Below are 72089 nucleotides of genomic sequence, written 5' to 3' on the forward strand. Positions count from 1 at the left end.
CATCTCGTCCCATTGAAGGAGGCAAGTTAAAGTTACTATTACACTCTTGGGCTTCTGTTTGTTTGTTTTGTCATATTCCAATTTGTTTCTGTTTTATTTTATTTTATCACTATGCCTTAGGTGTCTGTTTTCTGAGGAGAGACGGAAAGCATGTGGATTTGAATGGAAGGTAGGGAGGAACTGTGGGCAGTAGAGAGGAAACCATAATTAGAATATATTGTTTTAAAAAATATTTTCAGTAAAAGGAGAAAAATAGAAAAAAAACCCCACAAGTAGTTCATGTGCTTTTTGATCAGAAATTAGATAGAAGGGAGACAACACTCTCTATTTATTTTCTTTTTACTTTGATTTACAAAGAAAAATGAAAAGGGAAATCAAAGGGAATGGAAAGGGATGTGTGAAATCAAAGGGGGTGTATGAATGGGGTGTGTGTAATGAGAGGATGGGGATGGAAGGGATAACATAAGGTAGTCATGATTGGCAGTGTAGCGGAAATGCCATAACTAAACCCATTCCTTACAAATCAATCTGAAAAACCAGAATCTGTAGAGAACTTTGTCATGCAGCTAACTCTCAGCAATGACCTACCATGACAGAAGGAGTGTTAACATCCTCTAGGAAATAGTCATGACCTAGAAACTTAAGCAGAAACTTTTATTTTCGGTATTAAGAGGGAAGTTTATCTAATAAAGTAGCACTGTGGCTACTGTGTGTCAAACTAATTGAGCTGGTATTGAGTTGGTGTCTCCCTTGACCCCTGGTATGCACTTTAATCTCTCAGGATGTACAAGAGGCCATAATAAAACACTGGGTAGAATCAATGGGAATCATATGATACGGGCTTTGATCGACAGATTATCCACATTCTCTAAGACAGTGTCTTAGCTCTTTGTGAATTTGTTGACTCTCGGGGAAAAAAAGCTCTGAAGGTACTGGTTTCTGTTCATTTGGTGGCATGAGTGTATCTTGACTTTGACATCATGGAAACATGAATCCGAATGCTGTTGGGCTATTTATTTACAGAAAAGTCTTCTCCACCTGCTCCAATGAAAGGTGTCACACTTAGATGCACTTAGGTGTATAAACTATCACATGTCAAGTAACAAGCACAGTGATTGGCCTTTGGTAAATGTTCATTGATAATTATCACCAACAAGATCATTAAAATAATACCTAGTAAGTATTAAAACAAGTAATAGACCCCATCTTTTTGTCTTGTAGCATTTATATTCTGTTTTTCTCTTCTGGTTTTTTTTCTTCTTTATTCTGAGATATATGTAAGTAGTTTCCCCATACTCTCTCAGCTTCTATCCTGGTCTGTGTGCTTTCCCTTTTTCCCGAGGAAGAAATGATGAAAATATTCCTTTCTGACAGAATCAGGAAGGCTCAACAGATGGCATACCTGAGACAGTTGCTTTATAAAAGGAAACCCGTCAGGATCCATCCTCCTGTGAGGCTCTCACCTCATAACAGTTCTCTAGGGGCCAGAGCCATACTTCAATAGTACATTTATTTAAAAATCTTTTAAAAATGCTCCTTTTTTGTAATTGTCTTCAGAACCTTCCCAATATCCTTTGAGAAGGCCCATTTTTATGGATGAAGGTTCACTTCATGTAAGAAAGAGGAAACTTTCTTGAAACCAAAATTAGTATAGTGAGTTAGCTATCTGGGTGATGCTGTTTTAGTAAAATGCAATTTGTAACATATCAGTATGATTAGCTTTCATGGGTTTGGGACATTTTCAAGGGAAAGTTCTGTGATATTTTGTGTAAGTTTAAAATTCTGGAATCAATTAAAAATCTAAAGTTGTTTCTTTGAAGGAATATTATATCAGATGTTTTTTATCAAACCTTTGAATTTAGTTAAAATAAACATATTCCACACATGCTCATGTGTGCACACAAATCACTTTATACTTCTCCTGGACAAATCCAGACATGGTGAAATTCTCACATGCATAATAGATGAAGTAAGAAAAAATGTATGACAAATCTAGAAAATAGAAATGTTTACTATGGAGTAGGTAAGACTTCTCAATTTCATCATCTTGAGATGTGCAGTCCACATGTTATATGAAAGTACATAAGGCTTAATGGAAACCTTTATGATCTGAAAACTAGTTGATAACACTTGTAAGCCACGCTTAGATTGAATACAGATAATCTTTTTAGCTGGGTGCCTTATTCACCCAAACACCTTGTTAACTGATATTTTTGGCTGTACAATGAACATCTTTCATAACCTTGATGATTGCCAAGCTATACATGGTTCTGAAGTAATTTACAAACTATCAAAGGAAATTAAAATGAAGTTCATTATTATTGTGCATTTAAGCATAGTTTGGGTTTGCCTTTCAAAACTGATATATGTCCCATCTGCTAGCTAATTTTTGTCATTGCATGTGTATGAATGACTCATGCCTCTCCCCCCAAACAACCATGAAAGACTAAGAACATTGTTTAATGATTCCTATGCTTCTTCCCTTTAAAAACTGATTTTATGTTTACTATTTTTTGCCTGCATGTTTGTATGTATGTGCAGGATATGATGCCTGGTCAGAAGAAGATGTCAGGTCCCCTTGAACTCATGATGAAGCACCATGTGGGTACATAAATACCTGCGTCTTACACAACATCAAGTACTCTTACCTTCACAGTTATTTCTTCAGTCCCTCTGCTTAGTTTCTTGATACCTAACCTATTTTTAAGCCACCTCTATGTTAGGTCTGTCCTTCTTGTAATCTACATCTTTGCAACATATCTGACTGAAAGGAACGTTGACAGGTTTGACTAGAAGGGCATTGCCCTGAATCTCAACGGGGACATTCCCAAACATATAAAATATTATTAAAGTCCCCTTCAATTACTGGAGGTCAGGCCTCTATCCCCACCTTCACAAGATTAGGATTGCCACAGCCCTTCTATACCTAGAGAAGGGAGATGTCAGGGGCAGCCCTGCTTATACTCTGAAGGCCTAAAATCAGCCATAGGCCTAAAATCAGCAATAAGCCTGTCATACATGTGTACTAACACCAAGTCTTGGGTCTCTGTGGAAAAACATTGAAACAGATGGCTATAAGCTATGGTAAACATGAAGCTTTTGTGGAAATTTACCAGCCTGAGTTGTCATAGACCTTGTAAATAGGTAGCCTTGGCAGATAATATCAACTTAGATAAGGACAAGTGAATCATACGCAGAGTCATAGTGGTCTGTCCCCTGAACCTTCACCCAGCTGATACCCGGTTCTGAAAGATATCTGTATTCTACTTGAATACCCATGCTCCGGTGTCATCCCCTTCCCCACGTCCTGCCTTTTTGTGTTTATAACCCCTGTGTGTATAAGCAAAAATTACGATTTGATTTAAAAAATAAAAAATAAATTAAAATAATATTATTCCCTTTCTGTAAACTTAAACATTCTCAGCTTTATTATATATTTATCCCAAAAAGCTTAAAATAAAACATCAAGAGTTTATATAGTTATCCCTGCATCCTGAAGCAACCATTAGGGATCTTTATCACTCTTTATCTTTATTGTCAATGCTACTTTATGCTATCACAAGATTCATGCAAAGAATCCCATGTTCTCTGCATAAACAGTCCTATTTATTTATTTCCTATCTCCATCCACATCATTCTCTCATATCCTCAAGGCAATCAGTGCCTCTTTCCAAAGATAACCACAGAATGGTGCCACAGGGGAAACAAATCCCAAAAAGATATGGCCCAAACTATCCAACCCTTGGGCTCACCAACTCATTCATGACCTAGTTAACACTTGTTTTCCTTGAGCATCTTTCAGTCTCAGACTCTGAGCAAAAAGGAAAGACAGACTTACTCAATATTAAGGTATAGCATCACAGAATTTAGGAAGCCTAGAAATGCATGGGAATTGGAAGGCAAGAAAAGAGCAGAAGATGAGGACTTCCAGCTGAGTAGTTCATTAGAAGCCAATGTGACCTCTGAACCATGTCCATGAACAAAAACTCTAAGAGCTTCTGCTTCCTATTTGACCAATAGGCCATCCTTGCACTGACCTCATTCATGTCTTCTCATTCTGGAGAAATGAAGTCTATTGTTCATTACTGAAGACTTCCTGGTGGCTCAAGGATCCTTCTTTCATGTTGCTGGTCAGGGGTTTCCTGGACACTCTAAAAACATGCAAGCTATTGCTCATGCTCTTGGTTATCACACATAGATGGAAGATAAATTCCTATTGCTGGACACCAAGCAGGTAAGGTCCAGAGGCTCCTGATCGAGAACTGACCTAAATGCTGAATGAAGACTAACTTTCATGGTATCCGAAAGCAACATGAAAGCTTCCAAAGGAGGGAAAAAAGCAACAGTCCTATCCAGCTGTGATGCCCATTAACCACAACAATGACCAGCATGACACAATAACCCAGAGGGTGCAGTAGTGGCACACATACCTTGGTGGTAACAGCAGCTCTCTAATTGGACTCAAGACTCACTCAACAAGAGGGAAATCATGCCTGGTACTGGAAACTACCCAGGGCTAGTGATGTCATGGATCTTGGAAGAGAGCCAACAACCACTACTTACTATAGTTTCATGATCCCTAACTACATTCTAAAATTTTAGTCCTTATACACAGAGATCAGTGTAATTCTTTCCCCACCTTAAGGGAACTTCTCTTAGCAAAAGACAGAGACCACTATAGAAAAGCATGATCAATCGAAATGCAGAGTTATAAAGCTCAGTCTCAATGGATACATCTACAAAAGAACTCTCACACCTAAGGCTTTGTGGGCATTGCTGAAGAGCGGGTGGAAAGCCAGAGGGTCAGAGAGATTGCTCTGAGACTGTGTCTCCTTGTGATGTTATAAGCTCCACCCATAACTTCTCACCAACATGACTACCTAAACATGAGCTGAACAAAGGCAGCAATTGATGTTCCAAAGTAGAAGAGGAAGCTCCAAGAGGCCTCAAATCCCACAAAAAGAACTATAGGCAAACGAGGAACCCTGAGAACAGGAGAAATAGTCTTTCCCAGGGAAGAGGACACTAGTTGTTTATCCAGTGCCAGATGGTCAGCCCTACAAGTGACAACATTCATACAAGTGACATTATACAGACTGAGAAGGTTATATTTAGAAATATTTATGTGTATACATACATATATACATGTAACAACAATTAATGAAAAAAGGAAACCATGAATTTGTAAGATAGCAAGGAAGGGTATATGGGAGAGTTTGAAGGAAGAAAAGGGAAGAGGAAATATGTAATTATAATCTCAAAAATAAAAGAACAATGTCAACAAAGAAAGTCAAATGAGAGAGAGAGAGAGAGAGAGAGAGAGAGAGAGAGAGAGAGAGAGCCCGTGACTAAATCTGGACCTTGCAAAGGCTGGGCAAAGGCTGTGATTGAACCCTTGAGAAATCTTACTGAATGAAGGAAGGAAAGCTATGATATTTCATAACCAGCTCATGAGTTTCATGACTTCTTCATTTTCTTGTATTGTGTTTATCTGTAGTGCTGAACATTGAGTAGAGGATCCCATGCATGCCAGGCAAGGATTCTACCATCAGCCCTGATTATTGTAAAGTCAGGCATTTCATTCCTTTCTACAGGTGGTACAAACCATGTGCTTCCTGGAAACTTCAGTTTCACCTTTCCTTAGACTTTAGCATTTAGCTCTTGCTAAGTCCAGTTTATTAAGATCCCCAGGAAAGCTGATAGAGAGAAACGGAAAAGCTATTATCATGCATCTTCATCTTTAAACACCACATTGTTCACACCAACACACTGAAATATTAAGACACTTTTCTTGACAACTTCTTTTAGACAATAAAAGAATTCTTCTGCCTTTTTCACTTGTATGAACTATAATTTTCTTCCGTGTGTGGGTTTGTCTACAAGCACAGGATTTGGTTCCTTCGTTTGTTTTTGCATGTGTGAAATTCAACTGATAATTTAAATAAGAATAAAAAACCATCTCTGAACACTGGTTTTGAGTTTGAGATTCTCAACAGTCCTATCTGTATCTTGTTTTCCATGACAATCTAGTGTCTGTCTCACTGTCATAAGTAACAAATGAGCAAAGGTATACAGGATGAGTTGGCTAGTGTGAATATAGTTAATGAACAAATAATAAATGGCAGCTTTGCTTGTGCGGTTGTATCTTTATCCCATAGGTTGAGGACCTTGAGTTGGCAATGTATTTATCTTTTTAAGTAGTGAGAATGAGCTAGTGAGAATGGCCTGTGCTTATAAGTAGATAAAGTATGCAGGGAACTGTGGAAAATTTGTTCATTAAGAAGGCTAGCAGCAACTTGACTTCAAGTATATTGCCCTGAATGGTTTTTTATAGTGGTACTAGAAAATGAATCCAGCACTCTGACATGTTAGACAAATGTTTTAACACAAAGCTCCATCCGTAGCTCTCTACTTTTTCTCTTTAATGCCAAAGGGATTCCCAAATAACTTGATTATTTAAGCAAATATTGTTTGAAGAACTTTGAAGAGATATTATAAAAGGGAGACAATCAAACCGTATCCCTTTCTGTTACCAGACACTCCCACCTGGTTGTGACCAGTATGTGAAGAGCCACCTTTGATGAGGAGAGGGAAAACTAGGATTTAAGCAAGGATGGGGCCACAGAGGGAAGGAGGAATCTTCTTAAGGTCAAGACTTCTTGTCACCAAACTTCTTCCATATGAGAGCAATCAACTGCTTCAATCTGTTGTTGTGTCTTGTCTCTGTTACTAGTAAATAGAACTCTTATTGCTATCCGGAATAAACCTGTCATCTACATTTAGGGAGTAGTGTATACTGTTAGTCTGTTGCGACACACAGTCCTCTGGGAGTGATAAAATATTACGAATCATTTCCAGCAGGTTTTGTAAAAGTAGATGTACCTTCGGAGTGAAAATAAAGTTTTCAAAGAATTGAAAATGAAGGAAACCTTGTCTTACATGATCAATGATCAGAAGAATATTCAAAGAGACTTTCCAGAAAAGCCCTGTTACCCTCATCGAAAAGGCTCACAGAAGGAACAGAATATGCTAATCAAGAGAAAAACAGTGAGGTCCTCCTCATCTGACATCTCTCCCCTTTGAATTAATAGCCACTTTTACCAAGCTAAGAATGGAAAATAACTAGGCAAGAAGGCTCCACCTATGAGCATATTCTTATTGCCAGAAATTCATACACACCACACACACACACACACACACACACACACACACACACACACACACTGACCCATCACATCCTGAATCTTGACTATGTTTTCCTCATATCTGTTAGTCCTTGCTGATTTTAAGTCAAAGGTATTAAAAAAAAAAACAACCTAGTACCATTCGCTCTTTTTTCTCTTTGAAGTTTCAGGCACTATAATTCAGTTATTTCTTGGCTCATAAACTTGGCAGGGCTTTCTGAAGAAAAAAAAAAAGTCGTCTCATTGGCAGAGAGGTTTCTCATATGCTGACAGTTTAGCTTATATGAAATCGCTGAGTAGAAGGAAGGAGAAAACTAGGATTGTAGGGGCAACAGGAAGCAGACAACACTTCATAAACGAATCCCAATACTGAGTTTTGCTTACCTAGGAAGAAGAGGAAGGCCCCGCTAAGGCAGCATCCAGCGACCTCTCACTAAAACTATTTATTCAATGTGATTTCTCCTCTGGATGGAAAGTGGTCTTGTCTTCTCCAAGCCTTTCCTTAAGTACCGTTTCAAAGGTAATTCTGCGGTGCCACGTTGTGAGCAGCCTTCTCTAACCCTTTTTGGAGAGAAACACAGCTGGAGGCTTAGGACCACTTAAGAAGCCTCACACTCAAGGAGCCCTTCATCTCAAAACAAATCTCTTAAAAATATTCCTTGGAGCAAATCTTTGTAGACTGTTCTGCCTGACATCTCATAAAGACTGGGGAAAAAAGGAAGCTTCGTGCACCTCGGAAGAGAGAGCGTTTCCATCGCTGCGCTTGAAGCACATGGAAAATATTAATTAGCTAAGTCCTTGAGTACACAATGAAGGAGACATCTGCCCTTGTTTTCTCCGTGCTAAATCCTTTTCCATGCTTGCTATAACTAAGAAAAAAATCACAGGAAGTAAAAATGGCTCAAATTAAAAACACACTGTTTCACACAACATCCTGTCCTGCTTAACGGTGCCATAATTCCATACACTGTAAATAATTAGATAGGGGTATTGTAAAATTAGCTCCAATTTGCATAGTAATGCTTTACTCTTATAATTTAGTGACTTCATTTGCAGGAATTTAATAACAATTCAGCTTACATTTTTCTGCTTTAATGTATTTTATACAAATAATATTAAATTTTTAAATCACTAGATTCATCAAAGGAAGCCAGAAAAGGACACTGCAATTTACAGGTGTAATATTGCACCTGATATGATAATTCTAGGCTTCTTAAATCAAAAGTTGGTCACTTTCTCTATGGATTCTTGATTTCTCTGCTTGGGACTAAGAAAAAAATCTGAGATTTTTTGTGGGGCTGTCGCTTGTGCGTGGGCATGGGTTTTGTTGGGTTGAGTTGTGGTTCCTGCTCATCTGCCACTCGAGGCAGCTGGAACCATGGCTCAGAGGGCAGAAGCGTGGGAATTTGACTGAGTTTACTCCACACGGTGCCGGGTGGACGTCGGGCTCTGAGAAGTCGCAGAACTTTGCTCCTGGTGTGGGAAGATCACAGTCTGAGACCCACGGGGGCAGAGCTCGTGGGTGGGGACCCCTGGGCAAGAAGGCATTCGGGGATGGACTGGTCTCAGACTCCTAGGCTCCCAGGCACCGTTGGGAGCCGTGGAAGAGTTGAGATTGGGGGCATATGGGCTGGACCAGCCCACAGCCAAGAGGGATGAGGGAGAGAAGCTCCGGAGGTACCCTGCTGGGTAGTGAAACTCTTGGTCGCAGCGACTCACTTGGCTGGGTCATGGCTGGCTCGGCTAGCTTGCTTGAGTTGGCAGCCTCCATGACTGGAATGCAGAGAGGTCCTCTGGCGGGAGATTAGGCAGCGGCTCATTGGTTGAAGACCCCCTCTGTAGTTTATTGTCATGGAGGAAAGTAAACGAAGCTGTACCTCGTGTTCTCAGGGCCGGCCTGAGGTTAAATACCTTTTGCAAGTAGGAGGAGGGTCTGGGAAGGAACGCTTAATTGACTATGTCCCCTGGCCTTTAGGTATCTCATTCATATGGAGATCTCTTGAGGCTCTGTGGCCTGTAGTTATGCCCTCTACCTATGCTACCTGTGCTACGTGACCTAAGGCCACAAACCTTTCTTTGGGAGGGGCTGTGGATAAATGAAAGGAACCAGGGCTCAGTAGCAAGGCCGAACTCTACCATCCCATTAGGGTTACCAGGGTTCAAAGCCTGCACTTGACCAAGTACCCAGCTGCCTCTCACAGCCCTACCGCCCCACAATTTTTGATGATCTAGAGCAAAGAGAAATATACCTATTTGTATTCCTGAAGACATCTGAAACAGCCTAAAATATCTTGTGTGCACTTTCTCATGACATTTTCCCTCAGGAAACTATTGAACTTAACCCTAGAAACATTTTAAAAATTATATCTCAAGTTTCAAACCGATCTTTTTTTTTTTTTAATTTAAGGCTAGGAGAGCAAATTATATTTAAAGGTGGTTTTTATAGTATTTATCATCTCAGATGTTAATTCAATGGACATAACCTTTACCATCTTTTGAATTTATAGTACAATTTTACCTGATGAAAACCAAATTGTCATCTATAGGCACTGCTTTTATCCAAGGCTTTGTGTTCCCATGGCTATTGGGTCAAAGATGAAATCATTGCAAGTCCCAATCAATGCTTTCTTTGGAAAAAATTTCAATGATCACCATTAGAAGAGTTCGTTTCTTTTTCACAAATAAAGCAAGTAGTGATTTTCATAAAAAATAATAAATACGATTAGCTGTGCACACAAATATCCTAGTTTGTCAATGTAGTTAGTTACTATGAAAGTGACTCTTCCTGACAGTACTGGTTATTGAAAATTCAAAATTTTGAGAATCCTGGTGATGCTTCAGATATCCTCAGTTCTCCACAACTGTTCCATCCATGTGAATTACTGGATAAGGGAGGCACTTGCCAGCTGGAACTGTATGATCCCAGAAGATAAGCATCCATTCCAGATTGCACAGGGGCAGGGTCTGAGTTCATTACAGTTCTTTTAATACGCCAGCTTGGAGGAAGCACAACTTGGCCTGGTGAACAAATTGTCCCTTACAGTCTCCCTTCAGCATAAGTTCTTAAAATTAAGTAAGGCCTCATGCGATATAACATGGAATAATTTATTTCAAAATAGTAGTCCTGCAATAAATATAATGGGGAGGATTATGGAAATTGGCTGCATCAGCCAAGTCAACACTGGTTCAATTTCTACCACTTTCTTAGGTAAATATGTTAACTGTACATTTTGATTTTCGAAATAACCGGTCTTTCCTTTAATATCACTGTCTCTGACTCGAGTTAGTACCACTGACAAAACTACTTCATTCACAGAACTTTCTAGAAAGTTTAGTCATTGGACACGAGTTTAGTTTGGAAAGTCCTGCATTTTTAAGAAACTGGGTTGCTACATAAAAAGCTTTATATCCCAAACATTCTTGTTTATTTAAAGGTATCTGTCACATTAGTAGACAGAAAGTAAATGACAAAAGAAGAAAATGATTACAATAGATTTCAAACCGTTGGAGGGGAAAAGCAGATGTAAGTGATGAAAATGTATATAAGGCTTAGTAGACAGACTGGTTTTATGTGTGCCTCACACATAAATCTTTCAATAGATGCATTTCTGTTAATCTTGTGTCAATGACTGGTATCTGCCATCAGCTTTTCAAGATGCAAACTTTCCCTTGAAGCGTCCTTTGTTTTGGTCTCTTTGGCTCACCACACATAAGCTGTCAAACAGCAACTCAAACATACCATGCAGATAAAACAACAATAATGTGGACTTAGGTGTGTGCTTTATGAATGTAACATTGTAAGGAAGACTACGACTGGAATCCTCCCAGCTTTGGCTATGATGCCAGCTGAAACTGATCTGGATCATTGGCCATAGACATCGCTCAGAAGCTTTTCTTGGTAGCAGCCACACCCCAGGAAGACAACTGAAAGGCACTCTAGGACTGACTTGAGAAAATAAGCCACTTTTTAAATTCATACCAAACCCATTTCCCCTAAAACAACACAGCAAAACAAGCAAACAAACAAACAAAAAAAAATTGTTGTATTAAAATTGTAAGGTTCTTGCAGAACACGAAAAGCTAATTTACTACTAGTAAGCTCATTTCAGCTACAAAATGAAATCTCATATGTTTGTCAGACACCTAGATCATGATTCTATTATTTTAATTTAAAATTTAAAAATTATTTTAAAGACATGTTGTTATGATTGTATAGCCTGGTCTTCTTGTGGTAGTCCTAAGAGTGGGAGTGGAGGCTGTCTTTGGTTGTTTTGTCTGCTTTTCTGGGACCCCTCTCCTCCTACTGGGTTGCCTCATCCAGCCAGAGTAGGAGGGAAGATGCCTAATCTTACTAGAACTTGGTCTGCCATGTTTGGTTGATATTTCTGTGAGGCCTGCCCTTTTCTGAGGGGAACAGAGGAGTGACTGGAGGGAGAGGAGATGTGTTTGTGGGGGTACTAGGAGAGGAACAAGGAAGGGAAACTGTGGTCAGGATGTAATATATGAGAGAATAAATTTAATAAAATTATAAATGAAAAGAATATATACTATCTGCAGCAACTCTTTATTTATTATTGTAAGTAGTTTATTAAAAATAAGATAAATACAATTCTTAAAAGAATATTTGCCATTAATAGAAAAACTCTGAGGTTTTCAAGGTCAGATTGATTTGCTATCTAGATTCATCACTAAGGGTAGTATATACAAGGGCCCCAAACTTTCAACAACCATAAAGAGGAATTTTTTTTTTTAAATCATTACTGTATACCCTCCGTTCTTTTCTGCTCAGTCCCATCTCTATCTTTTGCCACTGGTATTTAATGAATGACATGGTTGGGAAAATGTTTAAAGAGCCATCAAGAACAATAATGTGACTATTTGATACTGTGTACTTAACCAGCAGACAGGAAGCAAACACTGACTAGAAAAGGCACCACGCGTGCCGCTTGGACCGCTGTGACTGCTGTGGCCGCTGTGACCGCAGTGTCCGTCCGTCCATTTACGTGCCTGCTCTGGGGAAAAAGTTCATTAAGATCTCAGCTGAACAAAAGAAGACAGACAGTAATATTGCATGGCCTAGGTATGTTTTTCAGCACACATTTCTTCTCTCTTTCAAAAACATGTACGTGTTTTTGTTTAAATATATATGTAAATATATATGCATAAATAAACAATGAAAATTCATTTGAATTGATCATAATTTTGATTATGGCTATCTTGTTCTCACATAATTATTTTAAATTGTTAAATATGTAAAATATGTTAATTGCTAATATGTAGAAGTAACTTAAACTTGAGAAACAGGGAGAGAGAGAGAGAGAGAGAGAGAGAGAGAGAGAGAGAGAGAGAGAGAGAGAGAGAGAGAGCACGACCATGCTATGATGGGGCCTTATCTCAGCACTAGAGTGCTTTCGTTGCGTGTATTTAGGCCTTGGGTTAGATTCCAGTGCTGCAAAACAAACTTCAACAACACCCTGAATTCATTGCTTCAACCCAATTGAGGAGGGATGGGGAGTCCCAGCTGTGCAACGCAAGGTCGTCCTCTTTTACCCAAGCGCTACCTGTCGCATGCCCATGTATTTCCATAAAAGTTTGTGATATAGGTACAAGAATATAGAATGTCCGGTAAACAGAGATGGAGAACTAAGGCTTAAATTTGAGTCACCTAATACAGAAAGCATTGCTTTATACCCTCCCTGTTAATCTTTGTACTAGTAAGTGCTAGGGTAAAAGGCTAGCATTAATCCAGCTTTAAAGAACTGGCAGATTGTCTTCACCTCACTTGGAATCCAACAGAAAACAGTTGAAGACACTGCTGGTCCTCATGCCATCTCGGAGACAGTGCGTTGATGGGGTCGGGGCGCAGCTTCAAGAGTCCTTTTTCTTCAAAGCGTCCATGTGATTTGACCGGGCAGTTGCCGCTCAGTGCCATCGATTGGCTCTCTGGGCTCAGCTCCTCATTAAGAGCACCGGTATGTGGGCAGCCCCAGATCTACCCGGGGGGGACTTTGCTGAGCCTTCAGATTCCCAGATCCATAGCTATGAGGGCAAGTGGCTAAGTCTAGGAGGAACCCCGGAATCTGCATATTTAACCCGGGCTCTGAGACACTCGGGTATGTACTACTGGGCTCTGACCTTGAGAAATACTTAGACTCTCTAGAGGGCAAATGCCAGAGAGAAAAGATTTCATATGAGAGCACAAAGGTTATTCAAGGACAGAACAAAGAATATGAGGAAAGATTATGTATTCCTGGGGCAGAAGCAAAGTAGGGTTGAAAAAAATAAGTTTTTTCTTTCTTTCTTTCTTTTTTTTTTTCCTGAGGCTACTGCTGGTTTCTCCTAAAGAGGAAGTGTGCTGTGTGGTGGCCAGCTGTTCCCTATCTCCTTCAGGACGGATGATGAGAAAAGGGCCTTTAAACTGTAGCACATGGGCTTCAGATTGTGTGCAAGGAAGAAATTCCTGGCACCAAGAGTTGTTAAGTACTGATTTAGGTTATTAAGTAAAGCTGTGAAATGTTTTTTCTCTGGAGGTTTTCAAAACCAGTATAGATTTTCATCTATCTGGGCTGGCTAAGGTATTATCCTGCCCAAAGGCAGAAGGAATAGACTAGATAACTCTTTAAGCTCTTGAATGGCTCGTGACTCTAGGATTTATAACTAACAGCCATGGAGGTGAAATGTGAGCGTGGATGCTTTCCAGAGTGGGTGGCGGTGCCGAGTGTAACACTCAGTGCAACAGCCATTTCACTCGTAAAAGTATTTTTTAAATATCATTTCAATCTATGGAAATTGTCATAAGGTTACACACACACAGAGATGTACTTACACAGAGATGATGTACTTACACAGAGATGTACTTACACACACACACACACACATACACACACCACACAGACACAAACACACAGAAACACACACACACATGAACACACACACCACACAGACACTGACACACAGAAACACACACATCACACACACACATAGCACAGACACACACACACTATACAGACACAGACATAAAGAAAGACACACACACATATACCACACAGACACAAACACACAGAAACACACATACTCACACACATACCACACAGACATAGATACACACATGCACATACCACACAGACACACACACCATACAGATACAAACACACAGAGACACATACTCATGCATACATATACCACACAGACACTGACACACAGAAACACACACACACACACACACCGTAGACACAGACACACATACACCACAGACACAAACACAGAAACATACGGAAAGAGTAAGAGTCACACTAGAAAATTTATTGAGTACAGTTACAGCCAGCCTCTGTAGCAAGTGAGTCATTCACACCCCACCCAACCCCCCAAGTTCTGTGTGTGGAGGTGTCCTTACTCTGGGTATGTGTAGCTGAGAGAAGAAAGTCAGAGAAAGAGAAGTCCTCCCTTCTCCTCAAACTTCCAGGAGGCTGGCAGGTGATGCTTGTCCCCCTTCCCTTCAGCCCCTGAAAGCAAAAGCTTAATGGAGGCCAAGTGAGGCTGAGAGGCTGAGAGGACTAAAGATCCCATCCGTCACTAGCCCTACTCCTAGGACAAAGAGTCCACCCAAGCTAGGGCAGACTGAGAAGGCTGGAGTCCCTGTCTTGTGTGTCACAGACGTGTGGAGGTTGCACACGGGGAGGGACAAGTGTAGAGAACACCTTTTACTACAGTCTACCACCCATAGTCAGGCTGTCGCTTCAAGAGAGGCAGTTCACTGTCCTTTCTTTGAGCTGCAGTGTGGGTTGTGTAGAAGTTGTGCTCAGGGATGAGAACGGCTCTGGTGGAGAGGGTTGACTCTTTAGAATGGGATTGGAGTATTCTAGCTCTGAGAGTTTTGAAGACAATGATGACTCAGTGGGGAATAATTAAGAGGGTGTTAGTAGTTCCATAGAACACGTAACAACAAGTAAAACCCAGCGTAGCAGCCAGAAGTTTAACAGAGAGAATGTAGCCAGAGATAGCAGTGAAGAACTCTCCTGGAGCCACAGCCAAGTCAGGATGACTGAGCCCCTCTACTGGGCAGCTATGTAGAAGTAGTCAGAACAGGATTTGAGGGAGATTTAAAGTTACTCACACTGAGCACATGTCAATCAAAGCTGCTTGGCACAAGCACTAGATATTGCTGAATAGTAAGATGCTCTGGTTCAAGGGCCACACCTATAGAACAGCACTGAAACTCTGTCTCCTGCCAGGTAGGGAGACCATGCATGTCCAAGGTGGCGCCTTCTTGGGAGCAACCAGTGCTTTACAACTTCCTCCCTGTCTGATCATGGGGCAAAACCACCAACGCCCTGGAACTTTATAGCATTTCTTAAACCTCCTTCTCCATCCACTGGTGTTAGGATACAGATCTAACAGAATACAGGAGCTGAACATAAAAACTCTGACTTACAAGACTTACAAGTAGCTTTTGCATTAGAGAGGGTAGCCCTTGGGAAAGTAGACTAAAAAATAAAAAGGAGTCAAAAGACTTAAAAAGAAACATTAGGCTGTGTGGGTCATAGAAAGTGTGAAATGGGCCTCAAAGAATTAGTCCCTCACGAAATAGTTTAAAAAACAAACAAAAAAACAACAACAAAAAATCTCCAACCAACTAACCCAACCCAACCCAACCCAACCCAACCCAACCCAACCCAACCAACCAAATCAAGCACCATTGAGTCCCTGAGGGATTTAAGTTTCCAGAATTGCTTAAAAAATATTATATAATGTGAGCTTTATATTTTTTTAAAGGAGGGAATATTCAGGAGCCAGAAAAATGATACACATGTGTTAGAAAAATAAGAAATGATAGAAGTTGATTTTGGAGGAAGTATAATAATGGCATTAACAGACAGAGCCTTCATTGAATCTATTAAAAATATGTTCAGAGAATGAAGGGAAACCAGGTCTAGTGAACTGAAGAAGACACAATGATAATGTTTTGTTAAAGGAGTATCAAAAAAGACCAAACATTTTATTTTAAAAATCAAAAAATGGAAATTACGAAGTTAAAAAACAGAGGCTGGAAAGATGTTTCAGCAGTTAAAAGATTGTACTGCTATTGCAGAGGACCTGAGTTAAGCTCCCAGACATCACCGATATCTGGACTCCAGCTCTGGGGGATCTGACACCCTCTTCTGGCCATCTTGGATATTACACACATACACACACACACACACACACACACACACACACACACACCCCAACCAGGCTCAAAATTCATGGGGAAAAAGACCAAGCAGATAAAGCTACATCAGTCAAAGAGGGTAAACCACTAAGAGACAGAAGAGGTGTAAAAAGCTAAACCAATGTTTCAGAGAAATTGGGTACCACTGACTCTTTGACATAAGGTGATAGAAGTTTTCAATGTAGAAGAGAAAGAGGAAGAAATGAAGAGACAGGGCCAAAAATTTCCAAAACTGATTGTAAATTTTAATATATACATTCAAACAATCCAACCAATTCCAGTAGGAGAAATGCAAGAAAATCAATCAATACATCCACACATCACAACCAGAATGTTGAAGTACAGAATAAGTAAATGAAGAAGCAGAAGAAAAGGAAAACAAAAATCTTGAAATTAATGCCTGTCCAGAAAAACAGGTAAGTTTTTACCACATACCCCGGGGTGAGAAGGCAGGTAAGCATCAGAATCACATGTGAGAACTTAAAGAGAAAGGGACTTTCCCCCAACAACAGCATTCTGTAGGTTAGTCCTGTACTTATTGGAGATAATTTCTTTATTTTTCACCTTTCTGGCATCTTCTGACAATATTTAAATCTGAGGCAAGGAAATATTGAATTATTCCAATTCGTACAAATCACCAAATGAATGACAAAAAAACTTAATCCTTCCCTTCTTCCAATGTTAAGTCTATGTCTCTGATTCCTATCTAAATAAATAAGAATAATGTTTTAAAGAATATTAATTTTTGTGCGTAGTGACTTAGGACTTCATGGTGAATATATATATATATATATTGATTTCTAATGGGCCATCCTTCCTTCTACACGTGTGGTTTATCTGGGGCAGATCTAAATTTGTTGGTGCATTAGTAAGCCTACAACAAAATTAGGTGCAGGCAACCAGAGATTTTCATTCCTCTGGCCATACTTTAAGTTGAGGGATGTGTGCCTATCTCAAACCTTTCTAAAGACTCAATTTGGGGATTCTAGCTGTGATACTTGGGATAAAAACAATGCCTTTGTTAGAATTCCTTGGCTGATATGATTGTTACCTTGAAACTGCAAAGGGGCTGCTAGGAAGAGAGAGCCTTTCTGAGATGGTTGAATTGAATACAGAGGAAGAGGACCAAGAAGCTAGCAGAGAAAACATTTTTAACACTTATATGAGAGTCCCTTATACAATAGTCTCTTCGTACATATAGAGAACAATTTCCAAGACCCACAATAAATAGCCACTATTAGAGAGTGTACATACAACACTTAGATATACAATGTTCTCTTTCCTACATACCTGTTACCATGCTTTATGCGTGTTGTATTATTCACCATCAATACCTTTGTGCTTTGGGGCCACTGTATTCTAAGTAAACAAAGGGCTACCTGAACAATATACTGATGGCCGAAATTGTTACTGGGTTGTTAATGAGTGGGCAGTACGTACACCATGGAGTAGATGGGTGGAGAGATGATTCAGTCTGTGGGTAGTGTGGAACAGTTTGGAAGCAGATTTTATCACACCACTCAACACAAGAACAGCTTAAATTCTCTGCATTGTTTATTTCTAGAATTTGTTACTCAATGTTGTGGAGTAACTGCATGAAACCAGATAAGGAGAGAACTATTGTATACCTACAAGCCACAGTGGGATTGAGTTGCTTTGTTACTCATGAACAGAAGAGTAACTTATAATGATATGCTTTTCTTCATATCATGCCTATAAGGTGCTCACTTTGCAACTAGAAGACATATATTATACAAGAGGCAAAGCAGAAGTGGGTAGAGGAGATTCAAAATGGCTCATGATGGTATCTTCGTGTAAGGGTTAGCCTTGGTCATCACCTTGATAGTATATGGAAGAAACTAAGATCCCCCATCTCCAGGCAGCTCTGAAAGGATACTTTCTTTAAGCTTTAACTGAGGAGGTGAACCCCTACCCTGTGAGTGGATGACATTTCCTAGCAGCAGTCCAGATAGATGGAGATACGAGTGACTATTGCTTTTTGCCTGTCTGTCTTCTCCTCTGGGTGAAGAGTTCATCCACCCTTCTTCTGCGACTTCTACCACCCCTCACTGATCTTAGAACCAACTTCTTCATCTTTCTGACATGGACTCTCCAGAAATCCCCCAGGCTTTCATCACATGGTTGGGATGACTGAGTTAACCATCTCCATGGACTGAGCAGCCTGTAGTCAGCCGCTGTTGGATTACCCAGCACAGATTACAGAATCCAATTCAATACATTGCCTTTTATAACATGCATTCATTCAATAGATCACTTGCCTCTAGAGAAGCCCAAATAAAGCAGCCAGAAAACTGCTCATTTTGCGCCACCCTCTGCCTGCCCCCTGTTTTTAGAAAGCTGGACTAACTTTAATAATAATGAACTCAAGGAACTGACTCCCATTAGATATCCCCCTCCCCCAGCTCATGTGTCTGATGATGCTCACTACCTGGGGCTCATCTGAGTGAGTGTGACCGTGCCTGTCCTCACTGTGCCTATTTTGTGCAACTATGTAGGCCTACAGAGGTGGCTGAGGGCAGGGTGGGCAAAGGTGATTAGCAAGAAAGCCCTGCACATTAACTTGGGGCCCCGTTGAGGTATGTAGGCCACACTGAAAGATCCAAGGAGGCCACATTTAAAAATAGCATAATGAAATTAGTACAACGCAGTCTGCCCTAAGGAACAGAACATGACCTGACTTGATGAAGCTTCACATACAAAATGGATTTTATTTTTAGGGCATTCTATCTGGGATAACAATGGCTGTGCTGATAGAAGGTGGTGGATATAGTTTGTCTTAGTGCCTGGCACTTAGGCTGGGAAAGAACAAAATAGCATATTTAAACTGTCAAACCCTAATTGTTTCATTAGACGGTGGTAGCCTTTGACAAAAGGAGCAGGCTAACGGCTGAAAGCAAGAATGATGAGCAGTAATTCTGGCAGGGCACTGGGGCTCTGCACTCCTTACCTTTCTTCCTTTGTTTCTTCCCAGTTCATCTCTGTTACAAGGGGAAGTCTCATTTTCTCATGTAATGACTGCTATTAAAATCAGTTAAAAGCCTTTCATGAGCGCTGTGGTATATCTCCTCCATATTTTTAGATATGAATGAATTCCAAGGCAAGTTCTTGCATTTGAATTTATCTATTGGGTCTTCAGTATCCAGTTTAATATCAATTATACTAATGAAGGGTGTTTATTTAGAATTTTGAACCCAGCAGGATCCTAAAGTGATTTACAAGTTTTAGATATCATGGCTGAAATGTTTTGTTTACCATTTAGGTTGTAGCCCCCTTACTTCTGATTCTAATACCTTGTCATTGGTGAATGACGGCCTCTCTTATGTGGGGGAATGGGGACCTCTTGTCCCACAGAAATAAGAGGAAGACATTTCGGAAGGCAGACGGCAAGAATCAGCTTAATATCTTGACAGGCCACTGTAGAGAAAGCTCTGGGCTAGGCATTTATGGTAAATAAGCAGTTTCCACATATTAATTTTGTGAAGCATTTCTGTTCTTCCCTCTAACACTGCACATCTGTGAGGTATCAGGGGAGAGACAGAGAGTGGGTAGCAAGGAAGGGGGAGCTCTGATTTATTCCTTGCTGCTCAGTGGAATAAAGACCCACAGCATGTTTTCCATTTACGCACATTTGAGGATTTAGAAGCTGCTTAGAATGAGAGGGTGGTTATATTTCATCAAGAGACATCATAAAAGCTTTCTCCAGTTTGACACATACACACACACACACACACACACACACACACACACACACACAGAGAGAGAGAGAGAGAGAGAGAGAGACTCAGATCCTATAGTTACTTTTTCTCAGGTCTACTCACAGGTTATATCTGCCTCACCCCAGCCGGAACAGGTTCACAGAAGTGTCTACAGGCTTGTCTCAGGCTTCTGTTTCTGGTAGGCAGGAGGGAGGATCCTTCTCTAGTGATGGGCTACATGGTCCTCTGGTTAGGAGGTTGTTCCTCTAAGTTCAGAGACTTGATTTATCTTTGATTCAGGTTTTTAGATTAGCCTCATTTAAAACCATCTATCTCTTCCCCAACCCCCACCACGTCCCTGCAGCTTAGCTTTTAGCCAAGCCTCACATTATACTCTGTATATAAATTTTAGCTGAGTCGTTTTCCACATTCAAGAATCTGAAGTAGTGAAGTCAAAGTTTATCATCATCTAAGCTAGGCTGAAGCAAGCCTGTCCTCCTCAGACACGGTCTCAAGCCTAAATGTGTTTTCTGTCTTATTCGCACTTAGTCAATAGGAAATGGTGATGGTGGTAGAGGATTTGCTCATCATTTAAAGCCACTCTACCTAGACTTAAATGTGGATTGATGAGGGTGTCAAAGTATTTGAAAGGCTCTTTTGAATGAGTAGAAATCTGTTGTAAAATATGTGCAAACAAGAGTGTGCAGAGGGGAGTGAGACGCCACATGGATGGTGCTTCTGCACTTTCTGTCTGTCCTGGCAAAGAAGCACAGCCGACATCGAAGAGAAAGGAAAGGTGGCAAGCAGGAGGCTGCACCACAGTGCAGTGTGCCCAGGCACTGGGGAGAACAGCTGTCGAAACTGAGTATGTCAGGTATGAGCAAGACAACTCTCAGGGTGAGGCAAAACACCTCCCCAGTGCAGTCTGCCTGCTCAGCAGCGGACAGGACTTCAGTTGCTGCTCTTTCCTGCTTTGCTGCTGCAGGCTTTCCCTCCTCTGCTGACTCACTGCCATTTACACATAGAACTGCTGCCCAGCAGGTTCCATGGACAGCAAATGGTAGAGGCTCAACACCAAGCTCTTGCCATCACAGACTGATAGGGAAGTATAGTCCATCTCCAGGGTTTATTTGGTATGACACAGGAAAGAATACACTTTAATGATTTAATCTGCCATCTGATTTCTTAGGGATTAAAGCCAACCAGCCAACTCCTCTAGGAACAAGTACCACCCTTCATTCCTATAGTTTTTCCCCAAATATAAATAGAGGGGAGGCAAAGGAAGTTACTTAATGTCTACAAAATATTTTTAGTTTTCAAAAATCTTTCAAAAGTTGAACACTACATATATTTCCCCATATATTTCTTTCCTCAGTGCAAAGAGTGTGGAAACCTGGAACCTACTTTTCCTGCCCTGATCATGAATATTGACCTAAGATAAAACACACATACATAGAAAGGAGCTTCAGGTGTCTACACAAGACTGCATTGTTGGCCAAAACTTCCCTTTGTAGGCTAATTGGTACACTTCTATCTTTATTTATTTTTACTTTGAAGAATTAGTATTTGTTTTATTATTATCAATTGTGCTATACACATGAATTGGTCAAAAGTTCAATGAACACTTTGGAAGGTAGCTTCCCCAAGTTTATGGAGCTATCGTCATGCCATATATTCCCATAAAACTCCCATAAAATTGTCATTTTGGTTAGAAATTGAATTATATGCCTGCCATCATGGATAGCATGAATGTGACTTGAGAGTCTCTTAGAAGAAATATATGTGGAACTGTAGGATGATAGGACCAGACATGAGTTTAAGAGCACATGATTCAGGTAGTCACAGATAAAGCTGTCTATGTTTATTCACTTGCTATGAGACAATTAGCCCTACTCGATAAAAAAAAAAAGACCTTAAGATTCCAGTGCCAGTTTTGTGGCCTTTTCTTTTTAATAACCTTTCGAATTTTCTTTAGGGAAACGAGCGGTCAATCTCAGTCACCAAAATATGTTAAGGTTTTTGAAAGCTATCTTAAAAAAAAATCAAATGTAAAGCCTGAATTCTTGTCTCAAGTAGGAATAGAATAGAACAAGAAAGATCTTCTGGCAAGAGACCCCACCCCTTTGGGTCTGCCTTCAATGGAAGCCTTTCTAAGAAATCTATAAAGGGCTGGTAATCGAGCTCTGTTGGTAGAGTGTTTAGTGTAGCATGTACAAAACCCTTGTTTTATCTCTAGCATTATTATAGAAACCAAGTGTGGTGGCTCACGCCTGAAATCCCAGTACCAGGATGGAGGCAAGAAAGATCAGAAGTTTAATGTCATCCTCAACTACATAATAAATTTGAGGCCGGACTGAGATCATGAGATCTTATCAAAAACAAAGAAAGGAAGGAAGGATGGAAGGAAGGAAGGAATCTTTAAGGCATCCTTCACAGATCTAAGTGCCTGTGTGGTTTATACATGTGACACTTGGTCTCATGCCTTGTTAGTTATTATTAATTCTCCTACCTTAACTTTTCCTTATCTGGGGCTTCTGCCATTTATTCTTATGGATAGCTGATAAGGTTTCAAAGAATTTGGTCAAGATTTAAAGTACAAAATAATCTTAAAGGATACTCTATTATTATTGGTACACAACTTTAGATTTTGATAATAGAGATATCTGAAGTGGCTTCAACATAACTGTTTCAGATAATGAGATTAAAGAAAATCTAAAGACAATGTACTTTTCTTATGTTCCAATGTAATATTCCACTTATGTGGAATAACACTACATATAATATATAACATTTCACTTAGGAAAACCTAAAGTTTAGCATATCTAGTGTATGATTGAACTGTGTGGGTACTGGAAAGTGAAGACATTTGGAAATGTGGCTGGATTTATCATGACTCTGTTATCATTGAACACTGTTGATATCAGAACCCGGGTAAAAGATTCAGAGGCTTAGGGTACAGCTCATAGGAAGGGGTTCTTTTGTTTTATGCTGGTGCAGGAAACTCGAGAGACGACTGCACACCACTGAGAAAGCTGCTGAAGAACAATTAAGATGATACTATAACGGCCATGCTATAGTTCCCACACAGATCTCCCGAAGTCTGCCCTTCAGTATTACCTCATCTGTGTACCTAGCATCATTAGAGACACATCTCTTTCCCACTTAACTGTATAATCAGTCTCTCTCCCCTCTCTCTTCTCTCTCTTCTTCTCCCTCTCTCTCTTTTTCCTTCTTCTCCCTCTCCTTCCTTTCTGCTTCTGTTTCTTTCTCTTCTTCTTCCCCTTCTTTCTCTTCCTCCTCTACCTCCTCCTCTTCCTTCTCCTACTCCTCTTCTTGTTGCTCTTGTTCTTCTCCTTCTCCATCTTCTTTTCCTTCTTCTTTTCTTCTTCCTTTTGAGTCAGGGCTTCACCATGTAGTCTTCACTGGCTTCATATTCACTAAGTAGTCCAGGCTGGTTTGGAACTCGAGATCACTCTATAGCCTCCTGAGAGCTGGAATTACATACATGCACCGTTATGCTTTTTTTCCCCTGCATGTTTGATAATGATTTTTTTCCAGGTTTCCCAAGTTTGAAACACTAAACTTACCCTTGTCTGATATTTTTATTTTTACTGAGAAAACTTGTTTTTTATTTATTTGTTTGTTTATTTTCATTTTTAAGGATTGATGTGTTGTTTTGTGCTAGTCTTTTTATGATTTTATTATTATTTAGGTCAGACTTATTCATGATATACCTGGAGACATCATTCATGATATACCTTCCTGCTATTTCTATAGGCCCATTTTGGGTCAGTTCAACATTTTTTCCCATATATATTTTTGCTGAATTTTGTCATCTGTCCTTGTTCCTATTCTCTGATCCTGGATAACAGTGATTTCTATCAAAAAGCCAAGTAAATTATTATCTGTTTCATGATATTTGCTGTTACTTGCTCATAAGATATCTGGCCTCTGAAATGAAGGCTCCCAGGGTGCAGAGGCTGCCTCTTGTGTTTGTTCTAAATTTCCATTGAAACCTAGATGGTACTGGGAATAAATCTGTATGCTAAATTCAAAGAAAAAATGTAACTTATACATTGAGTGAAAATTGTTTTTATTCTGGGCATTGACACGTACCTGTAATCCCAACACTCAGGAAGCTGATTCAGGAGTACCAAGAGGGTAACACTAGCTGTTCCAATAAAATGAGGCATACCACTGACCTAAATAAAGGAGAAAGAGGAAAAAAAGAAAGAAGAAAAGAGAAATGGAAAGAGAAGAAAGAAATAAGAAAGGGAAAGAAAAGGTGATTTTCATGTCTAGTCAAAAAATATATCTATATATATAGGACAGTGCTTATCTGGTGGTGGTCCAAGCCAGTGATTCTAACTGCTAGAGAGGCTGAAGCAAGAAGGTCATAATAAATTCAAAGCCTGCCTGGGCTACAGAGTAAGGTTGAAACCAGCCTGGTGTGACCTCGTCTCAAAATAAAAAAGTCAAAGGATGTAGCTCAATGGTAGAATGCTGGATTAGCATGCGGGAGACACTAGGTTGAAGCCCCAATACCATAATACCAACAGAACAATTTATAATATACTAGACACGTCAAATACGTATGTGAAATGTTGTACATGTTTGTTCCCATCTTGAAGTCTATTTTTTTTTGTTTTTCAATTTTTTTTTTTTTGAGACAGGGTTTCTCTGTATAGCCCTGGCTGTCCTGGAACTCACTATGTAGACCAGGCTGACCTCGAACTCAGAAATCCACCTGCCTCTGCCTCCTAAGTGCTGGGATTAAAGGTGTGCGCCACCATCACCCGGCTTCTTGAAGACATTCAACACTCCCAGTGTTTGTCTTATTTAAAAAGTCATGTCCAATTATATACAGAGGCCCTGTGAACTGGTGTGTATCATTAAGATGTTCGATGGTCAAATGAAAAATCAGAAAACAGTAAAAATATGGACACTTTAGCATCTTTTCATTTTCCATGCTCTATGGGGGCCATTGTCTGTAACTGGTCATGTATAGCAACAAAATGGCTAACCAACATTAAAAAAAATAAATTTAGTTCTATGGTACACTGTTTAAAGAAGATGAGAAAAGATGCATATGCTGCTCAATAAATCCGTGTGAGACTTTGAATTTTAGGAGATAGCTGTATTTATTTTTATTGTGTATTTTATGAGGAGCCTTTGGAAAAGCTTATGTTCCATGATCTGATGTTTATGGTCAGTTCAATCTTTCTTTGAAGATGAGCTACACCCATAAAATAGGCTGTGACTCACCCGGATGCTTATGACTCCACAGTGCTCATTTGTAAGGCTCACATCTTCACAGCTGTGTAGACACACCTCTCTTTGACAAGCTTGAGGTGCCCAGACTCAGTAGGGATGTAAGTATGTGTCACCACAGGCTCTGAGCGAGCATGCTCTCCCATTATCCGGGCTGACCTCAGTGTTTCTGGCTATATACACTAGTCTGTCTGCTCTGAATATTAATCATGTTGGCTTTAAACTTGGGAGTCTTTAAAAAAAAGAAGCTCCCCACTCCTCAGCAATAACAAACAATTTAACATTGTGTTTAGCAGCTTGTCAGCTACTCCATCTCTGTCAAAGGCGTCTCTTTGGTGATTATATTTCAGTCATGGCTGGGCCAATTTGCAATATACATTATGAAGAAATGAGGTGCCATAAAGCAATCTAATAGCATTTCTTAATGTGAAGGGGGAAAAGAGAGAGAGAGAGAGAGAGAGAGAGAGAGAGAGAGAGAGAGAGAGATGGGATTGGGGAAAGAGGGAAGAAGATGGAGGGAGAAGAGGGAGAAGAGAGGAAGAAAGAGTAGCAATTGTAGCTAACAATTCTTGGATTAGTTTCTCCCATGTTTTCAAGAACTTCATGTGGATTAACTCATTTAGCCTCAATAACGGCCCCACCAGACAGCTACTGTTAGTACCTTCATTTTTTTCTAGTGCTGAAACTGACATATAATGATAAGTTCAATTTTGGGACTTGATTCTAAGCGATCTAGCCTGGGATCGCACAGAGGTTTTACACCTCTATGACATATTTTTCTTATATAAAATAATCACTATACTTTGTCTATACTTTGAAAATAGAGATTGGGTTTTAAAATTAAATACAGTGCAAAGTAAACTGAATTTTGAATATTCTGTTTGCTTAAGCACAGTTCTATGGAATGCCGTGAGAGTCTGTCTTACCCTGACTTATTTCACCAGTCACATGATCTTTATCCTGTGAGCTGGGGCTGTGTGGGGTCTGGGAGGTGGACCGATCTGAGTTTTTGCAGAACACAGACAGCAAATGTGATCTGAAAGCCGTGGTGTGGTTGAGGGAGGCATCTGTTTCTTGGTTCCAGTTGAGTTCTTTGTCATCAAGTACTCTTGATTACTTTCTTAATTTTATCTTAGTGTTTCACACAGATGTGTCACAGCCTCTGCAAAAGCCAAAGCATTAACCAGAAAATATTAATTGATCTGATGTTTACTTCTTCTGATGTTAAGAGAGGAGAGTTTTGTGAGGCCTCACTAAGAAATGATTGGTAGGCAAGTTAGTTCAGCCAAAAGTAAGGGGCAGAGCATCAACTGTGAACCTCATGATTCTTCATCTACAGACCAGTGAAAAATGTTTTATTTTGGTAGTCAATATCTATTTTATTAAAGTAATCAAAGCAAGATTCAAACATCAGGATGTTTTATGGCCATGCATGGAATCATTTCCAACCATCACTGGCTGGGTAAGATGCCAAGTAAAATGAAAAGCTGTTGATCCTCTTCTGACATAGTCTCAGCTCAAAGAATCCCGGGATAGTCCACTGTGTTCCTCATTCTATGGGTGGAACTTGTGGCTGAAGCTTAAGCTGACCATCACACCACATTTCTTTCTTGCCTTTTTCTTTTTTTAAAAAGAATTCATTCATTAATTTATTTATGTTACATCTTAATTGCTACTTCCCCTCCCTCCCTTCCTCACAGTCTCCCCACCTCCCCTCTTTATCCCCCACCCTTTCTCCTCAGAGCAGGGAGACTTCTCATGGGTATCAACTCACCTTGGCATATCAAGTTGCTGTAGGAACTTGGTGTATCTTCTCCTATTGAGGATAGACAAGGCAGCCCAGTTAGGGGAAAGGGATCCAAAGGCAGGGAACAGAGTCAGAGACAGACCTTGCCCCTGTGGTTAGGCACATCACATTTATTTATCAGGTACAATTAACTCAACGTAAGCTAGGTTCATTCATTGGCATGTTGGCCAGACAGTTTGAATGCATGGAAATGTAGAGATCAGAGCTTCTGGTGGCCATGCGAAATTGTGAGAACACAGAGGACAGCAAGTTGAGAAGGATAAGGACAAAACAAAGACATAAACTTTCAAAGCCCAGGATCAATCCTTGTTTGAATCCAGAACGCACTGTCCTATTCGGTTCTGTGAGCTAGTATCTTTCAAGTTTTTCTAAGCAAATCTGGGGTTTTGGTAAATCACAATTGAATGAATACTAATTACAAACTGTGAAAAGAAGTGGAAAAGGAAACACAGTATATTCAACTCCATGTCTTCAAAGTGTTAAAGTTAAAACAGGACTGCCTCAAATCGCCCAGCTTAGCATTTTATTTTTGCTATATACTGTCGGTGGCTAACAGAATTTCCCTACTTTGTCACCAGCATCACTAGCAATGCCTGCTAAAGTGGTGACCTTTGTCTCATTTGAGAACCTGAACTGAGAGGCAGGGGATAGAAGACTAGGGCAGCAATCAGACTGCGGGTCATGCTGAGCCAGCCGAGAGTGTTCGGTGGTGTGACATTGACCAGCAAGCACAAACACACATGTGGAGAAAGGAACAAGGAGTGTGACTAGCGGAGGCAAGAGGAGAGAGGGAAGAACAGCCGACTGACTGTCAAAGTTACTGAAGTTTCTTAGTTCCCACTTTCCCAAAGCTTGAGTGAGCACCTTGCTTGTTCATTCTTTCAATTACTTCAGCGAACTGTTTATTTATTTATTCAGAATTAATCCTACAATTACTTTGTGTCAGTACTAGAAAGTGTCATTTGGGTTATGATTTGGAAGAGAAAAATGGCAAAAAGAAAAATAAGACAGGCATGGTGGTGCACGCACATCTAAGGTTCTGTCATTTGGGAGGTCTAAGATTCTGGAGCTTGGATTACACATATAATAAGGTCATATTCAAAAAACAAAAGAAATACAAAGAAGAAGGAAGGAAAAGAGGAAGGAGCTGGGGAGGAATATGCATCTGGGGAGAGAAAGGAAAAGAGAGAGAGAAACAGAGAAGGGGAGAGGAGGGGGAAGGAGAGGGAAGGAAAAAAGAGAGAGAGAAAGAGAGAGGGAGGGAAGTAGAGAGGGAGAGAAGAGGGAGAAAAAGTAAAAGGAGGAGGAGAGTAGATTAAAGATGATTTTGATTTTTGATTTTTAAGTTTTTAATCTTTAAGGTGGCACCAAACATAGCCACAGCTATTTATCACAGCTGGATAAATAGTTTCAAGTAGAAATATGAGAAAATACCAGGACAGTAACAAGGTAGACAAGAGGTACCAACACAGTCAGTATGGCTAGTGTACCATAAGCCAGGGAGAATACGGTCTGACTAAGACCAGAGACATGCTCAGGACAGACATGATTGATATCAGGGCCTAAAGGCCATGCTAAGGATAGTGTGGGCAGACATTTTGAACAGCTTACATCCAGTAATGACAGTGTAAACTTGTGAATATTTACAGTAACTTTCTGTTTCTTGAAAATAAGCCTTTCCCTGGATTGTAAAGAAGCTTTCTTTAAAAAGCATTTTTTCTAAGGCAATATCATGCAAAACTGTTTACACATAAAAGTGGTAAGATTGGTGTTTCCTTTGAAACATTATTTTAAAAGTTTATATATTTGTAGTATTTCCTTACTGTGAAAACAAATTAAGGAGACATATACTTCATTAGTGAACTCACATACTTGGTGCTATAAAGATTACAGAGACAGGCTCAACGGTCGCTTTTAATTTTTGTATTTTACATCAGTTACAGGATACTGGATACTGAAAACAATCACACCCACGAGTTAGGTGCGAAGGGACCATGATTTCAGCAGCTCATCCTGGAACCTTAGGATTGTCTTCAAATAAGTTGAATGAGAAACTTCAAAGAGGAGCCATGATTTTTCCTCAAAATGTTTGATTCTTATCAAATAGTTAAAATATCTGTATTTTTCACCATAAATTTATATATATATATATAAAAACAAAACATAGACTGTATCAGAATTCATTATTGTATCACAAGGTCTGTGATGGGTTCTCTGCTAGTGCCAAGCTGAAAGGATGCTCATGGGCTGGATTCAGCACCGATGTATCCGCTGAGTCTGAAGACAGAGAGTTACAGAGAGCAGGGCTGTAATCCTCACCACTGTAGGTCACCCTGTGCAACATGCATACGGGGACATGCTCATTTTATTATTCTGGTTTGTTGTGAGGACAGGGTCTTGGTATGTAGCCCCTGGTTCCCTGAAATGTGCAATGCGGAGCAAGATAGCTTCTAACTTGGGGAGGCTAGTTCTCTTCTCCTGATGCTGGGATTACAAGGAAGCATTGTCTTCCCTGTAAGTATGTTTTATGGCTGTGGTGTCTGCCTTACATTTTTTTTTTCCTTTTCTGTCCACATATGACTTTTTCAACTTTCTGCATTTGTTCTTATCAGCATCAAATAGTGAAAAAATAAGTTCTGAAATTTCCAGCCTTGTGCTAATGAACATTTATTTCTAGTCTTCTCATAATATTTACCAAGCCCACCATCACATCTTTGTGTTTATTTCTGTAGTGTCTATAAAAGGCAAGTGAAATCGAGAAGAAACTCCTACCTACTAAGGTAGTTTGTGGCACTGGAGCGATAGTTCGGTTGGCACAGGGCTTGCCAGTACATACTAAGCTCTGTCTTTGAACATATTAAAAGAAAAAAACCTAGAGTGGTACTACACTCTTGCACACTTGAAATTCCAGCACTTGGAAAGTGGAAACAGAATCATCAGAAACTCAAGGTTACCTGTAGCAGCTATGTAGTGAGTTGGAGCCTAGCCTGGGCTGCATGAACCTTATCTGGAAAAGGAAGATGTCCTCTTAAGATACTTATATAGTAAGGGAAAAAAACAACTTCCTCCTAAATTGTCTCATACCCTGATTCTAAGCTTCAGTGTGCTTCTCTGTCTTACTCTGCTAACATGGAATCTGTATTTGGGGTAAGGAGTTTGGCCTGCTTACTTTGGAATGGCCAGATTTTAAAGCACTGTGAAGCATGGAGTAGGTACTCAGGGTTTCCGCTCTCCTTTTTGACAATGTGGGCTGTGAAAGCAGCATGAAGCTTAATTCTCAGTGGTCTTAACTAGATGAATCGATAAATTAAAAGCATATAGGTCAGTCTTGCTGACGGTGGAAGCTGGCGGTTAGCTCGTGTTCCTATGGCATTATTACTTAGCACGTGGCTTCTGATCTTTAAAAAAATTTCTGATTTTCAAGAGTTCAGAGATCACTTATCCCCATAGATCTCTAAGACTTCTCAGGTTTCTAATCTGTGTAGTGGAACTGCATTGCCGATTGGCAATTCTGAAGTCAATTGCATCTCTGCTTTATTTGTGCATGTTCTAAAGTGTCCACTCACTCTCTTCAGCATCACGAGTGCTCACGGCAGTGGACAAACTCACTATGCTTTGCATGGGTGTGTAGGATCATTAACATTGGCCCATTTTCAGTGGATGCCATGGATAACTTGAGTTTTATTTATTTGATGACTGATCTGTTAATTAGTTTCTTTGCGCTACCTGGAATTTGGGTGTGGATGTAGTTAAAAGAAAAAACAAAGCAAAATCCCCCAAATGGGAAAATAGTAGAAGGGAAACTACATTTACACCTTAAATCTAGTTACTATCCAGGCTGTGATCTATTCAGAACTTCTGTAAAACTAATTTACAAACACAAGGATTCCTGTCTTTTAAGACCTTCTTTGATTGGACGGGCAGCTTCCTTTGTCCCAGGGATTAGCTCATCTCTTCCTTCTGTGTTCCCAAGGTGCCACTCCCCACCCTAACAGTGAGCCTTTGTGTCTCCTAGCCAAGTGTGCTCAAGTGCTGGGTCATTACCAAGCACGAAACTCTGAAAACTTTATGGAAATCCTGATGCTGGAAAAGTTCCAAATGGAAGATTGTAATAGGAATATTGTCTGAACATAATAAGGATTCGGTCTTAAATATCAGGGAGCTATTTGGTTTCAAAATCACAGCTGTTGTGTTTTCCTAATTTACCTATTTCAGCCAATGGCCACTCTGCTGAGTGATCCTGTTCAAATTAGGGGAAGGCCCTGGGATTAGTGATCTCGAAGAATAATTAAGTTCCTTACTGCTCAGATAAAGACCTATGGTGAGTTCTCTCCTTGTAAATGCTTTGCTAACATCCTAACCCTCAGTACCTGTGGATTTGACCTTAAGTATGATTAGGATGTATAAAGATGTGTCAAGTAAAGATGCTGCCTCTAAATGGTTATCTGATACAAGAAAAATAGACTCAGTAGGCTGTGCTCATACATTTATACAGATATAATATATATGAGTGTATATGTAACAATTTGCCTTCAGTTTGAGCTGGAGAGTAGGAAGGACATGGGAAGGAGGAAGACTGGGAACACTGGGGAAGTTGGAAGGAAAAATGAGAAGAGGAATGAAGTAATTATCTTTTAATTACAAATATGCTTTTAAGTTGAGATTATTCCAGACTCGATTGGGATGATCTTTAATCCAAATCCTGATTAAAAAAAAAAAAGATAGAGAAAGAGACAGATACATAGCAGAGGAATTACTGGCCTTGTTTGTCTGAAAGCCAATAAAAGCCCACTGGCATCACTGATATGGAAATCATGGAACCAATCACCTCTTCCCAGCGCTCTTGAGACACCATCCACCTACTGACTTCTCCACTTGGGGGTTCAGACACCTGGATGGGGGAAGATAGATTTCTGTTGTTTTATCCACTGATTTCCTGGCAATTAATTATTGCCGTTCTAAGCTTGCTGTGTGAGGATGAAAATGGAGGATGATTTGACCATAAGGAATTCTGACCTTCTCAGGCGTTATATTTCCATCTCTGCCCCTCCACACCCCCAGGCTGTTGCATTTCACAGATAAAATACCTTTTAATGTTTTCTTCTTTTTCTATCTGGCAGACAGGAAGAATACATGCCCCCTTAAGTTTTAAGTTAGCAGAACTACCTTCCCATTGTCCTGTCTTGAAACTATTTTGGGATCCATAAATGTCCCTCTCCTGAGAAGTGCTCATCCTTGGCCTTGCATCTTCAGGTGGAGCCATCCCTTCCTCCCCCTTCTCCCACTGTCTCTGTAAGAATTGACTTGACTAGTATTATGATCCCTGGATTCATGATATCTGCCAGCAAACATGGCATTTGATCTGGAGGTAAATAAATATTAGGTCACTGTATAAAGGACCATTACTAAGTTAAGATATACAGTCATGTAAGCAGGGCATCTATTTTTTATGGCATCTCATCCTCAGGGATGACTTCAGAACAAGAGAACAAATGTAAAGTGGAAATTTCCTGGTGGGAAGGACAGATAGGCAAGCACACCTGTCCTATCCTTAGGTAGTATCACATAGCAATCTGTCTCCTGCCTCTGAACCATGCTGGTGGGAAGTCAAGAGCTATCCCAAGAGCAAGATACAGGAGGAACCATTCAGAAGCATAGCTCCATTATACTCTCGTAATTACCTCCCGAAGAGAGTAATAAGCAATTTAAGTAAGAGCTTGAATCCAGATCACAGTCTGAACATGTTTTGATTTTACTTTCTCTGTATAATTGGACACTTTAATACAATGTTCCTCTTCTCCGAGGCCATTCCCTCTGTCATCCGATGAGGTGAATGAAAGAACCCATGCATGTAACAAGACACAGGAGGTTTCCTGTTGCCATTTCTTTAATTTATCAAACTCTCAAGCAGACTGTTAGTAAACATTTTTTGTTGTTGTGGAGCACGGATAGCTATATTAAATATGGGCATTCTCTGACTTGAGATGGCTTGACTTACAAGTTTTCAACTATAGAATCGTACACAAGCAATGGATGCTCATTAGAGATCAGACTCCAAATTGTGACTTTTGGTCTTTCTTCAACTTAGCAACATTTAGTCTATTATTCTCTGATACTGGAGGTAGCAGTAGCCATCAATCCTACTTGATCACAAGGATCACGAGAGCAAACAACTGTTACTCTACAGATTAATTGCGTTGCCAAGATACAAGATGTTTGATAAGTGGGATACGTTAGATTCATTTTTTTAAACTTATGATATTTTCAACTTAGAGTATGCTTCTTGGGAAATAACCCCATTATATTTCAGGAGCATCTATACAAAGACATTATACTCACAGGTAACTAAGCAAACTGCTTATAATTGTTTTATCCTTTGAAGAAATTACTGTCTTATATGAATAAGCACGTTGATGGACTCTTTCTGGCAGTGAGTAGACAGGGTCTCACTGAAGGGGTAGACGTTCCATACTAATTGCATATCCATCATGACTCCCTCTTACGCAACTTTGCAGTTTTCACTTATGATTTCTGGGGTCGGGGTGATTGAATACCTGTCTTTTCTCATTGAATACCCACTCAGGAAATAACTCCTGTGTGTGGTGTTCTAGCAGCAGGACATAAACAATGACGACTCCTACTGATTTCCTGCCAGAGTAATGAGCTGTAAGTCCTTTTTGAAATTATAATGCTGGACTAAGTGGTCTTCCTCAGTTAATCAATGTGAGAACATCCACAGACTAAGCTTTCAAAATCATGACAGGATCAACCTTGAAAGGGGTTTTATTTTTCAGTTAAAATTAGCCATTGTCTCCAGACAAACAAAGCAAGAATTTCCTAAGGGCAGAGGTGTATGACAGCTCAGGATCTGGAGACAGAATATGTGGGAACAAATCAGATCTCCATCACTATAGTGAGCTCGGGAAAAATACACCCTTACGTTCATGTCCTCGTTCATAAAATGAGGAATATAAAAATGACTCCTGTGGTTTTCTGATACTTAAATGAGTCAGCATTCCTGATGTTGAGTCAGGTCACTGCCATAGTGTAAGTACTCAGAACTGGTATTGATTGGGCCAACAAGACTGCTAATCAGGTAAGCAGGTAAAAGGACCTGTTGCTAATCTTGGCAACCTAAATTCATTCTCCAAAACTTACAAGGTAGGAGGAGAAAACGAACTCCTCCAAGTTATCCTCTGGCCTCCACCCCTGTGCATATCCTCCCCAAATATATAACTAATTAAATAAGTAAGTTAATTAGATATAGTAAAGGAAAGTGTGTAAGATACCAGTGTAAAAAATGGTATCTGTTATGATCAGCTTTGCATTTCTTGGAGGGAAAAGCAACAGGCTCTTCAAACTTACAGGTACAGGTGGAGCTAGAACTGGAACTCTCTGGTCAGGTGCACTCTTGCTGAAAACAGAGGCTGATGCAGGCTTGTGGAGGGAAAGCCTGGCAGAGAGTCAAGATGTGCGCAGCTAAGTGACTGGACACAACTGTAGAAACAAAGGACCTGCTTCTTTTCCTTCACTCATGTCCAGAGCTGACCCCTCCATGACTCGAATTTTATGTCTGAGGCACACATCACAATGTCTGCTTCCAGAGAGATCTAAGGCTTTCCTAAAGAGTAACTGTCTCTAGAAAACATTTAATAGAGTCCAATTCTTTGTTACCATATTTTTTATTTACAGAAATCCAAACTTGGTAAATCAAGCAAAGGGATTATCCAAAAACGGATGTTTGTTACCAAGTTAGAGGTGTGCAGGAAGACCACAGCAAAGGATGAGCCAGGGGAGAGAGATAATGTCTGGATTTAGGGAGGATGAGCCAAACGGTGTGCCACATACAGGAATGAGATGGATATGCAGTTGAATAGTCTGTTATGAGTGAACTGGAATCAAAATATCAGCACTTAATTACATAGTCCAAATTATATCGGCTATACCTTTTATCCTTACGGTATATAATGGCAATGGTTTTTTCCATGTATAGAATGTATTTGGGAAAAACTGGGTAATGTGAAAAGTAGTACATACAAAAAAAACATAATTTTACTCCCTTTGTCGTATTTGAAAACTGAATCTTGAATGTAAATAGTTGATTCATCTTAAGTTAAATGAATCTATTACAAGATTCTTAAACCCCTGTTTGGAACTTGGTCTCTTAGTTTCTAGCTTTTTTTTTTTTTTGGCTTCTGTACATTTTTATGTATTATGTTGACATCCGAAACATATTTTTTTCTTTAATATTGAGGATTGAATTTACCTTGTGCATGCTAGAAAAGCTTTTCACCACCAAGCATATCCCGGCCTGACTGACGTAGATTTTCTTTTGTTTTCTTTTTTTTTAAGAAGATGATGTAACATATGCATGCTTTGTTTTCTACAAGGTTTTCAATAGCTTTAACAAGGATGTTTGTAGGAAAGTAAAAGCAGATTTTCTTATATTTGTGTCTGTGTCTAAGGCAATTGTCTGTGTTTCTTTTCTTAGAAATCTTATGGAGAAAACAGTCAAGTGTGCCATCAGTGAAAGGACTGAGCAGTTCTTGGTTGCTTCCTTTCTAATGACAATGAGAATTGTTAATATAGGGACAGTCTCCACTCGATGAATGGGCAGGCAAGTGGCTGTGGTATGATTAAGACAATGGGGAACACATGGCCTTCTCTAGCTACATGATATAATAATGATGGAATTTTATTGCAGCAGATAATTCTTTGAAGCTAAGTCCTCCATTGGAGTTTTAGTACACTAAGTTGTCAGTCTCTAAGTTAGGTGAATTTGTTTCTTCTTTCTATGTATGTGAAAAATGATACTTTTAAGGTTCTGGCAGTTAGGATGGGATTAAAGAAATGTTAGTGAAGAGAATGCCTACAGCTTACAAGCTGGACTTCAGAATGGCTTCATCTTCTGTTTCCCTGCCTCAGTGATGTTACAGTTCACATATGAAATGTCCGTGATGAATTATGTGTTGAGGCTTGGTTTTGCATCAGTGTTCAGAGGTGGATGGATCATAAAGTGTCTTCATCAATGAAAAAAATTCATTGAACAGATTCAGAAATGAATGCACTATCAGGAGTTGGGACCCATTTTGGAGAAGTAGGTTCCTAAGGGGCATGATTTTAGAGTATGTATTGCCTTTCCTTCCTTCTTTCCTTCTTTCCTTCTTTTCTTCTTTCTTTCCTCCCTCCCTCCCTCTCTTCCTCCCTCCCTCCCTCCCTCCCTCCCTCCCTCCCTCTCTCCCTCCCTTCCTTCCTTCTTTCCTCTGTCTGCTTCTTGAGTTCCACAAGGAGGGCAGCCTTCCTCGAGGACACTTTCTACCATGATGCTTCTGCACAGACACTAGCCTGAAAACTGGACAAACTAATTATCATCAGAACCCCTAAAGCCCACAGCCACGAAATCCTCCCTTTCCTGAAGTGGCTCTTCTTAAGTATTTTGTTACAGTGAACTTACAATGACTTGGAAAGTTCTCTTAGAGATGATACAAATATAAAACTTTTCAGCACTCACTGGGAGCACAGCCTCCTAGGAGAGCTGTTCACTTACATCAGAATGGGTCCAAGTGAGAAGAAGCGTGGCTTTTGGTGCGAAGCATTTGGAATTTTGCAGGTGTTTGTTATAGCAACTATAGAGAGATTTATGTAAGAAGTGGAGTAGTACCATTTAAAATCTAAATTTTGTGAGGCCTTCATGTCATGGTAGAGGCCAAGACAAGTTCCTACTTAGCCGGCAGCTTTGGGAGAACAATAGAAATGAAGGAGAATGCAATTGTAGGCTCTCTATTACCAGCTATATTTTTCTGGGTATTACAAAAAGCAATGGACTCAGGAATAAATTAGCTGATTTACAAACAAAAATTAAAGGGAAGATATGGAGTCTAGGGATGTTTGGTTAGAATGATGTCTTGAGATCTGAAACAAGAAAAACTGAGTTTTAATAATATTGTTGGTAGAACAGAATAACCAAGGGAGATCAGATTAGAGGTGTATCTTTCACTTAGATGATTATCAACTAATTCTTGCTGGCTGTTTACTGATAAGGAAGACTGCCTCATCCTCTGAGGTAAACTGTCAAGGGAGACATGAGTATAGGAAAGGCAGAGTTGACTTAGGAATTGTATCTAAGGTATAAAATTAAAGTACTTAGGAGCTCATGGCAAACACATTGGAAGCCTACTAAGCTTCCAGGGAACTGTATTTCTGAAGAAATGGTGAGCCCAGACTAAAAATACTATTTCAGTTATCTTACTATTGCTGTGATAAGGACCATGACAACGTATATTAGAAGTATTTTATTTGGGGCCTACAGTCTCGGGGGCTGAGTCCATAGGCAGACAGGCAGGGTACTAGAGCAAAAGGTAAGAGCTCAAATTTTGAGTTCAAACCATGAGGCAGACAGCTAACTAGAAATGGTGCAGGTTTTTGAATCATTAAAGCTACTTCCAGTGACACACCTCCCTCAAGGCAAAACCTCCTAATTCTTCCCAAACTCTTCTATAAATACATGAGCCATGGGGACCATTATCATTCAACCTGCTACAGATACTTTTGACTACTGAAATTTTAAGTAACCCTTGAGCCTAACAGAGGATGCTGTCCTTTCAGTCTTCCATGACGTCACCTCCCAGGCCTAGTTCGTTTAAATCCTGGTCCAACCATTTGATTTTAAGGGTATCTAAAAATTCATGTGTTGAAATGCTTTAAAACCGTTAAGGAAGCCATGCTCTGAAACACATTCATAAGATACCACTAAGGATGATGAAGGTCATTCAGGAGGTGAAGTAGGTACCATAAACACAAATAGACAGGAAGATTCTTCCAAAAGAAGAGCCAAGCCGTACATGATCTGTACAAATTAGGGAATGGCCTCTATCTAAGGAGATTGAAGAATTGCAAAGGACCATTGCCTACTATGTGACGCTGATTCTTCTGCACAAGTAGGAGTGTTTGTCACAGGTACCATGTTTGCATCCCATGGTATTACAGGGAATGTGCACATGACACAGAGCATTTAGCTTTTCAGGTCATATCAGCAAGAACTAGGTTAGGCATATACAGCCTGGAGGAAGGACTGTATTTTGCTCATAGATAGTTTGATTTTGATACAGTGACCAAGGAAGATGGCAGGAGGACTTCCCAGAGGGAATTGTGCAAACTGACTATGCACTCATTGCTCTACTCTCTCTCTCCTATGTACAAAATAAAACTATTTTGTAACCTTCCTTGTATTTGTTTAGGGGCCATTTGGATGTGAGCAAAACTGATGTCTCTTTGCATTCCTGCCTTGTCTTCCTTCTCTTTGCTGGTGGTAGAAGCTGTTTGTGAAAGATGGTGTGACAAAGATGGAAAGACCTTTAATTCCCAAATCAGTACTTGGAGGAAACCTGCTCCAGAAAAACCCTAAAAACTTTTAGGACTGCAATATGAACAAAAAATAGACTTTTATTTTGTTACGCCATTGGGGATTTGGGGTTGTTAGTTATAGTTCCTAGTATAACTCATGAAGACTCATAGACCACACATTTCTGCCTGAGAGTGATTTTCAATTGGATTCTGTTATATTACAGAACCCATCGGTGTGTGTGTATGTGTATGTGTGTGTGTGATCTCAGAACATCTGTTTTCATCAGTCAGGCACTGGAGGAACCAGCCTTATATAGATCAGATAGTTTCTTTCTCTTTCTTTGATCATTACCAATCTTTTCCTGTTTAATGCTCAAACTCAAGCTATTTATGATATCTGGACCCTATTTTTATTTGTAGGGACATCTAGAGATGATGTGAATTAGGCTGGACAGGCAAGCTCTGGAAGGAGATTCCTAAGTTAAGATAATTTTGGGTCAAGGGTTCCTCACCTTCTCAGCTGGCTATCAGCTACATCCTTCAAATAATCCTCTTATAAAAGAAAAAAAGTACTTATACTTCATTTACATTTCAACTGAAACTTCTGCAGGGTGTCAAAAATTTCAAGAAGCTATGTCTTAATTCACTTGAGAATGTTTTGATAGGGTTTCACTCACTGTGTAGGCCAGCCTGGGCTCAAACTTGTGACTTTCAGTTTCCTGAATGCCAGGCTTATAGCTGGGTACGATCATTTCTGGCTTGATTTTTAAATGACTATTCCAGAATGTCTGAGGTTGAGTAATGTTGCAGGAGGTATTAGAAAAAAATTAACTTGTCCAGCTAACTCTCAGCCTGTCCACCATGCTCCCACTCTAAGTTCCCTGCACTAATGGTAAGCCAGCCCCAATTAAATGTTGTCCTTATAAGAGTTGCCTTGGTCATGGTGTTTGTTCACAGCAGTAAAACCCCAACTAAGACACCTACCAAGAAGAATTTGCTTACATTCCAAACCTCCTCCTTCAACTCCTGTAAGTAGACTCTTATGGAAAATCAACCTTTAATGATGAAATTTCAGGTATCACCCGTTGGTAGGTAACCAAAGTGGTTAGACTCAGTATACTTTCTTCAAATGACCAGCTATCAACTCTGAGAGTGTACGCTCTACAAATCTCCATTCTACAAATGACCACCTCTGCCAGCGATTTACAAAACGGCCCTGAAATTGAGAATAAACAGCATGACATTGTTTCAACTCTGCACTCCCTAACCAATATAAACCATCCTATCTTCACGCCATCAGATTAAAAACAAATTAATTTAAAACTCTTCTGTGGTTTAGATAAATACTCAAGCATTAGCTCACAGCAAATTTTTAATTCTGAGGAACTTGATTCTTTCTAAGAAAGATTTCCATATTTATCTCATCCCTTCTCCTCAGACACATTTCGTATGGTTCCTTCAGTATCTAAGAACAAACACACTGTAGGGATAGTATAGGTAATAATATCACGGCCCCGCTGCGTCTCCCCTGTGTGAATGCAATCAGCTGCAGGAGACATCCCACACTCGTTCCTACAGGTTTTCCTATTACTTTTCACTATGGCAACAGCTGAGAATCATAACCTTCCTTTTATTTAAAAAATAAAAATTCAATTTGACTTAATGTATAAAACCCAGAATAAATTTAGTGTTGAGGATATATTTGATATCATCTGTTGTTTAATTTTATCTCTTGTGACAGGTTTCACTCAAAATTATAAGCATGAAGCCAGGAGGATGGAGCGCTGGGTGTTAAGTAGTAAACATGTGTTTGGAATTGTTGGAGGGAGGAAGAGATCTTATGGGGGCTGTTGGGACGGGGGAGGGGAGTGTGTTGACTCTATACAACATCAGATGTAAAGATGAAAAATTAAAATCACAGGTCCGAATTCAGGGGAAATACTTTGAAGTTTAAGTGTTTTCTTACCAGAGGAAACCACTTTCTCCAACTTTATTAACATAAAGTGGGGTTGAGTAAACCCTCAATGTGTGGATGAGCCCAGGCTGAAGCACCGGAAAACATGAACAGATGGAAGATTGTGCTGTTCATGGTTTACTTCCTCATTCTCTTAGACTCTGTGAGGAGAATACAAACACAAAACCAAAATTCGAGCTGGGAAGAGTCCTCAGGACTAGGATTTCTGAGTAGAAGGCCATTGGGAATCATGGTGCATCTGTGCGGGGTTTGTAATCACTCAGCTTCCCTGGCTTTAAAAACCTCGGCGTGGCCAGTGGGCTTGGATAGCGGACCACCAGAGGGGAGGCGTATTTGAGGAAGTGGAAAGTGGGGGTCAAGGGACACCAAAGCAGAGAGGAGATGCAGGGTAGACAGAGTACGGAGGCACGGGGAACTAGCAACAGTAAAAAGTTGTTTGAAAAAAGTGCCATAATGAAACCCAATATTTTGTGTGTTAATAAAAATTTAAAATTTCCCTGACTCTGTATGAGTTAAGTATATCATGGAAATAGATTTATGAGATATTATCCTTTTCGCTAAATGAAAAATATGAATACATTCATGATATGAATTTGTAACTACTGTCTGAAATGTTAATAATTTTGCTATTCCCCCTTTTAATGAGCGTTTGATACTAGTGGGGGTTTTGAAAGATTTCCTAGACAAACACTGCATGCCCATAGAGTTTTAAAGCCACAACATTATGTAGTTCCTTGTCTGTCAAATAGAAGTTCATGGTCTTCTGTCTCCTCTGGCTTCTCGTGAATGACGGCTGGGGTGGCGTAGCTGCTTCCTTTGCTGGGTGTGTCACGATGAGCTCATCGAACAGCATGTTGGGTTCTGTGAATTTGCTTCCATATGGAACGAGTTAGCAGCTATTTAATTTCTAAAAATGTTTATGAAGTCTACAGCCTGTTGTTATTTTTAGGGAGGCCTGTTCAGAACTCTGCCAGACGATTGTTTCAGGACCCCCGAGTTTTCTTCTTCTCCTTTTGAAATTCCTCCAGAAGACATAACACTTTAAAACTGCTCTGAGTTTTGCAAAGATGAATGTAAGGATTCATATTCTTTCCTCTACACTCAGTATTTCCCAATACAGATTACTTTGTACTTAGCCATTTAACAAATCCAATTTTTTAATTAAAAGATTGATATGTATCTTAAGTTTTCGAATCAATGAGCAAAGATATCTGTAAGTAACAATGATAGACATAACATTTTAAGAATCATAAAAAGCCCTTAATATATTTTTAAAGCTGATTTAAATTGATGGATTCTTAGTACAGAGCTGAGCCTTGGAAACAATCTACAGCGATGTTTCCAATCTCACGGCCATTAGGTGGTTTACATTTCTTTTTGGCCGGTTAACTCAGAGATACTCATGTGTCAAGTTTTGTTTGTTCGTTTGTTTTTGTTTTTGTATTTTTCTTTTAGGAGTCAGCCTCCATCACATCCTTTGAAAGTTACTGTGGGTAGATACTGAGCATGCACAAAAGCTGAGAGGAATTTAAATGTGATAGATTTACTTTTAAAAACAAGGTTGCAAAAGCTGTTTCTTGTTCTCAATGAAATCTAAGTAAGGGAGATGAGAAAATATAGAAGTTCCCACATCTGTTTCTGCCTATTTAGAAACCTGTGTCTCTCCTGAGCTGTTCCTGTTCGATAATGTTCTTCTCATTACATGAGTGCTTAGTCGGAGCTGGAAAAGAATATTGGAATTGTAAACACGCCAGTCTGCTGGCACTGGCGAATCGCATTGTGGGCAAAGCTTATCTCTGGGTGGCAATTTAAAGTGAGACAATTATGGAAAAAGGAAACGTCATGAGAAAGGAAGCTGGAAAAGGAAAATGATTCATGCAAGCAAGCACAATTTGCTCCTGATAAGGTTAGTAATAAGATCACACACAGTACCTGTTTGAAAAACATCACAGGCAAAAGACTCAAATGTAAGGACTTGCTTTCCTCTGAAACTAGTAGGGATTCACAGGAGTTCCTTCTTCCCTGTTAAAACACTAATTTTAAAATAAAACGAATTTGTCAGTCTCAGGAACCAGTCCCTCTCTCTAGATGAAAAATAATTTTGTTTTGATTTATGCATTTAATATTTCACACTGGAAATGTAAAACTACAGCAGTTATTTTATAGTGACTGAGATCAGGAAATATGGGGGTAATTCATTATATTTATTATTTTTCTTTTTAAAACTATAAATCAATGTTATTGAAAATTAAACGTATGGTCTACTCTGAGGGCATTTTTTGAGGTAGAACAGTACTTTCCATAAGGCTTCGGAGGATCTGACAGCAACCTGAATTATTCATGAGTCTTGGATTTTTCCTTCAACCTAATCAAATTAATAAAACAATTTCAATTCTGAAAGCTATTAATACTCTGAGGATATGAGCAACAAGCATGAATTTGTCTGCACTTTCTTTTTGAATTTTGTAGTCTTCTGGGAGTCACCAAATTCAAAATAAATTGATTTAGAAAAAAAAAAGTGTAGCACCACGTTTGGTCTCTGTCGCTCAGCTCCCCCTGAGCAATGAAGTCATTTTTATTTTCTTTGTCATCGAGTACTTCAGATGACGATGATTATCTGAACCTCCTAAAGGGCCTTGAAAACTCCTGTTAAAAGAAAAGCATTTTAGAGTGGTGTTTTAGTTCTTAGGATTAATTACCGCCCTATGTCCTGGATGCTTGAAGGAGCCTGTAAAATGGAATTGTAACCTGTGATTAGACAAATATAAACAGCCATATAAAACAATTATAAAAGCATCAGAATTACATCACTGGGCTGGTGGATGATAAGAAAATTCCTTAGTTGTCACTGAACTAAGTGAATTGAAAACTTTGGCTTCTAAAGCAGAACAGAAATAAATTGGTTACATAACCTCCATTGTTTAACCCAAACACAAACATTAGTGTGTGGGAAAAAATTACTTCAGGATATAAATTCAAAGAGACATTTTCACGTGACTTCTTGAACAGCATCTTCTGCTTTGCCTTTGTCAGAAAGAAAGATTGTTCAAATTGACCCCCCTCCCCCAGTCAGGCCTCTTTGATAACTGACACCATGATATTAAAACATAATTCAGTGAAGGCATTCCTAAGGGGATGTAGATAAAAAGTGTATGTATTCCACTTGTTGAAGATCTCACTTAATACAGGGATAGAGTTGGGAGAGTCCAGGAGAAGGAAGTGCTTTCAACTCCCAAGGGCTTCTCTGTCAAGTTCCAGATGCTTTAAGCTGACTTTTAGCAAGGGCTGGATGGCTGTCAACTTCAGGGTAGAGCCCTGAACCAAACACAGACAAGAGTGAGGTGCAATTGCGTTTTACCTAGCCAGAAGGCACTCTGCTACAACCACGGCGGTGCAGTCCTGGGAGATACAGCCTAGCCCGTGTTCAGAATCTTCCTATTTGTCTGGCGCTTGAAGCTGTAGAGCATGTTGGGTTTTGAATCAACCAGAACGATGTTTATGCTGCCTGTGGAAATGAAACTGCATTCTGATACTCCTGCCAAAAAAAGTTAGCTGCGAAACACATGTAACATACCTAAATATATGGAAGAGTATTATTTCTAAACGTCCATTTAAATGTTAGAGGAGGCCTCCCAGATGTTACCAATTTTGATGGAAATGAGATCAAGTAAGCCTTTTTGAATTTATGAACCGATGAGCCCAACGCTTAAGACATTTATTTGTTTTATTGTCAGAGAAAATTCAACTGTTTAGTTGAAATAAGTAGAATGTTTGGCATTTCTGTTTGCATTGCAGGAGAGGATACAGCTTTTTAATTGAATAGCCACTCCAGATTGGGGACAATTTTAAAGTGGAGTTAGGTTAAGCACTCGTGGAGGCCAATTTAAATTTGACCAGTGCTTGCCTCAATGTCCGTTATGTCCGCTCATCCACTCAGCCCGCAGTGATTGTCTTATCTGCGATAAAGAGAGATGGGGGAAGGGGTAAATAGAGTACATGGACATACAAACTGTTAGGTAGCATGTGGTCGTATTGGAGTAGGGTGGGCCCTCGCTCTACTGCAACTGGTGTTCTTATAAAGGGGATGTAAGGCACAAAGAGGGTAGGTGACCTGTGGAGGAAGAAAGAGAGTTGGTGGTATCATGAAAGGGAGGCAGGGATAAGACAGGTGAACCACAGTGCTAGAAATCAGCTTGCAGGTTGGAGTTTAAAGCGCATGTGTGGGAGCTTGAGGAGCGGTGTGGAGAGCACAAGGATTTGTAAAAGGAAGTTGTTACCAAAGGTCTAGGTCTCCATTCCAACAGAGGAGGTACTCAACGGAGAGCAAATTGATGGGAAAGCCTGTGGAGGGGCACTGAGAGAGGGCTCTTGGTCTCAGTGAGAAGAGATGTACCTAACCCTCGAGATACTGGAGGCCTCAGGGAGTGAGGAGGCTGGTGTAGGGGGGCTGTGGGGCTGTGGGGACATCCTCTTGGAGACCAGGGAGGAGAAAGGGGATGAGGAACCATAGACGGGCAGACCGGGAGGAGCATAATGACTGCAAAAACAAAGATTAAAAAACAATAATAATAACACTAACTTAAGAAAACAGAAAAAGATCAAACTAAAAATAACCATAATTGATTTATCAAGTGCTTTTTCTTGACTGCTATCAGGGGATCATACCCTGGGAGTCCTTCGATGACATGAAATGTATAAATTTCAGTAGGGATTTATACTTCTGTTAGTTATTTAAAAAAATCAAACGGTTACCATGTCTTTAAGTCTTTATTATCTTCCCTAGGTCTAGTTTCAAAGGTTCTCCCTGAGATCTTTTGTTTTTCATAAAATAAGCAATATATTCATATATTACATTCTATATAATATTTATTTTACATGCATATGTACTGAAAAAAGTTTTTGAGTGTGGAATGAGATGGGGAGAGAGAAGAAAGGAAGTATGTATTAGTTTCCCACACTTGCTGTATCAAATTACCACAAAGAAAATGGCTTCATATAAGAGAAGTTTATTTTTCTAGGGTTCTGGAGACTAAAAGTCTATGATCAAGGTATTGGCAGAACGACACTCTCGGCAAGCGCTCCAGGCAACAATCCTTCCTTCCACACCTTCTCACGGCCATGCGAGAACACACCTCATTTCCTGGGGATTTAACTCCAACCTCTGCCTGTCTCCACATGATCACCTTTCCATTTCTTCCCTCCTTTCAGGGAGGACAACAGAAACGCTGAACAAAACTGACCAGTCCCTCCAACTCCAGTGTGTGTGTGCGCTCGTTCATTTTATTCTAATTTAATTAGATCTCTGAGAGTGTTGCACAATGAGGAAGATATCTATCTTCCTCCTCAAGCTCCTCTTGGCTCCACCTTCTTTCCATGGCCATCCAACCTTATTTCCTCTGCTCTGTTTAACCCATCAAGTCCCATTTCTGCCTCTGTAAACCTAACTAGCCATCTGTCACCATCCTGTTTCAGATAAAGCCACATTCTGTGGCACTGGGGTTTCAGACATGTATATTTCATGTAAGTGGATGTAAGTCAATCTGCAACAAAGAACGATTTCATTTCATTTGTTTCCTTGCTTTGAGGATATATAGGGCCTTGTAAAATCACACTGTGTAAAGCCATGCTTTTGCTTCCTCAGACAAAAGAAACCAAGATTGATTTCACATCACTGTTACCTGTTATTTGAAAAGAGAAGGTAAAAAAGTAGGTGGAATCAACCTTGGATCTTGCTCATTTCATTCATCTGGTGGTGGAGTTAGACTCAGACACTGAGACTGAAAGCTGAAGAACGTTAAAGAAGAAAACAATTTTGCTAGAGTCTGTGACATCAATTTGAAAACTGAAAATAAAATAAATTATAATACTAATTGATCATTAATGCTAATGTCCCCCAGATAGCCCAGAGGCTGCCATTTAATGCTATAAAGTTACAGAGAATGAGTTTGGCCAGCTATTTTTATCAAAGTTTCAAACATTTATCTCTAGACAAAGAGCCCATGGGAAAGAAGTCTTCTGATCTAAATTTCCTTTGCTTGGATGGAGATGTGGATTCACTATTCATTAGTTTAATGACCTTGGGTAAATAAGGCCATTAATCTTTGAATTTTTTGGTACATTTGTAAAATAGAAATAATAGTAAATTAACCATTAATTTAATAGGGCATTTTCATATAAAAGCTTTTTATATCCTGTAATGTTATATACATCAATGTAAGAGCTTATTTATGGACAGTGTTTTCCTTGAGCCTGTGTTTAACAGGCATAGTAGTTATGAGCCTAGTGTCTGACTCAAACTGAGTCTGCTCGAGTTTCAGCTCATCTACGCTCTCAGGAGTGACCTTCACCTCAGTGTGCTTCTGTTTCCTTATATGTAAAGTGAGCATAATAGTATTTACTTTCTAGGTTGTTAAGAGGATTAGACAGCCAATAAACTTGAAGCAATTAGGATAGAGCCTGTCACATAGTAAACACTCAATAAATATAAACTGAGGTTGTTATTATGATTACTATAAAATCTGGCATCCAGGTCACCCCCAATGAATTCTCAGGATACACAATATTTAGAAGATGGCAAAATTGGTTCCAGACATACAGATGTAAATTTATTTATACAGTATAACTAGGGTCATGCGTGTGCATAAGCACATGCACATGTACATACACACAGACACTCGTGTACACTAGAAATCTGGTAGTGATGAAAGTTCAGGTGTTTGCATTGATAGGGAGTGAAAGAGGGAACCCAACAAAGTTCATACTGAATTTCACAAGGGTGAGGATGGCCATGGTGAGCAAGGGCCTGAGGAAAGGCAAAGGATATTTAAAACAGTCACGATCATAAGTAAGTAGGAGATTAAAGGACAGAAAAAATATTGTGTAGCTCTACTTAGCTTAGCTTTGATGAAAAGCTTCCAGTTTGTGGTTGAACCAATCGTTTTTATGTTGGAACTCACTAGCAGGATTCAACAGGAGTCTTCTGGCAATTTTACAATTAGCAAAGGGGAGAGGGGGAGGGTATGTTACTAAAGAGCACGATGGGAGGAAGAGTAACCAGATGGTCATATGGTGTTTGTGTTCCTGAAGCTCTCAGCTTTAGAGACTGAGAGTCTAAAAGAAACTTAACCCACACTTAATTTATTAGTCTAATTGAATTTAGGAGTTAATAATAATGTTAATACTCAGAAGTACAATATATTTATTTATTTACTTATGTTTTATTGGATATTTTATTTATTTACATTTCAGATGTTATCCCCTTTCCCCATTCCCCTCCCCCCAATAAACCCCCTATCACATGCATCCCCCCTCCTCCTTTTTGCTTTTATACCTTTTTAATTTCATGCAAGCATTAAGGTCAGTTCTAGGTTGAGGAACTAGTAATACAATAGATGCAAATAGTCAAGGACTTACTTATATTTGAGACAGAGTCTTGCTATGTAACCCAAATGGCTCAAATTCTCTCTCTGTCTCTCTCTGTCTGCCTCCCCCCCCCCATACCTCCTGAGTGCTATGGCTGAAGGCAGGTGGTACCATGTCTAGACCAGGAATTGTAATAACATAGTAAAGACTTGTGTAATAGGACATCTTTTTCTGTTCATGGGATGAAACCAAATGAAGCTAGTATATAATAAGGAGAAACCAAGCAATTAGCTTGCCTGGGCCACTGGTTTTTCTTGTCTTTATGCTTCCCTGTTTTCTGCTGCATCCTTTCTCAGTCCTGGTGGAACAAAAGAGCTGATGTGGCTCCATGTCTTCATCATCTTGGAATAAAGTGAGTGTTCACGCTATCAAATTCAGGTCCTCCTACAGACCTACACTGCACTGAGCTAGCAGTTTTGCTCACAACCTACCCTTAAAGCAACTCTAGTAATCCAGTGAAGACTTACCCTGAATCCATAGGGTGATGAGTTCAGATTACTTTACAGTTTGAGATTCAGGGAGGGGTAGAAGAACAAACAACCTGGGGACTGTTCCTTGAAAAAGGAAGACTGGACAAACCCTAAAACCCTGCTAAGGCCTAATGCATCTTGCATAATTGCCTGAGGTATCTTGAGTGTGGTTCCGTGCTGCAGTAATCATGTGAACACTATTTTGAGCACAAGTATCGGCTTCAGTGAGTTCTGAGAGATGGGATTTGAGCAACACCAGCTGGGTTCTGATAAATGTCAGGAGTCTAGAGATCCCTTTGTGTGTCTTTGGATGAGGCTGAGGTTGAGGGTACCGACATCTTTGTTCTTTACTTCCTAACATGTATTTAAGCTGCTGAAAGCACTGAGGAGAGACTTTATTATTCTCTATAAAGGCTTCATATCTAAAAAGAGACTGAAGCTTCTCAGTTGTTCCTTTCACATCACTTCGATGGATGCATATGTTTAAAATCTACTTTAATTAGTTCAGAATTTTAAAATGGCTTTCATCTTTAACATAGTCTTACTTTAAGGTTTTTGTCATCCTGCTAAAATAATTTGAGGCGGATATTATCCTGAGACATTAGTCGTAGCTGAGAAGCTATAGACTATAGAAGGTTGATAGGGAAGGTAGAGTAAAATTTCCTTGGGAATTGCCACTGGGGTTGCCTTGGGCCAGTAGATGACTGTACAACATTGTGTATATGAGCAGCACTAAGTGGATTCAATGGCTACAAGATAAAAACAACAACAACAACAACAAAACCATGACCCAGGAAAGCAGGCAGACTAACTGCAGATCTTTGCCGTTCTCTTCTCTACTCCAAATCCAGTCCCCTAGCCTCATCCCAGATTCTGCAGCAGATCACCTGCCACAGACTCCCTTCCAGCTTTGTCCTAGTCTCAAGTGTGTTACTAGTTCCCCTCCCCCAAATCATTGTTCTATGCTAACCCCTAACTCCTGCAGGCATTCCTGGGAAGCCAAAGACCACTCAGGCCAGCTAAGCAGGTCGGCTAACTACAGCTTCTCATCTCGTCTTCCACTCCACCACGTCTAGTTCTGCAGTGTCATCCCCAGCTCTGAAACAGACCACTTTCTTTCACCTCTCCTCACTCTTTGTCCCCATTCCTGATAGACTAGGCAGATCATGGTGGAACACCCTGCTTTCCTCCCTCCTGTGGAGGCCCTCAGTACCCTTCATAGCCCATCCTCATTCCTAAGTTTCAGTTCCCAATACCTAGAATCACATTGTATCTGGACCCACCAGTGGCCACAGCAAGCAGGATACCAGAAGAATTCCCTACCAGACAACATGTAACCACCACACCTTTCTAAGAATGAGAGAGACAGCAGAAACAAGGAACAAAACACCCACTCAACAACTCCAAGACCAGATATCAGCACCTAGAATTACAATAGTCTCAAACCCAGATGCCTAGAAACAAGCACAGGAACATAATCAGTAGTAGTCAGAACAACATGTCTCTTCCCATGACCCAGCCACTCTCCCATAGTAGGTCCTGAGTATTGTAGCATAGCTGAAATACAAGAAGAAAACCTTAAAACTGTCTTTATGCATATGATGGTGGTCCTTAAGGAGGAAATGAATACATCCCTTGAAGAAACCTACAAAAACACAAAGTAACTGTACAAGGAAATGAATAAAACAGTACAAGGCCTGAAAGTAGAAAGAGAACTGATATAGAAAACTCAAACTCAGGGGAATCTGGAAATGAAAAATTTAGGAATTCAAACAGGAACCTCAGAGGCAAACTTCACCAACAGAATACAAGAGAAGGAAGAGTGTGACGCATAGAAGACATGTTAGAGGAAATGGATGCACTAGTCAAAAAAAAAAGTTAAATGTAAAAATTCCCTGTCACAAAACATCTAGGAAATCTGGGACACTATGAAAAAAACAAACAAACAAATAATAGAATAATAGGAATCAAGAAAAAGACACACAGGTAAAAGGCACAGAAAATATTTTCAACAAAATCAGAAAATTTTCCTAACCCAAAGGAAGAGGCGCCTATCAAAATACAAGGAATATCAAATAGATTGGACCAGAAAAGAAAGTCCCATCAGCACATAGTAATCAAAATATTAAGTGCACAGCCATTTAAATATCTAAAAAAATCAAACTTGAAACCAAAACCAATTAAAAAAGAAGGACATTACATATTCATCAAAGGAAAAAACCAAGATGACATTTCAATCTGACCACCTATGCCCTAAATGCAAGGACATTTGCTTTTGTCAAACAGACATGACTACAGCTTAAGTCAGTGGGGTATTGAAGTCTCCCACTATCAACGTGTAAGGGTCAATGAGCAATTTAAGCTATAGTAGTGTTTCTTTTCCAAAAGTGGATGCCTTTATAAGAGCTGCCATGGCCATAGTGTCTCTTCAACGCAATAGAAAGCCTAATGAAGACAGTTGCAGGCATTGCTTGTATTTTATTTTCTTTTAGTTCTTTAAGAGTTTTATGCAACATAAATTATTGTATTAAACCCTTGATCTCAAACTTTTAATATATAATGGTACAGGATCTATTTTACCATTCTAAGAGGGAGATAGTGAGAAAATACTACACTAAAGCAAGACTGAAAGCTAACTGGGTAAACTTCAAACTCTGCATCTCCATGTCTGATGTCAAAGTGCTCTTTAGATCTCCAACCCCTTTCATCTTTGATAACTGCAACACTTTTCTCTTGGGCTGGTTCAACTCCTTGTTAGCAGCTCTCCTCAGCAGGTATCCGATGGCTTTGGCATCTCCAACATTTTGGGGTTCTCCAAGGCAATCCAGGCTTCACCTTCACAGCTTTACACAATACCCTCTTTAGGCCTTCATGCAGAGACACCCCTGACACATGATTGATCTCACCAACTTTTCTTAGTCATAAAGGGAGACTCCATAACCTATTTTTAATGTCCTTGATTCTAAAGCCAGAACCACATGGCTGAAGCTGCCAAGTTCTGCTGCTTGCTTGGGCTGGAACATAACCTTCCTCATTCAATTACATCTTCATCAGTTTACTGGTTTGATGTTAACTGCCTGAGCTTGTCTGTCCTGAAACCTGATCTGTAGACCTGGCTGGCCTCAAACTTAGTGATCTGCAGGCCTCTGCTTTCAGAGTACTAGAATTAAAGGTGTGTACCACCAGACCTGGTCCTAAGCTTTTCTTTAATTCCTTTTTACAAGTTGGAAGCATACCTGGATGGGGTCTTGCCCTGAGGGCACTCCTCCTTTATTCCACTCAGCATCAGACTCTTCTTTAATCTGCTTATCTCCCTGGCACAGGATTTAGCCCCATCCCACCTCCTGCTGCTCTTTTCTCCTCCAGCTATGTATGATTGTTTTTTTGTTCACCTTGCTCCTTCCGTTATAAGTCTGCATAAACATGTACATTAATAATGACACTACATAGTCCATGGTAGGCTGTTTTGAGATTTCCTCGGCCAAAGCAATTAATCCAAAACTTGTCAATTTAACCTCAGGCAGATTTTTTGGACAAGGGTAGAAAGCAGACACATTTTTTTCATGAAAATATCAGAAATACTCTCTAGGCCACATACTAACATTCTCCTCCTCTGAAACCTCTTGAGTCAGGCACCCACAGTATCAATCACCCTCAGCACCACTGTCTAAAGTATTCCACTGCTTCCCAACCCAATGTCCCAGAGTCCACATTCCTCCAAACAAAAACATGGTCAGGCCCATCACAGCAATATCCCACTCCTGGTAACAACTTCTGTCTTAGTTGGAGTTCCTATTGCTGTGAAGAGACCCTATGACCATGGCAACTCTTATAAAACATTTTATTGGGGCTGACTTACAGCATGGTGGCATGCAGACAGGAACGGTGCTAGAGAAGGAACTGAGAGATCTACATCTCCATTCACACAAAACAGAAAGTGAATGAGACACACTTCCTCCATAGACACACTTCCACAAGCCTTGCTCCAACAAGGCTACACATCCTAAGAGTCCCATTCCTTACGGACCTATGGAGTCCATCTTATTCAAACCTCTTCACCTGCTCTCACCAAAGGGCAGGGCATCTTGACCATGCTAAACAAGAATACTGGAGCTGACAGACGTTATAAACCAAAAGAACCTAACATATATTTACATCACATTTCACCCAAACACAGAAAAATATACCTCTTCTCCGTACCTCACAAAACTTTCTCCAAAATTGATCACATGCTAGAACACAAAGAAATTCTCAGTAGATACAAGAAAATTAAAATAACTCCTCACATCCTGTCAGAGCACCATGGATTAAACCTGGATGTTAACAATACCAGAAACAACAGAAAGCTTACAAACTCATTAAAACTGAACAGCTCTCTACTGGGTCAAGACATTAAAAAAAAATAAAGATTTTTCTAGAATGAAAATGAATGTATATCATATCCAAACATATGGTGCAATGTAAGAGATGCTAAGGGGACAATTCATAGAACTAAGTACCCACATTAAAAGAATGAACAGATTTCATACTAGCACACCTGAATGTCCTAGAACAAAAAGAAATATACACATACAAGAGGAGCAGACAGAAAGAACTAATCAAATTCAAGGCTGAAATAATAAAAAAGAAACAAAAAGAACAATACAAAGACTCAACGAAACAAAGAGTTGAGTTTTTTTGAAAAATCAACAAGATAGACAAAGCTTTATCCAAACTAACTAAAAGATACAGAGGTAATATCCAAACTAATAAAGTTGGAAATGAAAAGAGAGACATACCAATAAACACTAAAGAAATCCAGAGAATCATAAGGACATACTTAAAAACCTGTATTCCAACAAACTGGAAAGTCTAAAGGAAATGAATAATTTTGTCAATAGTTAACACCAAAGTCAAATCAAGATTAGATAAACAATTTAAATAAAATAAACAAAAAAATCCCCAACCAACCAAAGGAAGGTAGTTTAGAGCAAGTCCATAGCCAGTATCAAGTAAAATGGAGAGAAAACTTAAATCAATTCCACTGAAATCAGAAACAAGACAAATGTGTTCCCTCCCTCCATTTCAAGTTTAGAATTTCAAGTCTTATCTATAGTAATAAGACAGCTGATGATGATCAAATGAATAAAAATTAGAAAGAAGTAAAAATTTCTTTATTTGCAGATAATATGACAGTACATATAGATATAAAAACTGTACTGGGGAACTTCTACAGCTGATAAACACTTTTAGTAAAGTAGCTGGAAACAAAATTAATTTACAAAAATCAGTATTATTCCTATATATTAATGACAAATGGACTGAGAAAGAAATTAGGGATATAAAGCTTTTTATAATAGTCTCAAATAATATAAAATATCTTGTGGTAACTCTAATCAAGCAAGTGAAATACTTGCATGATAAAAAGAAATTGAAGAAGATATCAGAACATGGAAAAAATCTCTCCCATGCTCATGGATCAGTAGGATTAACATAGTAAAAATGGCCATAGTAAAAATGGTCTATGAAAAGCAATCTGCTTCCTAGACAATTCTTCACAATTCTTGAATGGACAATATTTATTTTCATATGGAAACACAATAAATCTAGAAGAGCTAAAACAAACCTGAATAATTAAACAGATCCTGGAGGTATTATCATCCTTGATTTCAATTTGTACTACAGAGATACAGCATGATATGATCACAAAAATAGACACATTGATCAATGCAAATTTTTGAAGACACAGACATAAATACAAACATCTATTGTCTTAGGGTCCTATTGTGAAGAGACCCCATGACCATGAACATTCTTATAAAAGAAAGCAGGAAATTAGGGTTTGCTTATAACTTTCAGAAATTTATTCCATTATCATCATGGTGGGGAACATGGTGTTTACCAAACCAGCTGCAAACCCTTTGGTCTACAATGGTGTCCTGCCTGCAAAATATGCCACTGCAATGGCGGTGCAGAGCTTGTGAGAGTAAGCAAGCAATACTTGACTTTACTCAAGGCCCACTCCATAAGATGGAACCCATATCCAGTCTTGTTTGGCTGACCAAGAACCTCAGACTAGATAGCCCAGGACCTAGGGTAAAACTACTGTTCTAAAAAAATAAAAAAAACCAACAAACATTAGAAATAATATGACTCCTAATGACATTCTGCCATACATAAAAATCAATGCCTTGCTTGGCCATTATCAAAAGCTACCTCCTTCAGCAGATGGGACAGACACACATTATACAGAGTGTGAAAAACTTTAGAACACTCAAACCTAAATGGGATATCTCCATCAAATCTTCTCTGTCAGAGCTCAGGGAATCCCACAAAAGAGGAGGCAGAAAGAGCAGAAGAGCCCGGGGGTATTGAGGACACCAAGAGAACAAAGCCCTTTAAATGATTGGTACACATATGAATGCACAGAACCCAGATCTGCATAGGTCTGCATCTGCTCAGACCCTACAGCTGAAAGGAGAAATGGATGCCTGACTCTATCCCTAACCCAGAAGTGATCACTAATTGAAAAGCATTTGCAAATGAAAATTTAGTTTTCTCCAAGGGAGTCTCAATAGGGAAACAAACTATTCTCAATGGTAGGCTGCGTGTCCAGCTGTAGACGGCAACAGAAATAGAATGGAACGGCTTCTTTGGAGGTTCCTTGTCTCAAATGTCATGACAGGGTTCTCTACATGTATATATGTATTTCTCTCTTTTTATCCTACAGATTTTTTGCATATATATTATGGCTTCCAGTTGAATGTTTTTATGGGATTTCTGAGTGTGCAAAACAAGTGGGGTTTTTCTGAGGAGGAGGGGGCTCTTTTTATTTTGTTTGTCTGTTGTGTTCAATTCTGATATTTGGTTTTTGTTTTATCTTATTATATCTTATTATCTCTTAGAAACACATTTATTTTCTAGTGAGAGACAGAAAAGAGTGGATCTCGATGGGTGATGGGTGAGAAGCTGGGAAGAGTTGAGGGAGAGGGAACCATAATCAGGATGTATTCTGTGAGAAAAAAAATTATTTTCAATAAAAAAAGAAAAAGAGGCCTTGAGTCAGAAAGGAGGGAGATGTGTCGGGTAGGAGCCATAGTGCTTTGGACGGGGAGAGGAGGGAAAATATGACCAAGATAAGTTTTCAAAGAATAAATAAAAAACAAATACTATTTCTAAATAGGAACATCTATGATGACTTAAATAAAACGCTATTGTACATAGATATATACACACACTAATTCATGAAAAGTAATATAATTCTGTTTTTCTTTTTTAACTTTTTTTTGACTTCTTATGAGTTTCTCATCATGTTCCCTGGTCCCATTCATCTCTCCATCCCATTGTGGAAGCTGCAGTGTGTCCTACAGTATACTATTTTGTCTACACGTGTTCACTTACAGATATTCACAGCAATGAGTCATTGGTCTGGTTTGAGGTCTCTGGCTTCTCTTACATTATCAATTCTGGATCCTCACTGAGAGTCCTCATGTATCTCCTGTTGCTCTGTGTCATGGAGATCCTGCATCTTTGATCCTTCACATGCTCCAGCAGTTCACAGATGAGGTGGATGTTGGAGTAGGCCAACTCAAAAGCCCTGCATCTGAGCCTGGGTGGTAGCTGAGTTGGTCAGCCTGCCAGCTTTCGTGCACCCACACCACCAGAGTGAGTTCTCCAGCATTCTCCAGGCTAGCTCACCCAATGCTGCAGCTGGCAAAGTAGGGCCACCTCCCCTGCTCTAATGTCCTTGGAGTGGCTCACCTGCACCCATGTCACCAGAAACAGCTCTACTGTGCTGTCCAGGTGAGGACACCAATCTCCTGAGTGCTGTCACCTATGAGAGATGTGGGCAACTCTCCAGAATGCTGTAGCCAGTGAGGGTCAGTGCCATCTCTGCACAGCCCTTGGAAATCAACATGGTCACAGGCAGCAGCCTGACTACATGCTATTCTTCTCCACCCTTGTGTCTCCAGTTCCATATCTCCTCATAATGCTCAGACTGTTGTGCTTCTCTTTCTCTCCCATATGTCTAGGTCATACGTGCACGTTGTGTAATGGCTCCTGTGGTGGGTGGGCCACAGAGCTGGTGGACCTCTGGGTGTCTTCCCTAGCTGGCACTGCATGACATGGCTGTGAATCTTTTCATTTAGTTTTTATTTTATGTGCAGCAGTTTTCTTACTGTATGTGTCTCTGCAACATATGCCTGCAAAGGCCAGAAGAGGGCACTGGATCACCTGTGGCTGGAGTTACAGATGGTTATAAACTGCCAAGTGCTGGGAATTGAATCTGGGTCCTCTATATGAGTAGCCAGTATCCCCTCCATCCCAGACTTTTTTCCTCCCTCACTTCCTCTCTTCCCCAGATCCACTGCTCCTCTGTTTCCCCTCAGAAAAGAGCACGCATCCCAGTGATGTCACCAAACACAGCATAGTGACAAGTGCTTGTGCTCAGATCTCTTTTTCTGATGTGTGGGTAGGTAGTCAGTACTGGCAGTTAGCTCTTTTACCTGCTAAACCATTTTTATGGCCCACCAGTTCTTTCTTGCAAGAAAAAAAATCATCATCAACATGGAGAGAACCCCCAAAGACTAAAGAAATCAGAGTTACACACTACAATGCTGTTATGAGATATTATCACAAGAATTGTCTAAAACATCACAATTTGCTTGCTATTTTATAGATTAGAAATGTTTTATTGTGTTTTATATGTTTATTTGTAAGAATTATAGTCAGTTAAGGGCAATTGAAAAGTTACACAGTTAAATGACTTTACAAAACCTAGAGATCTTAAGTTTATTAGTTTTTTTTGTTAACTTATTATCTCAGCTGGGGAGGGTATGGTATTCATCATTTCTCCTTGAGATAAACATGTGGTTCTTATACACTCTCCAAGGTAGATGCTGTATTGCTCTGTGTTGATGAATAATAACCACAAGTGTCTGTAATACAATGCCCCTATTACTAGGCTGTTGGCCAATCATCCAGCATTCACTGGCAAGCTCCCCTCTACTATGCTATAACTTGGTGTCTGCATTAGGACAACAGTCTGGTTCACATGACCAGACTTAGGTGGGTGGTGATCTACTAACAGAGCTGGTCTGGCCTAGGCAGCTACTCTAACAAAAAAGATGTGTTGTGAGAGTCAGTCTGTTCTTTCACAGGGAGGGGCATGTTCCAGCCATGTAGTTTATTGTTCTAGTGCAAACAGCCCACGTATTAGGGGAACTGACCCAATATTTTATGAAATCAACTGGGCCTGTTTCTCCTGAGTACGCCCAGTTAGAAGCCTGATTGTTGAATTATAGTAGATTGTCTGGGAGGGAGGGCAAGGCTGACAGGTAATATTCCTATGGCCAGAAGAGATGGTTAAGTATCTACCTCTGAACAGGCTCCTATTTTGAGGAGCCTTCTGTGACCACATGCCTTGACCATTGTGGTCCTTGCCTAGACCCTGAGGCTCTTCATGATATACCAACACAAAGTGTAATTCCTCGGAAGAGAGGATCCTAGCCCCAATACTGTCATATCTCTCCTGGTTGGCTGGTGCTGTGTGCTCTTAGTTCTGTATCTATAGAATTTCCTCCGAAGAGCTATGAAACCTTATGATATGAAGAGCAAAATAAGAATAGTCAAATAGAGTAGGATGTCCCTAGTGTATAGACAAGTGTGACTTTTAAGAGAAGTCAGGTCTCCATGGATGCAGAAGGAGAGCCTAATTACCCCGCATGAAGCCATTTGTCCTTCCTTATTATTCATTCCACAGTTGAAATTGGTTCTGTTTACAATTCTTTGTAGGGTTCAGAGCAGTTGCTCTACAGTTCCATGGTGGAGCATCTCTGCTAATGAGCATATGCCGGAAACATGTGGGCAGAATGATAACAGCCCACCCACTTTTAAGCTTATTTTAGACGATGTAAACATGAGAAAATGAAAATTAATTAATGAACAAATCAAGAAAAGTGCCAAGTGTCCTAAATTAGGGACTTCTATTTATCTTTGCTCCCCCTTTCACATAGACTTTTATAAGCTTGAATCGTGTCTTTATTAATTTAAAGTGGCTCTCATTGCTCTGGAAATAAAGCCCTCACCTGTTGTTATGACCTACATTGTTCTCCACAGCCTGGCCAGGGATCAGGCTGTGGAGCAGGCCAGTGTTGTCTCCGTTCTGACCTCAGACTGCTCTCTGCCTCTCACTATGCAGAGCTTGCTCCGAGTTACTCACAGATCCCTTGTTCTATGAACTTTTATACACACTGCGCTGTTGCAAGCACAGGCCTTCCCCTGCCCCCATCGTTTGGTTCTTAGTCCATCTTTCTCTCTTTTCCCTAGGGATATTCTTGATGGTCCCACATGTGTTGTTCTTACAGGCGCTGTTTCATCTGTGCTTCTAGTCACTATTTGAAACTATGACTTTTTGATTGTCTTATTTATTCAAAATGCATGTTATGGAAGGTGAGGACTTCTGCTGTCTGCCTTATAACTCAGTAGGCAGAAGTGGCATAGTGTATAAGAGGCATTGTAGAACCACAGTTAACACACAGGCTTTAAGTCTCAACAGCTGAAGAACTCAGTCCTGACCTGTAGACGCAACTGCCATACTGTGTGGCTCATGTGAGTGTTAACTATGGAAAATTAACATAGAGTAGAACTTGCTGCATAAAAAAATATTATGTAAATGTTTGGTATTTTCATTTTTAACTTTTTAAATTAGAATACGAGATTCCAGGCTTTGCTGCATTGATGATTTACCAATCCTTATTATGTAGAACAGGATCCTGCTTGTTGCTGGCACTCAGAAAGAGACATTGAGTTAGCCTCCTTAAATTGAATTTTAGAGTGTAATAAGTATGTTGCCATTTGTTTATTTATGACAGTATTTTTTTCTTCTTAAACCTTAACTAGGTGTTAGAAATTGGTCTCACCAAGTACACAGGCAAGAGAGTCCTATAATGACCCTAAGATCAAGAGACTGTATTGAGTTTCTTTGTTCATCCAGAAACTTACCTGCCCCTGGTTCTTACTGGCCACTTAGGGGTGCTGGGATGATGGAAACCAGGAAAGCTAATTTTGATTCCTTCTGGTACCCTGGGACTTAGCTTTAGCTCTAGGCCTAAAGTGTGTTCAGATCACAGATAAGAAGACTCTGAGAAATTATTAAATCTCACTGCTTTAATTAAATGTTCCTCACCTAACTAATAGCAGCAGAAGAGGTGTGAACTTGAATCTACTCTACACTTCTTAGGTGTTAACATTGCCTGAGTATGAAAATTAAGTACTAGTGGTTTTTCTCACTTAAAGAAATAAAGTTGAACAGATTAGAGGATGTATAGATGGGGAATCTCAGAGATACCGCCAAGGCTATCATAATACTCAAAGAGAGAGCTGCAATTATGTGAAAAATCTTAATTTATAATTTAGGAGATTTTTCATTTACAATGTTGAAGTCTCAGTCACATTGATTTTTCTTTCTAACCCAGATATCACTTAAATTATTTGTCAGTGCTTGGTATTAATGAGATCATAGCCAGGGGTCTGTTCCTTTTCTTGCTGGCAGAGTGAGGTAACCCATCACAGAGAAGCTCCTCTGGGATTCTGCCTCTGCCTCTACTTGCCTCATAGTCCCACACTTCTGCACTGTTTACAAGGCAGGGCACTCACTCAACAGATATTTAATATTGAACCTAATGTGTGGAGTATAAGAAACATCATTAAATTAGATTAACCCTGTGGATTGCAACACACAAGGACACTTAAAATGTAAGAAATTGTATTTGTCTCAGAACTGAAAAAACAAAGTTTGTAATATATCCACTTATATGAAAAGAAAACCAGCAGAAGCCCGGAATCTGCACTTCTCATAGACGTCTTCACAAGTCTGTACTGAGAAATGATTGACAGATAAATACTGAAGATAGTTAAGTACACGGCGTGAAGCTTTGACGCATGTACGTTGCAAAACGTCTCATGCTAACTAACTAACACACCTTATATGCTTTTTTTTATGCGATGAGAAAACTTAAGTTCTATTCCTGGGAAATTTCAAATGCAGTGTAACATTGTTAACCAGCGTCATCCGGCTGTGCATGAGGTCTCTAGAGTTTACACAACCCCCATTCCTAAATCCTTATACTCTTTGACCAACGTGTCCTGGTCATTGCCACACCTCCCTTACATGGCAATCTCCATTGTACTTTCTGTTTCTATAACTGCAACATTTCCATATTTCACATATAAATGAGAACAGGCCGTATTTGTTTGGCCTACTTTGCACAGCACAATGTTCAGGTTCATTCATGATGTTGCAAGTGATGGAATTTCCTTGCTTTGGAAGGTAGTTTTGCTTGTCACCATACGACCAATGCATCATGAATTTCTTTTTTTTAAAAGGCCAAATGAGATTACAGTGTGTGTGTGTGTGCGTATGCATGTATGTATTCTGTCTCATAATTCTTTAGATATCTATCCATAGGCATATTAATTTATTAGCCACTGTGCATGATGCTACAATGCACAATGGACTGAAGATAACTCTGAGATATTGCTTTCATTTCTTTGACTATATATCAAGATGTACAGTCAAAAGGATTAGAAGTCGAAGGCTATCTTTGGCTACATAGAGAATTTGAGGCTAGCCTGGAATACATGAGACCCTGCATCAGAAAGAAAGACATAGGAATGTAGGATGATATGGTAGTTTTGCTTTTTGTTTTTGAGACATTTCTATACTGTTTTACACAATGGCTGTACAAATACATTCTAACCAACATTGTGCAGGGTTCCTTTGAGCCCTGTCCTTACCAGTGATTGCTGTCTTTTGTCTTCTGGATAATATTCATTCTAACAAGTGTGAAGTGATTTCCCAGTGTAGTTTTGTGTGTGTTTGGTTAATAACTGGTGGTACAGAGTACCGTTTCATCTTTAATATACATTGTGTTAGATATAGGTCCCATTCTATGTATATTGCAGTGTTTGCACTAAGCACTAAAATTATAAACTTGTCTGCACATTTATATTACACTCATGTATTATATTTGTTATACCATAAATATATTCATTTTACATTTCATATTTATTTTATTTGTAATTTTTAGTGTGTTCATTTAATGGATGCTGAGCACTAAGTATGGTGGAGGTATAGTAAAATATTAATATGTCAACAGTAAGAAGCCAGATAAGGTCCTGTTTTTATGTAACGTGAAGAGAAAGTAGTCAATGAATTAGGATAAATAACACTAAGTAGTGTACAGGAACTAAGCAGGATAATCAATGAATGTATTCCTGGGAAGAAGAGCACCACAGTCTATTTTGATGCTGATCGGGAAACCTCTTGGAGATGAGAGTTAAGCTAAACCCTTATTGATTGCATTAGGAGGTGACAGGAAGCAGTGGGCCAGAACCTTTCAGACTGAAGGAACAGAGCAGGTGTTTCAGGATAGAAAGGAAACTGGCACATTTGATCAAAAACTACAACGGCAACAACTGAAGACAAAGTGTCTGAGTTTGGAGAGTGAAGACAACGTGATATGATGTGACATGAGTCCTGGAGGAGGAAGGCCAGAGAGAGGAGCCTGTGAGCTATGATAAGGAGCTTTTATTTCATTGCACGATCGATGGGAAGCATTAGGGACTAAGTGGAATCGTAATGTGTTTGCTTTACATGAAAACATTCTCGATCTCTGATGGTTATGTGTCCTGAAGGGGGCAGAACAGAGGTAGGAAGAACATTCAGGAGGACATGACAGGATGTACCAGATGACAGGCAGCAAGAATAAGGACAGTGATGACGGAGAGCCATGGCTGTTTGGGGTACATTTGGAGACAGGCAACAGACCCAGGTGATGGATTATTTTGGGAATGGAGTAACAATGAATCAAATATAGGTTTGACTTGATCGATAAAGTAAATGGTGACAATAATTTCTAAGATTGGATAAAAATCCCCATTGGCAGAGGGGACAGAAAGGCAAGATTCACGTTTTGAGTGTGATGCCTTTGAGAAAAGCCTATGGCACATTTAAACAGAGATTTCAGTAGCCATCAAAACAAGATCAAGAACACTGGTCTAGGTCATTTTTGAAAATGTGAGAAACCGAAGACATTCAGGTTAGAGTGACTTAGAATCATCTCTCAAGTTGACTCTAGAAAAACACATCCGGTCTCTGAATTCTTATCTTTAACCACAGACAACATCCACCCTGGTTCAGTCTGAAGCATCATTCTATAGCAATATAGCAGTATATAGTAAAACACATTTTAAAGATGTATTTTTCAAAACATTTATAACATAGAAGTATAAAATCTTAGAGCAAAAGTTTCCTCTTTGCAATTGGAGCTGGTGTGTGCAGACCAAATCCAAGATAGATACAAATGGCAAACAAAAATTAGCATGAATCTTATCCTGGAAAATGTTCAGAGGAGTACAGCATGCAGAAAATATGCTTTTTATGAAATACTCTAGGTTGTGATCTAGACAGAATATATTTTGTTATTTGGAGTTTTGGTATGTGCATTGTGTTATGTTAGCATGTAACTAGCTTTAGACTTACCTAGAAATGATATCCACAAGGCTCAGTGACTTGGTCTTGTTTATAATACCAAAACCATGAAGTATTCCAGCTTATGCAATTGGGACTTTTATTTATACCATGCTATAAATGTACAGAAAGCTTTATAATAGATTGAATCATGCCAAAACCAAAAAAGAAGCCAAGTATAATTTAGATTCCATGGGAAGCAAACCCTGGAACTCGATTTCTGTGGAGCCCATTTATTGGGAGTGAGCTTAGGAGTGACACTTTTAATGGGCTTATGGAAGGGAGGGGGTGAGGCTCAGGCTGTATGCTGAGAGAAAATGAACTGCAGTGTGGTTGCAACAGAGCCTTCAGCAAGTCCCTGTGGTGCCCCTCCGATTGAGATGGCTCTTTTGAGGTGTCTTGAAAGGCAGCAAGGAGCTCATGTGTGATTTTTTTAAAAAACCCCAGTGACTGGTGATTTAATATGGGTGTAACTTTGAACAAACTTGCTCCTTGCAACTAAGGGCAGCAGTCCTTGGGGAAGGACTTTGCTGTGGGCCTGCCATCAGACAACACATCCAGATGTTCTGAAAGGAGGTGCTGTTCAAATCCACTTCTCTTATATATTAAATTTAAACCTTTGAGAATGAGTCCCCTAGAATTCCAATTGCTAACGTGATGTCTGTAGGGTGAGTTACAGGTCTGCTCAAAGTCCTTGGTCTCAAAGAATCAACTGACATTCATTACCTTCCCCCTTTCCGACCTTTCTGAACTTCCCACCCAGGTGGCCTACCTCACTTGGTGAATATCTCATGAGCTCTACCCTCTAACCTTTATCCTAAGGGTCTCCATGCTCATCACAGGACTTACCCACTGCCCTTGTCTTTTGCCTTGTCTTTTAAAGAGATAGGATTCCTAAAAAAATGATGGGTCCTTGGGTCAGAAAACCTATAGGAACTGAGCAGTAACTTACAGTGAAGAGAGAAACCTGCTGTCTGTTCTAACTATGCCTCTATTCAAATTCCAGGCAAGAAGAATTTCCATCCAAAACAGAAACCAACACTGGGCTTCTGGTACGGCCCTATCCCCTGAGGAAGAAAAACATTCTCTGGTGCAAGTCTATAATATTGAACCTCTTCTATCAACTCTATTGTGCTGCCCCTATGGAAGAGGTGGACAGAATCTGGCTTGTCAGCAAGCAGTGTTTTATCTCTGCTGGGGATGGGGCCATGGGGAGGCTGTAGTTTAATATTTGTTGTTGCCACTGTGTTGAGTTAGAATATTAACTAGCTGAGCATTAGCACACCTGGAGCCAGGGATCAGGCTGTCATATTTTCCATCCCTGCTAACATGGCTGTGATTATGCCAATATTTCTCCAGCATTGGGCATGGTTGATGACATAGGCTACATGACATCTTCTGTCCAAGACAACCTGTCTAGTACACTAATTAGTGTCTCTTTCAGAATTCAACTCTCTGTGTATTGACAGATGATATGAAGATCTTCAGATATCAAGCCTACTTTTGGATTCACCCCTACTCCTCTAATTGTTGCTTTCCTTTCTTTTCTGCCATAGTCTGGGCATATAACTTTTTACATGGGTGCCAGGGATCTGAACTCAAATCCTTGTGCTTTTTGTGGCAGGTCTTTTATAGACTGAGTCACCTCCCTAGCCCCAGGTTTTGTTCTTTAAGTCTCTAAATTTGTGGTAGTTTTATATGGCTTATGTTAGGAGGTATCAGCGCTCCACCCTATAGCTAACTGCTGTGACTACTTTCAGACTCAGCTCAGGGATACCTCTGCTTTGGGAGATAGTCTTTTGTTTCAATGTGAATACAGTACCCAGGGCTCATCCTTGTGGCCTCTGCTTATTCTCTTACTGCAACTGCATAACCCCACTCCCACCCCACCCCAACCCCCCACCCCCCGATACAGCAGTGTTTGAGTCCTCAGAGTACACAGAGAAAATGATGGCACTCAGGTCTGGTGTAGGGGAGCAAAGGGATACATAAAACATCCCACAGCCGGTCTTTGTTGGCACAGAATGGGGCATATTTGTGTCACCATCGGGCCTGACTGGAAGATTCTGGACCTGCCTTTGTAGAGTGGTCCCCTGGCCCGACTTTTTCAACTGTACTCCTACTGCTTGGGTATGCACAGCTCTGTTTTGTGTTTTGAGGACTCAGAGCTTGTTTGGGGACTGTGCAAAAGGTGGTGGGGAGCAGTTCATGTATGTTGGCTCAAGGGTAGAAAGGGACAGAGGGACAGAAAGTTCAGAGGTGTACCAAGATGGTATCTAGTAGGGTCTCTCATTCTTTAGCTTCACAAAGAGCATTGCAACTGTTCTCTCTTCCTCACTGCTGCATGTCTGGCATACCAGAGGTGTATTCAACATTGCCTGGAGCTGTCTGCAGTCCACTGGGGTCCCCACCCTGCCTCAGCTTTTCTCCTCTATTCTCTTCCCCATTCTATTTTTATGGCCTGAGATTGATCATTGACTCCCCTTAAGCCCTCCCTTTTGATTCTCCAGAGGCTGTTTGAGAAATTAAAAACAAATATCCAAAATCGACTTTTCCTCAAGGCTATGTGCTTGCCTCTGGCTAACTGGGGAGGAAAGTCACAAGAAGCTCAGAAAGAAAAATAAAAATGCTGGAACTCAGCAGTCCTGCTTCCTTCCTGTATTGTTATAAATATTTGCTAAGCAAATGAGTAATGAGGGAAATGGAAGGGAACATCTACACATCGGCAGACGAAGTTGTTTTCAACTCTGAGGTTCGTTGTTTGTTTGTCCTTGGTTTTGGTGCTGGTGATGGAAGGGTGACACCTATACCACTGTCTGGTAATTGGCATTTTGGAAAATGTCCGAGGCTTTACATTTTTGGCTATAAAACAAGCACAAGCAGGAAGCTTCCAGAAGGCTCTCATGAGGAGATCCCTGAGTCAGAGGTAGCTGAATAAGATTTGTAGTCAGAAAAATTTAGTGGTTGGCTTATTCATATTCACTGTCACTGTACATAGTAGGAAGAGGGTGGTGGCTTACCTTCCATTTCTGCATCCTTCAGCACCACAAGCCCTTCCTCTCATTCCCCTCCTCACTGTGCCAGTGCTTGCTGCGGTTGCCATCTTGAATTCTTCTACTCAGGCTTGATGGTGACATAAATGTGTCTCATTCTTTGCAGACGAAGCCTAGCTGTGGGGTATCTGTGATGTCTCCTTTACTCCTTGATTCTTCCATTTTCCATAGTACTTCCGTGAGAGGAGTAGATGTGACAGACAGACAACTAAGATGGAATTAACCAAAGGCAGTGGTAACACGGTAATGTGAGCGGGTACAATTTAAGATTGCTCATAGTCCTGCACTGAGATCATCTTATCTGCTCATCCCATTAAAAAACAAATCTCACTTCTCATTGGTTGCTTGACGAAATGACATCCCCTGTTTATTTGCCTTGCCTTTTATCCGTAAGCTTTGGTGGGATTTCTGATTCTACCTTCATCTGAGCTCTGACTACCCCCACCCCACCCATTATTTTCTGTAATGCAAAGACCTTTCCCTGTGGCTGTGAAATGATGACCCGCCAAGGTTTCATTGTATTCTCAGTGGGAGGTCCTCAGCATCCTAGTCCACCTCTGGGAAAGTAAGGCGGGAAATTCGGGCCTCCAGATTTATTTGTCTCATTTGCTGGTGGTGGGGAAAAAAAAACACAACCAAAACCTCATTCATTGCCAAGCCTCTGCTAGCTCTTTTAATGGGTGAAAGTTGACATTTTCAAGGAATTTGTAAAGAGAGAACATAAAGCCATGAAATCCTCACGGGCAGGGTTTTCCTTTCCCTTCTATTAGGAAGGATGTGGACACTTTGAGGGCTGCCTCACTTGGTTCTCTGGTGAATTTCTCTTCTTTCTTTTAAGGATGGCAGGATTAGATACAGAGTGACCCCTTCATTTCCTCCTGCCTCTCCTCTCACACTGCCCAGAGTTTTCAAGGCAAACTCAGGTATTTCTCCAAGTGATGGATCTCTAGCGGGTAGAAGTCATAGCTTTATTGATTAAAATCTTGGTCTAACATCCATAATTGGAATGTTCCTGTAATTTGGTGCCGGGTTGCCTTACCACTTTCTCTAGGGGCCATATATCAAATGCTATTTTTCATGCTCCTGTTTTCTGATAAGGGCCTGAGAAAACCACAAAGTTGACTTAGGATCAGATTTCCAGAGACTAAAGCACTACTATGGATCGCCGGGTGTCCTCAAATGCACTGAGCGTCTGTACCAGTCATTTAAAAGGAAGGTATGACTTGGGGGAAATGTTCTTAGGTTTTGCATGGTGTTGTCTTCATCCTCAGCCTTCAGCATATATTTTTATCCATTGCAAACAATTTTCAATCGATAACTAAAACTGGTAAACAAAAGTAGAGGGGGAAATTCCTCCAGCTCTGATTTCATAGATCGACTCTCAGAGTCCTTCCCGGACACTGCATGTTGTTGAGGGACAACTCGCTTGTCAATAGGATGGGCTGGGCTGGGTTTAAGAGCAAAATAGCACAAAACATGCAATCCTGGTGTGAGATTAAAAATAAAGAAATGGCTCTTAGTAACCTATGCTGACTTCTGTCGGACTATCTTTATCTGTGTAGCAAGGGCCAGGGGGGACTAGCAGGCCTTCCAGTCAGAGCAACTTGGGGCTTTCTGGGGATTCATAATTTTTCTTTATCCTCAAACTACTGACTTTTTTGTTTTGTTAGGTTGTTTCTCTTCCTACAGAGACTCATGAGGCACCTATTAGTCTGTCTGGAGCCTCCAGGTATCTTCATTGCTGCAGGAGGAGAAACTGGACGTGTTTCGGCTTTTCTTTCTTGTAGATTTGTTGCATGTTTACCGGGGTGAGAGGATTGGTGCCCAGGAGATCATTTGCTTGTGTAAGTTTTAAACCAGAGCGGAAATTGCACGCCTTGATTCTGTTCCAACAGCTCTTTCTCTCAGCAAGGCAGAGAGGAGAAAGCAGAGGCCTACAGATTGCCAGCAGACTCTTCTGACGAAATTACCCTGTCTCAGTCAGTTAAACTGGGTGGGAAAGGATGGCCCCTGCCAGTTTCCTCCCATTCCTCCCCCGTGTGCTGGGATACTTGGAGCATTCCACAGGCTTTAGCATCAAGATGAAATACTCCAGATCTCCAAGTCTCGTTAATACAGGGACCCCAGACCATATGTACGAATCATTCACATGCTTTCTGACCTTCTTATTTTGCATATAACCTCCCCATCAAACACTAGTTTCCTGGAGATCCATACAGAATAAAAAAAAAAAAACCAAGAAGAAAACAGAACAAAAGTTTTATTGTATGTTAAGCATTATTTCCACTTAATGCAAAAAACGTAGCGACTAAAATTCTGCTCTCCGGCAATTTATAACAGGTTCATTCCCTTATGACTGTCATCTAAAAGATAATGACTTAAAATGTTGGTTTTGAAATAAAAATGTAAAGAAAGTTCAGTTACAGTTGCAAAATAACAATAACACAAAGGCTGGTTTGAAACAAACTCAAAGCCAGGTCCCTGCTCCCCAAATTCCTTCACTTATGAAATATGCTAAGAAAAGAAAAACAAAAAGAAGGAGATTGAGTTTATAAGCTTCATTTTGACCTTTCCATCTGGTTGCCCTGGAAATGAGAGTGTGGCTGCGGCGTGAGCACACTGCTTTGCTGAGGTGTATGCGCAGTAAGGGACACTCCACTCCCTTCACAAGGCAGTGGCGCTATTGTCAGTGAACAGAGTAAATGGCCTTCTCCAATCTGAGAACTGGTCACAGAGGGACTGCAGGGAAATGCAAAATATATTTCTGGTGAGAAGTCAAAGATCTTTCTTTTCCCTTTGTATTCCTGTACAACCATAGTTTTGATGTCTCTGGAATAACGGACTTTATAAACTCTCAATGTTAAACTTGATCCATTGATCAAGTTCTTTTTGAACAATTTAAAAATCTGTGAAATATTTACCACTTTACTTATCCTCAGAGAAAGATTTTACCTCACAGAGAAATAGGTACTATTTCCTTAAAGCTCCTGTGTAAAGTCTCTAGAAGTCTGCCCATGTCTTGTACCCATTCTTCCTCCCTCCGTTCTAAGGCCTCTCTGCCACTGATTGATCTCCCTTTCTTTCACTTTTTCTTTGTCTTAAATTGTTCTTTCTTCCTCTTTATTTAAAAGCAAGAAAAATGAAGCACAGCCATAGACTGTCTCTCCATTCATGCTATCGCCCTCTGTTTACTCGCAGACTTTATCCTTCATTGCTTTCCTTTCTCCACACCTGTTATCAGACTCAAGAAAAATTCACAGTTTAACAGTGGTCAGTGATTTTGGTAGACATGTCAACTCACAATTAATGCGTCATATGTGTATGTGTGAAAATGTCAGCATGAATCTCACTAAGTTATACAATTAATACGTATTTATCATCATCATCTTCTTCTTCATCGTCATTATCACACAGGTATCTTTGATCCTGATAGACAGATGGCCCTTAAGACTTCTTTTTATTACCTCATTTCCACATGTCACTATACAGAATGAAAGTCTCATTTTGAAGCTTTTTCCTTATATACCACTTATTAGAAAATAACATATTCATAAAAGAATTCATAAAACCAGTTCATGTAAAAATCTGTTGACTCCCAAATCACAAACCTTTGCCATTGGCTGGAAGAGTTGCTATAAACACCCAGTTCTCCACAGGACTTGTAAGCTGGGTCAGGCACAACAGCCCAATAAATACATGGGGAAAATGGGGCTGGAAATCACTAGGTTTCTCGGATGGATTCTCCACTGTCTTTCAGGCAGGAATTATAACCTCTTTATAATCACTTTTGCTCTTCAAATATCATGAACCCTGCTCACCACACAAAAGGAAATCTATTTCTAATATTCATTATGTAAATGAACCAACTATCTAGAGGTAGATTGAAAATATTTGAAGCCATTGCCTTAGTGGCTCTGAAGTTTGGATTCCTAATTAGGTTTCTCTATATGCTAACTGATTCCCCACTGGGGTTGATTAGAGTTGACTTACATAGCATATAAATTATAGTACCCATTCTGGAAGATTCTAAAGCATGCCACTTCCTAGCTCAGTGGCAGCCATCTTCTTTCTCTGCTTCTACTCTTTCACTCCCAGCTAGAGTCTCTCTCAGATACGTTTTTCTCTCCTTCAGGACAATCAATGGATTCTAAGGGTGCTGACACCCTTCATGTTAAAAACAAGAAACTCCAGTGGATATATTTCACTTAAGTTCTGGTTGTACCTAGCTTGTGCTCTCTTGCTCGCTCGCTCTCCCTCCTTCCCTCTCTTTCTCCCTCGCTCTCTCCCCTTCACCCTCCCCTCCCTCTTCTTCTCCCTCCCCCTCTTTCTCTTCTCCGCTCGCTCTCCATTTCTGAAGCAGAGCCATAGGTAGGTACCCTCTACCCTGTAGGCTAGCTTTAAACTCACTATACAGCCAAAGATGACCATGAACTTCTGATCCCCGTCTAAGGCAGGTATGACAAGGGCTGACTCCTCAACATCATGGTCCTAAAACTGACTGGAGCAAGAGGGAATAAAGGAGGGACAGATGTACAGATACACATACAGAAAAGTTGGGGTCCGATGTGTCCTGTGCTCTCAGATGGAGATGGAGCAGCAACAGCAACCTGGGAAGTCAATGGACTTATCCAGGAGAACCGAGGGCTTGGGTTGAATAAGGAGGCAAGTTTGTAGTATACAGTTGAGAAAGGCGGAGAGGTTGGCTAATCTTGGTAGGAGGTCTCTGAAGGAGAGCAGTCTCAGGCTGCAGTCATCCTGGAAGAGGAAGTTGTGGGTGATAGTTTCTGAGCATATGGGTCAAATTTCTTTTTTAAACACGCGTACTTGGGCAGAGGAAGGTTGGGCTACTTTCCTAAGCCTCACTGAGGGAAGGAAGGCTTTAGCGTTCCTATGGATCTGAGGCATTGTGGTCCTTGATGTGGCTGTGCTCTTTACAAGACCACGCCTTCATCAGAGTTTCTTCTCGTCCTCACAATGGTGCTTACCTTTTAATCTCAGCCATTGGGACTCAGACACAGAAGGATCTAAATACTGTATTCTTTGGTTTTCTTCTCGCGCACTAGGCCACCTTGGCCTCCAGGGCTAGAGAATTAACAAGATGAATTATTTCTTAACGTGCTTCACTTTTTAAATGATTATTTATCGCTCCCACTAGGATATTAGAACGGAATGCAAGAAGCGGCCTTTGGAGCACTCTAAAACTGGAAGCTCGGTGAGTGCAGATGGTCTAGCAAGGGTGGAGAAGCACTTCCGGTAAGGTAGGGTGACAATCACATAAGATTGAGCGGAGGCGACTGTGTCAGAGCCAGGAAGTAAGCATCATTCTAAAAACTGCTGTGAGTCCGATTAGGATGAAGTCAGAGGAGTATCACAGAAACAATAGCACGGAGCTCGGAGGTAGTTGTGACAGCGGTATCTTCAGCTGTGGGAACAGAAAAGAAATGAGGCAGTGGGAGAAAGGAGTGGGCGATAAGGCTCTGAGAATGTTCCCTGTGAATTGGATCTGAGGGATAGAGAGACTTTTAAGGAAATATACGACGTCTGTCTCAATAACAGAATACTGTAGATTAGGTGGTTTAGCGTGGACTTCCAAGATCAGTACACCAGCAGGTCTGGTGTCAAGTTAGGGTGTGCTTCCTGGATTGTAGGAAGCTGTTCATTCAGTGAGTACTCATACAGTTGAGAGAAAGATCATCGGTTCTTTCCCTTCTTGGAAGGACATTTTCCACCATGGTGGTTTTGTTTTCATAAACGAATTGCCTCTCAAGAATCCATCTCCTAATGCCATTCCACTGGGACTCGGGGTTTGGGGTTACATAGATATGCAGCTCATAACTGGATCAATGGTGAATTTCATTAACATAAGCAAAACTGAATCATGCTTGTGTGTTGATGGGAAAATTCAATAGACCCAAAGCAACTGATGCACAGGAACAGAGTATTTGTCTTTATCAACCCAGGAGGTCTTGAGCCTTGTTACTTATAGTCAAAATAGCAGCAGGAAAGGGCAGAGAATAAGATAACTTTGGTAATTTTGAGGACAAAACAAGTAGGAATATACAAATTTTCTAAACTTAGTGTTTTTCACATCTCTAGAAGAGCTTTTGCCTCCTGTTAAAGCCGAGGCA

Source organism: Grammomys surdaster, unplaced genomic scaffold (assembly GCF_004785775.1).
Source record: "Grammomys surdaster isolate TR1022 unplaced genomic scaffold, NIH_TR_1.0 126076, whole genome shotgun sequence".
NCBI classification, from domain to species: Eukaryota; Metazoa; Chordata; class Mammalia; order Rodentia; family Muridae; genus Grammomys; species Grammomys surdaster.